Genomic DNA, 71,559 nt, shown 5'->3' with positions numbered 1-71,559 from the left:
GTGTGTTATAGGGCAGCCTATAAATAACACATACAATAAAATAAATAATCGTGAAACTGATTCTTCTTTGCACCTTATTCTTTCCCTTGCAGGGTCGACACAGCTCCCCCACGGGCAAGAGGCGGAAGCCGAAACGGCAGCCTACGATCCGTCCTGGACTACATGCCCCACAACATCGGCTTCCTGCAGCGCTGCAAGTATGCCCCTCCCAAGGAGCAGGAAGGCATGGAGATGCTCTCCCCATCCCAAGATGCAGATCCCGTGGGTGCCAGCAGTGTGGGGAGCGAGGCCCCCAGTGGGGGATGCACCTCTGCAGTCACGACAAAGGCCAGGGTTCACTACGCTTCCTCTGCGCCCTCCGCAAGACAGACAACTTCCCCGCAAGCTCCCATTTGCCAAAATACCGGAGGAAGCAGCTCCTCTGCGGCTGACCACAACACAGGCAAGGGGAGGCGAGCCCATCCTGGGCAATACGGAGGCGTCCCTGTCATGGTGCCGGCCAAGAGCAGAGAAGGCCTTTTAGTATAAGCTGACACTCCCAACGGTTCGACGTGACTTTGGAGACAGACATTCCCGAACTCTGTGCATTTGAGTGCCAGGAACAAATTTCAAAAGCGGCCTGCACAAATAAATTATATAATGATCAGCTCTTTGCAAACAGGGGTAGTGAACCTCTGACTCGGGGGCCCTCAAGGCCTCTTTGGCCCTTGGAACTCACCCCAGGACATAGCCTACCCCTGGCTCCTCCCCACATCCTGAATGTTTTTGCTTGGCTAGAAAGTGTTTTTGAACTCTTAAGGGCATCAGAGGAGCCCTTCCGGATAAGGCCAAAGAGGCCCACCTAGTCCAGCATCCTGTTCTCACAGCGGCCAACCAGATGCCTCCAGGAAGCCCCAAACCAGGACCCGAGTACGAGAGCTGGTGATTCCCAGCAACTGATGGAGGATAGAGAGGGATGTGCAAGTACCTGTAGAAACTAGCCTAGTGCCCAAAGGCAACATTTACATCTATTGCTCCGCCCACTTTTGCCTCTGGCCCCGCCCACCACATTGACATGTGGCCCCCAGAAGGGAAAGCAGCCCTTGGGTTGAAAGAGTTCTCCACCCCTGCAGTAACAATAAACCTTCTGAGGGGGGGGAGTTACACTTCAGCTCTGCCACCGAGCCTTTTCCCCTGTTGCTGCTGTCAGAGAACTGGACCGGTGATATCCTTCGGGTGGAGCAACATTCGTGGGACTTTCTCTCGAGAGAAGATTGTCAAATTAAAAGCCTCCCTACATTGTTTTGAAAGATAATGGAAGACTTTTTCATTCTACCAGCATTTGGGAAGGGCTGGTTATAACCCCAACATTGTTTTGCCACTAATTATTTGTCCAGATTGTATGTTGTATTGTTTGATGTGCCTCTGAATGTGAATGAATGTAAAATAAATTATTTGTTGCAACTAGGGATGGATCTGCCCATTTCGGTTCTCTCGGTTTCTCATGTTCCAGTTGTAAATTCAGTTCTCCACAGCTGCAGCAAAATTCTTCAGTGCAAATTTCAATGAGTTTTTTAATGAGTTTTGACTAATGTATAGAGATATGAAGGCCTGGGGAAAAATGGGAGGAAAGGGGTTTTTCCTCCCCCACCCCTGGAATTTTTCTGTTTTTTGTCCAGGCCTTCACATCTGTACTTGTGCAAACAGTTTTGCAAGCGATTTCACCCAACAGAATGCACCTGTGCACGTTATTTTCACTAATATATTCATTTTATGCACATTTCCCCCTAAACTTTGCAGTTCCTTAAACTTTGGTTGGAGAACCGCATGGCAAAATTCAGATAAGTGCACATTTATTTATTTATTTTATTTCATTTCATTTTTAAACCGCCCATAGCTAGTAGCTCTCTGGGCGGTGTACAAAACAGAGTTAAAATACCATGTCACAATAAAATCCGATTCAAATAACAGGAAAATTTAAAACATTAAGATGAACAATTAACATTAAACATTAAAACATTAAAATGCCTGGGAGTATAGCCAGGTCTTAACCTGGCGCCTAAAAGAAAATACCGTAGGCGCCAGGTGTATTTCCTCTGGGAAGCTGTTCCACAATTCGGGGGCCACCACAGAAAAGGCCCTAGATCTAGTAGTAATCCTCCGGGCATCTTGATGTGTTGGTACCCGGAGGAGGGCCTTAGATACTGAACGAAGTGGACGGGTAGGTTCATAGCGGGAGAGGCGTTCCACAAGGTTTCACATGTGTTTCAGCTCCCCAATGAGAGAATTTGATGGATTCGGCTTTGAATACAAACTGAATCAAATTTCTCTCCAAACCCTAGCCACAAGTCACTTTTGGAAGAAATGAGGGCATTCGTTCATTTAACCAGTAAACCATGAAAGAAATGACCTGGCAGCTTCTTTTCCCAGTTGACCAGCAAGAACACTGCACAGCAATGAGCATACCAACTTTTTAGCACATTGAAAGAATTGCCTAACATTCCTGCTCATCACACTCTAGTGGGAGCCCCCAGGAGCCAAGGTCCCCGTGCCAAGAGATATAAGGTACTCTCACTAAAGTACTCACCTTGCACAGGGAAGCTTTCTGGTGCCGCGCAGTACAAACAAACCAAGGTGAAACACAGGGAATCAGGACAGATCCAAACATGATCCAGAAGCAAGAGCAGGAAATAGTCCATGGTCAGTAGCATATGGCATGCCACTAAGTGTAACGCAACACGGAGGCAAGGTAGAGCCAGACCTTATCTGTACTACACTGTTGCGTGCCACCCCAATCTCCAAGCCGTGAGAGATCTCCAAGGGTCCCTGCGCTTACCCAGGGGTTTGGTTTCCTTGGAAAGAAGGTCAGCGGAGACTGTGGTGTCTTTATGAAATACGGTTTGTTTATTTACACACATTCCAGCATGAGCTTAAGATGGAGGGGTTCAAAGCATCAGCAGTCCAACTGTTGTTATTATGTGCCTTCAGTTCAATTACAGCTTGTGGTGACCCTATGAATCAGCGACCTCCAATAGCAGCTGTTACAAACCACCCTGTTCAGATCTTATAAGTTCAGGTCTGTGGCTTCCTTGATGGAATCAAGCAGTCCAACAGATCTTGCATTTTCTAGCAGGCTTACAGAAGGCATCCTAAAGCCATGGTGCAGAGAGCCAGCCTCTCTGCCTGTCTCCAGTTCCCATACTTTCCCCAGACTCAACCAACAACACAAGCCTCTCTTAGGCCACAGGAAGTGGCTCTCTTGAAGAGTTTCAATAACAATAGGATCTCCCTGGCCCATTCACCTGTTCATGGGCACTTGATAGGCTCATTAACTCACCTGGCCACCCTTTGAGATTAACAAAAGAGACTCATCTGACCAGTGGAGCAGGTTTCTCACCTCCAGGTGCAGGGTTCCAAATCAGAGGGTGGAAGGGGACTCAAAGAAATCATCTATCTCAACCCCCAAACCCATAACAATACATTTAAAGCAGTATCATACCACTTTAAATAGTCATGGCTTCCCCTAAAGAATCCCAGGAACTGTAGCTAGCAAAGGGTGCTGCGAGCTGTTAGGAGACACCCCTATTTTCCTCACAGAGCTACAATTCCCAGAATTCCCTGGGAAGAGGGACTCACTGTTAAACCACTTTGGGAATTGTAACTCTGTGAGGGGAATAGGTGTCTCGTAAGAACTCGCAGCACCCTTAAGAAACTACTGTTTCCAGGATTCTTTGGGGGATGTCATAACTGTTTAAAGTGGTATGACACTGCTTCAAATGTATAGCGCAGATGGGGACTTCACTCACACAAAGCCAGAGACCTGGGTTGCTTCTAACAGCTAGAAGGCTCCAGAGGGAGAATTTATATCCTCTGGTCTCCTGGACAATGCCCTGATCACAGCTGTTGGTACTAAAGGAGTTTCAGGGATTGCTGACTCACAAGTAGACCCCCTCACTCACCAGTAGCATCTACATCCGTAGATGCATGCTATGATGTCACTTATCAGCCTGGATCCATATTTGGCAGTGGTGTTCTTGAGGACTGGGCAATAGTTCCACCTCCTCCTCTAACAGCTCCCGGGGGGTTCTTCAGCAGTTCACACTGTACAGAGCGTCGAGGGATCCACACCATTGGATCCAAGGCCCCCTGCCTGCTCCTCAAGGGCCTCACCCCCTGTGGGATGCCTGAATTAGGGTTGCCAGGTCCATGGCCTGAGACTGATCCTGTATCTTTAGGAGAAGAGAAAGTCAGCCAAGTGCAGGTGTTCTTGCAACTCTATAATGGGAAAAACCACAAGGTGGAATTCTCCTTTCCCCCTGCACAACTTTTAAAGATACAGAAGACCTCTTGGAGGCCGGGCCTGGCAACCAAAAGGTCTTCTGTATCTTTAAAAGTTGTGCAGTGGTGAGGGAGAATTCCACCTTGTGGTTTTTCCCATTACAGAGTTGCAAGAACACCTGCACTTGGCTGACTTTCTCTTCTCTTAAAGATACAGGATCAGTCTCAGGCCATGGACCTGGCAACCCTGCGCCTGATTCATCCTCAGAGGAACGATACCAGGTCAGGACTAGGCATGACATGTGTCATCAGAAATGGAGGCTGTCAAACCTCACCCTCCTCACATCTCCTGCTTTTAGGCCCAGTCTATTTGCCATGAAAAATGGCAGCTGCATGTTCAGTGTCCCTTCCACAACGTCTAGCCCAGGGGACGCCAACATGGCACCTGCATTTGGGTGTGTTATTTTCACAAAATCATGCGTTTGTGTACGTACATGCTTTTTTTGGTTAAAAAAGATGGTGTGCTGGCACTCAGATCTTAATAGCAGTGCTGTGGCTGCCAGCACAAGATGGCTGCCTTGGACAGAACAAAAAAAGAAGTGACTCCATCCTAGTGAATACCATTGCAAAAAAAAAGCACTGCTTTACCCTAATTCATGCTTTGTTTCTCTCTCTCTTTTGTACATATTCTTTAGTTGGAGAACTGCTTTGCAAAATTCATAGAAGTGTGACTTTCAAACGATAGCCATGTTTCAGTTCGAGTATTCATTTGAGAAGGGCAATTAGGTAGGTTCTGATTAAAAGGCAGACAACATTGAATTTTTCTCCTGTCCCTAGAAAGGCCCCTGTCTGAAGCTCTGGAGACCTGCTCCTACGTGAGAAGATGACTTCAAACTTGGGTCCCCAAATGGTGTTTGACTCCAACTCCCATCAGCCCCAGCCAGCTTAGCCAATGGTCAGGGATGATGGGAGTTGGAGTCCAACTCCCTGACCGTTCGCTGAGCTGGCTGGGGCTGATGGAAGTTGGAGTCAAACAACATCCGGGGGGGGGGCAAAGGCTGAAGAAGATGATACTAGGCCAGTGGCCTGGCTCAGAAGGAGGCAGAATAATTCCTTACATGGAGGAAGAGCAGGGCATCGTGATAGCGTGGATCTATTTAAACATTAAATGGTTTATATGTACAAGATCTACACCAAGTCACGCTACCTACTTCTTTTTTTTCCTGTTTTCGTCCCATTGCAAGCAGCTCTGAGCAAGCAATTGGCAAAGGCAGTGGCTATTTTTGAAAAAAAAACCACCTTAGTTTATTATTTGTTTGTTTTTGAATTTATGTCCCACCCTTCCTCCCAAAGAGAGACCAGGGCATCAAACAACAGTGACAAAACACATTTTTTAAAAAAAACTTTAAAAGAAAACATCTATAGCAACACCTTAGAAACAAAACCTCTTTAAAAACATCTTTCTATTCTTATGGTTGCCTGGAGCGGAGTCACTTTCTGCCTGTTCGTTTAAAAGCATCTCTGTCAGCAGTGAAACCTTGCCAAGCCTTCAAAAACAACCTTGGTATTTATTTCATGGCTGATTCATACTTTGCTCTTTCCAAGTCGGACTGTTGTCACCCTCTGGGATTGGCATATAGATTGTTATCTTCTGCTGCTGCAAAGCAAACAGCGGCTACTTTGCCTTTTGTGCAAGATCCTGGCTTGTTGGCACGTGTGCGGGTTTGTGTAACCCTAAGCGCACAGACACCCTGACCCACTTTCTGTCTGACTCGTGTGTATCTGAGGCTCTAGCCTAGGGATTGGCAAATGGCAGCCTGCGTGACTTCGGAGCTACAGGCCCTTGACTTACCCCTGCTCGGCTCACCCACTTCTGAGGCCACAGTAGCCCCTTTAAAGAACCGGCCATTGAATGTGGGTTTATGGTGCAGAACTGTTTGGAAGCTGGTGATAGCAACGCAGAAGCTAATGTATGAAGTTAAGATTGTTTAGAGGTGTAGGAAAGCCAAACACCTTCTGTGCAGTGTGGCATATTTTTATTTCTTATGCTAATAATACAGAAATGCAATACCCTCCATCAAAGGCTGTAGTAAATATTTGAATTACTGCCTTTATAGTAAATGTATGTAGCTATTCATTATTTTTTTCTTCTTCCTCTGTTAGGTAACAGCTATGATATGTCGTCTTCCCCTGCTATGACTTCTCCCTTTTACAAAAATTTGGAAAACTGTAATTCACAACTGTAATTGCAAAATTATAAATATTTATTATAATATCTATATATCTACTTATTTTGCTTTATGGTATTATGTACAAGTGACTAACAAGTTTATTAATAATAATAAACAACCCACATTATTGTTATCGAACTATTGCCTTAATATCCCATGCAAGTAAAGTAATGCTCAAGATTCTATAACAAAGGCTCTTACCATATATGGAGTGAGAAATGCCAGATGTCCAAGCTGGTTTTAGAAAAGGGAAGAGGTACAGGAGATCATATCACAAGCATACATTGGATAATGGAATGGACCAAGGAATTTCAGAAGAAAATCACCCTGTGCTTTGTAGATTACAGCAAAGCCTTTGACTGTGTAGATCATGAAAAACTATGGAATACTTTAAAAGAATTGGGGGTGCCACAGCATCTGATTGTCCTGATGAGCAACCTATACTCTGGATAAGAGGCTACTGTAAGGACAGAATATGGAGAAACCAATTGTTCCCAATTGGAAAGGGTGTGAGACAGGGGTGTATTTTTTATCATCCTATTTATTTAATCTATACGCAGATCATATCATACGGAAAGCAGGATTGTACTCAAATGAAGGAAGTGTGAAAATAGGAGGGAGAAATAGCAATAATTTAAGATATGCAGACGATACCATACTACTAGCAGAAACCAGCAACGATTTGAAACAAATGCTGATGAAAGTTAAAGAGGAAAGCACAAAAGCAGGACTACAGCTGAACGTCAAAAAGAATATCAAAAAATGTCAAATATGACAACAGAAGATTTATGTAACTTTAAAGTTGGCAATGAGGACATTGAACTTGTCAAGGATTATCAATACCTCGGCAGGGTCATTAACCAAAATGGAGACAATAGTCAAGAAATCAGAAGAAGGCTAGGACTGGGGAGGGCAGCTGTGAGAGAACTAGAAAAGGTCCTCAAATGCAAAGATGTATCACTGAACACTAAAGTCAGGATCATTCAGACCATGGTATTTCCAATCTGTATGTATGGATGTGAAAGCTGGACAGTGAAGAAAGGGGATAGGAGAAGAATCAACTCATCTGAAATGTGGTGTTGGAGGAGAGCTTTGCGGATACCATGGACTGCGAAAAAGACAAATAATTGGGTGGTAGAACAAATTAAACCAGAACTATCACTAGAAACTAAAATGATGAAACTGGACACATAATGAGAAGACATGATTCACTAGAAAAAAAACAATAATGCTGGGAAAAACAGAAGGTGTTAGAAAAAGAGGAAGACCAAACAAGAGATGGATTGATTCCATAAAGGAAGCCACAGACATGAATTTACAAGGTCTGAGCAGGGTGGTTCACAACAGATGCTGTTGGAGGTTGCTGATTCATAGGGTCACCATAAGTCTTGGTAGACTTGAAGGCACATAACAACAACAACAATTATTATTATTATTATTATTATAGTTTCACTATGAAATGAGGACTAATAGGGTGATTTTATAATATATTTGTATGATATATAATTATAATTTTATAGTTATATATATGTAATTATTTGTTATGTTGAACATTGTTATATTTTAAAAACCCAAATTAAAAAAAACTAATAAAAAGATTTCTAAAAAGAACTGATTTGTTTCCTAACAACAAGGTAGCATGCAGCCCTGCTGCTCAGGAATGCAACAGAATCATAGACATTTAGACAGGAGGAGATCTAGGAGGCCATCTAGTCTAAACCACTGTTCATCGCAGCATCTGTAGTACAGGATGCAACTATGAGCATAGCTCAGGAGTAGAGCATCTGGAACCTGGAACCATGCAAAAGGTTCCAGGTTCAATCCCTGGCATCTCCAGGTAGGACTGGGAAAGTTTCCCTCCTGAAACCTAAGGAAGCGCTACCACTCAGTGGAGACCAGCCTTTCCCAACCAGTGTGCCCCCAGATGTTGTTGGACCACAACTCCCATCAGCCTCAGCCAGCATTGCCAATGGTCAGGAAAGACGGGGATTGTGGTCCAACAACATCTGGAGCACCCTGGTTGGGAAAGGCTGGTGTAGACAGTACAGAGCCAGATGGCCCAATGGTCTGACTTGGGATAAGGCAGCTTCCTATGTACAGCACCTCTGGCAGACCTCTGGCAGTGACGGAGAACTCACCATTTCCAGAAGTAGTCTGTCCAGCTCTTACTATGAAAGGTTCTCCTAATGTTCTGCCGAAATCTGCTTCCTGGCAATCTGCTTCCGCCCGTTGTCTCTAATCATGTCCTCTGAACCAACAGAGAGAAAGTCTGCTCCATCTTCTGGAGAACAGCCCTTCAGATATTTGAAGACCACCATCATGTTTTCCCCTTAATTTACTGGCCCTACATATGAATGAAAAGTGCTTCCAGTGCTATTTATGACCCACCAATTATGGGATGTAAGAAGCAGTGGAGGCTGGCGGCTCGAAAGTCAGTGGAGCGGTGAATCCACTCCAGTTTTTAGTCCAAGCTGAGTGGATTCAATACCCTGCTAACATGGGAGCCACCAGTCTCCACTGTTAAGAAGGCGGCAATTTCCATTCCAACCTGCATATGTCACTTTGAGAGCTGTTTCCATTCTGCTGCAGTTCAGTTTCTGCCAAATACTATGTTACACGTCTCGCTGTCTGCTACTTAATGTTAGTTATCTATTACGTAACATATAGCAACTTACATTTATTTCTGTGCGCAGGAAACATAAAACAATGTTAAAAAGTCATTAATTACATATCATTTGCGGTTTTTAAAAACAACAACGATGTGAATGAATAGCGATCGTGTTTGCCTGACTCATCATCATCCCTGACCACAAACACACAAACTGCAGCAATTTCCACATCCGTTTCCATTTTTCATCAGCATTCTCTGACATCTCCACCCGCCATATAATTTCGCCCATGAAAGCTCAGGAATGATTTGGCCTATAGGTAAGGATGGACAAGAATTTTGTTCACTCTGCATTTTAAAGTGAGCTGACCTAATTCACCGGTCCTGGACTCAGGTGCAGATCAGAACACAGCCATAAATCAGATGGCACATGTCTGAATTTTGGGGTGCAGTTCCAGGTTTTTTCACATGCACCAAAATGCACATTTTAGGGGCAAGTGTACAGAAAAGCACATAAAAATGTGTGTTTTAGGGGGAAGTGTGTTGGGTGGGGAAAATTCATACAAAGTGCATGTATTAGGGGGAAGTGGGTGCATCATATAAATGCTATTTTTTGTGCATCTATAAACACTTAAAAACACAAAAACCAGTATAGTGAGGGTTTATAACTGAACGCATATGAAACTGACTTGGATGGCTTTAAAGAGGATTAGACAAATTCATGGAGGAGGACGCTATCAGTGGCTACTAGCCATGATGGCTATGCTCTGCCTCCATAGTCAGAGGCAGTATGCTTCCAAATGCTAGTTGGTGGAGAGGAGAATGTTCTTGCGCTCAGGTCCTGCTTGCAGGCTTCTCATTAGGGGCATCTGGACGGCCACCACCATTGCCCTCATCCAGCAGAGCTCTTCCTAGGTTCTTATGAAATTGACAGTGGAACTGACAAGACTGGTTAGTCTATCCTAGGCTGCGTACACACCATACATTTAAAGCACATTTAAAGCGCATGGCTTCCCCCCCCCAAGAATACTAGATGCTGTAATTTACCTAGTGCCGACCTACAATTCCCAGCACCCTTAGCAAACTACAGTTTCCAGGATTCTTTGGGAGAAGCCACTGCTTTGAATGTGCTTTGAATGTGTGGGGTGTGTTTATTAGGGATGTGCGAGAAATTCGAATCAGTTCACAGTTCAAGCTGAATCTATCAAATCCCCACTTTCCGAAACATATGAGAACGGAAACACAGCCTTCCTTTGAAATTAGCACTTATTTGAATTTTGCAATGCAGTCCACCAATGTTTACAAAAATGCATATGTTAGGGGGAAGCGTGCATAAAATGAATATATGAGTGAAAACAACATACAAAAAGGAGAAAGATCTTTCCATCCCTGGTGTTTACAACAGCCTTAGTCACAAGGTTTCCAGTTGCTTGTGCTGCAACAGACTAACAAGGCTGTCCTCTGGACAAACAGACGGATGTTGCTGTATTTTTCCTGAACAACACACCTAATGCTATGTTTCAAAACCTAAAGTAGCAATTGAGGTCAGGCTGAAGTGAGGTTTCATTACTGAAAAAATGAGAGGGAAAAAATGTCTAGAAAAGCACCAGAAGAGGCTGACCTTTTAAATTACTGCCTTCTTCCAGTTTGAAACATAGCATTATACTGCAGCAAAAACAACAGCATACGTTGTTTTTCCTGAAGGGCTCAGGGCTTGGCCCCATTAGTTTGTTCAGAGCAAAGACAACTAAGGTTGCTTCTTTCCAACCAACCCAATTTATTGAGCTTTCATTCTGATTTGTTTGCACAAATTTCGCAGGGAGGTTAAAGAATGTTGGCTGTTGATACTGAGCATTCATTCTGATCCTGTCCGCTTTGAGATTAGATGACACTGAGCAATCGTTATCCCACATAGTCCAGGGCATTTCTCTACCGTTTTCCTTCTTGCAAAAAGTCCAGGGGAGGGATAGAGCGGGTTGATGATACGAGACCTCCAAACTTTAATTATGCAACCTGAATTTGCTGGCATGTGATTGAAGCACGCCCTAAAGTAGCAACAGTTCAGAAGCGCCACAAAAGTAGCGCTGTACACTGGATTCGGCCGAGTCAAATTCCGACAAGGCACAGATTGCTACAAATCGGATTGGATGACCCAGAGCGACCTGCAGCTGTGGGGGGCGGCGTATAAGGCAGGAAGAAGGGGCAGCTGTGGCTCTCCTTCCTGCCTGATGATCAGAGGCAGCGATCCTCCGGGGGTGCGAGACTTTCTTGCAGGAAAGGTCTTTGCAAAACAGCATCACGCAAGATCGCTCCCTCTGCTCATGGCCAGGGGGAACCGTCCTGGAGGATGCTGTTTTGCAAAGGGCTTTCCTCACTCTTCCATGCTGGTTGTTTCATTTGCAGCTCTAGCTACACTTCTTTGGGCTAAATCATGGCTTAATCAAACCTACTTGGAGCACGGGAAGGCTATTTTCAGTGGGAGATTCGTGGTAGTCATGTGCCCCCTCCTTGAAAGGACATCCCTGGACCCCAAAGGGTAACTATTATCCAATTGCAAACATCCCCTCCTCTGGCAAGATGCTCAAGAGGACAGTGGTGGGCGACCCAGATTATCTGGACCTATTTCAGTTTTGGTGTGAGGCCTCATCGTGGCACTGAAATTGCCCTGGTTCCCTGGATTGATGTCCTTTGTTGGGAGAGAAATAGAGAGAATTCAACCCTGCTCTTATTCCTTGACCTCTCAGCATCGTTTGATACCGTTGACCTTTGTACCCTTCTGCATCTGCTCAGGGAGGTAGGGATCAGGGGCACAGGGCTACGGTGGTTCCGCTCCTACCTCCAACGTCATTTCCAGAAAGTATTTTGGGTGGGGAGCTATTATTCAGAAGCCATGGGAGTTGCCATGGGAGGTGTAGGGTTCCATCTCATCTCCCAACCTATTTAACATCTATATGAAGGCATTAAGAGCTGTCATCAGGAGATTTGGAGTGAGGTGTCATCAGAATGTGGATGACACCCAGCTCTGTCTCTCCACACCATCTAAATCAGTAGTTCAGGTGCTGGACTGGTGCGTGAAGGCTGTGATGTGCTAGATGTGGGCCAATAAAGTGATGTTGAATCCAGATAAGGCAGAGGTGTTTCAGTGCACCAAGTTCTGGGGTCCATGAGGTAGACAGATGGCTTGTTCTAGACAGGGTTGCACTCCCCTGGAAGGAACAGATGTGCGGTGTAAGGGATGTTCCTTGATCCAGCGTTGTCGCTGGAGGCCCATGTGGCGTTGGTGGCTAGGACAGCCTATTTCCAACTATGATCATTTCTGGACAGGAATTATGTGCCTATTGAACTCCATGCTCTGGAAACCTCCAGATTAGACTAGTGCAATGTGCTCTATGGGGCCTGTCCTTGAATACAGTCCAGAGGCTGCAACTAGGGCACAATGCAAGCAGGCTAGCTGCTGACTGGGACATCTGTCTGGACAATCATAATGCTCATTGCAGCTGCGCTGGTTGCCTAGTTACTTCCGAGCTCAATTGAGTTGCTTTCACCTTGGCGTTTAAAGCCCCAAATGGCTTGGGCCTCAAACACTTACAAGAGCACCTCCTCCCCAGTCAGAAAACTGTGACCTGCAGGAGAGGATCTTCTTGTCGTGCCATTGCCCTGGGGGTTTGAGGGGTGATGGCCTTCAAGAGAGCCTTCTCTGTAATGGCCCTCACACTGTGAAACTCATTCCATATTAGGGATGGAAAGATCTGTCCATTTTGGTTCTCTCCGTTTCTTATTTTTCCAAACTTAAAAACACATTTCTGTAGCAATTTGCCATTTTTTTTTTAAAAAAATCCTCATGAAAAATCTCAATTTTAGTGCAAATTTCTTCTTTATAAACACATTTTTGTCGGCGGTTTTCACTCGTGTACACATTTTTGCAAGCAATTTCTCATCACATCATGCATTTCAGTATGTAATTTGCACTCATATGTTCATGCACACTTTCCCGTAGTCTGTGCATTTTTGCAAATGTTCTTTGGTTGGAAAACTGCATTACAAAATTTGAATAAGAGCAAATTTCAAAGGATGGCTGTTTTTCGGTTCTCATACTGTTTCAGAAAGTGCTAATTTGATAGATTCAGCTTGAAATGTGAATTTAATCAAATTTCTCGCTCACATCTACTCCATATAGGCAAAAAGCCTGGTTTGCTATTGTGCAAGAAATCAAATTTAATCAGACATTCCATACACCATCTCCCTATAGGAGGGATGGGGAATCTCTGTCCTGCTGGTCAATCTTGCCCCGCCAGGGGTTACAATTTGGCTTGGGAGGCTATTCCCCAAAAAACCACACACCTACCTGTCAATCAGCTGATGTCACTGTGAGCAATCTTGCAGAGAACAGATTGCTGATGTCACTGGGAGCAATCATCAGCTGAGAGATTTCAAAGAATTCAGTACTGCTGAGTGCCGCTTTGCCAGCTCATGACATCAAATGATTGACAGGTGGGTGGCTACAACCAAATGATTGACAGGTAGGTGGCTCTGCAGGGTAAAAAGGGAAAATAAAGATCTGGCTTGCTTTACTAAATAGATTCTCCATACCTGTTTTACAGCTTTAGGCGGTCATTGAAGAAGACATACCTCTTCTCCTTGGCCTTTACAATTAACCTCGTATCGTGAGTGCCCTCCCAGATACCATCTGGTTTGTTGATATGTACGTATTGTATGATACAGTATTTTGAGGTGGGGTTGCTTTATTGTATTATCTATTTCAGATGTAACCCACCCTGGGAACATACCCTGAAAGGAGGGTAACAAGTATAAACAACAGTAATAACATCAATAATGATTGTAATGGGAAACAGCTTTTTTAAAAGGAAAGAAATTGTCACTAGGTAGACTCCAAGCATTAAGGTTTTAGTTCATAGCCCAAAGCCTTAACTGACAGCACCACAGAAACAGATGTAGGAAACTGATTTGGAAAGCTTAGATCTTACCCTATCTGACGAAATAGACCAAGAAAGCTTTATATTAAGCTATAAGTATTGAAATGGACCTTTTGAAATATTACAATGTCTCTGATGGGATTGAGGAGTGAATTGTAATCTACGCGTTTGCATGTGGTGTTTTCAGGGAACAGGTCTGCGCACAGGCAAGAGGAGGTCTGCTTCTCCCTGTCCTCCCCGCCTTTCAAAACTGCCAGGACAATATCCTAGGCGATTTCAGGCATGCATTAGGCTAGCGCTACACCTGTTGCCTTCACGTTCCCATCTCCAATCACTGTCAGATCCTGGGAAAGAGGGAGAGCTGTCGTTCAGTGGTTGGGCATCTGCCCTGCGTGCAGAAGGTTCAAGCTTTGGCATCTCCAGGTAGAGCTCAGAAAGTTTCCCTGTGTGAAACTGCCCGTCAGTGTTGACAGTACTGAGCTAGATGGGCCAATGGATCTGGCTCAGTATAGGGCCTCTTCCTAAGTTCTAAAGCTTCTGAGCAGCTGGTTCCTGTTTATAATACACAAAGCTCTGAGATACTGCAAAACATGCCTTCGGCAAGGCGAGGTTGTGCTCAGGCAAGGAGCCAAATGGAAGTAGGGAATGTGTGGTGACAGAGCAGGGATGGGTGAGAACTTCAATTCAGTTTGCATTTCAAGCTGAATCTATCAAATTCACACTTTCTGAAACAATATGAGAATCGAAACTCAGCCATCCTTTGAAATTTGCACTTATTCAAACATTGTTGATGCAATTCTCCAACCAAATAAGGTTTACAAAAATGCATATATTAAGGGAAAGTATGCACAAAAAATGAATATATGAGTGAAAATAAGATGCAGAATGCATTATAGTAGGAGAAATTGCTTGCAAAAATGTGTACATTAGTCAAAACTGCCTAGAAAAATGTGTTTTTCAGGAGAAATGTGCACTACAATGATGGAGAATTTTCATGAGGATTTTTTTTTAAAAAAAATTGCGAACTGCTGCAGAAATGTGGAGAACTGAATTTAAGATTAGAAAAATGAGAAACTGAGAGACCCAAAATTTACAGATCTTTCCAACCCTATGACAGAGGACAGCCAATGAACCATACATGTGAAGAATTGCCCTCCCAAACATTGTGCTACATCCAGTGTCCCCGCACTTGTGCTGCATCCAACTTGAAATGGGATGTATTTCTGTTATCGGATTATCCACAGAATGGGAAAATGCGGATTAAATTGAAGAAGGGGATGTGGGCTGGCATTTCAAAGAGGGTGATATTGTGCAGCTGCCTAGAAAATCTTGCAAGCACAGGTAGCAGTGTATCCACAAGAAACTCACATACAGACAAGCCCTTGGTTAGTTTTGTCGCAACAGAATAAGACGGCTACTATTCAAGTGATCGATGATTAAAGGCAGATGATTTATTGAACCATAAAAATATTCAAGAGCCCAGTGCATTTTTTTAGGCTATACAACCCTCCTTCAGGGAAATATCTCAGAAACAAATAACAATCCTTATTAAAACTGATGGAAGAGAACTAACCACATACACATTTTTTAAAAAACACACACACAAGGACGATGATGATAATACTCAAATACACAGTAATACAAATCCTATTTCATGAACCGACCTTCTTAAAAAAAAAGAAAGAAAAAGAACATTCATTCTCAAAAGGACTTAAAAATGGTTACCAAATATTACAAACAGAAAACATTTGTTCAGGTACTCTGTCTTGCAAAGGAGAGCTTGTGATCTCTCAAAAATCATTGTGCAGCGTGCATGGACAGTTTTCCTTCCAAGGGCCACATTTCCTTACAGACAATGTGTCAAGGGCCGCAGGCCATCTCCAATTTCTCTCTCTCTCTCTTTCTCTGCCCCCTTCCCTCCCCAACCAATGGGCTGCCAGGAGAGGGGCAGATGGTTCTTGGGAGAGGTCTCAAACAATCGCCTGCACGGGACTTTTGAAATTAAGCTGACGGCCACATAAAGTTAGAGTGAGGGCCACAAGTCAACCGAGCTCTGGAGATTACCCATCCCTGGTGTATGGAATTCCAAAGACAAAAAAAGATAGCGGAACTGGTAAATTTAGGAACAGTATTTAGCCATCCAGTTGTCTTTTTTTGTAGTTGTTACTTTTTTCTAACCCACAGCTGTAATTGATCCTCCTATTTGTGTGTATGAAATCTCTTTCCTTTCGGAAAGGGGCAGGGATCCTGAGGCCCAGGAGCTGAATGTGGCCCTCCAGGCCTCTCAGCCTAGTCCTCAGAACTCTCCCCAGGCCACACCCCTCACTGGCTCTGCTTTGCAACCCGAGTGTTTCTGCCTGGCCGAAATGTGTTCTTGAACTCTGATCATGCTTCGTGCTTGCCTGCATAGAGGAAAGAGAAAGGGGTGGGTGAGAGTCTATGTAGAAACTAGCCTACTGTACAAAAGGTAAAATTTACATTTGTTGCTCTGCCTACTTTGCCCCTGGCCCCACCCACCACTGGCATGTGGCCCTCGGAAGGTTGACCAGAAGGGAATGCGGCCCCCAAGCTGGAAAGGGCTCCCCAACCCTGCTTTAGAAGGAGATGCGTGCTGATGGGATCTCATTCTATGAACATTTACTGGAAAGTAAGCACCGCCAAATTTAGTGGGACTTACTTTTGAGTACATATGTAAAGGATTGGGCTATATGAGGAGCCTGTATCCAATTGCCATAAAAGTACACAAGAACAACCCCACCCCCCACCCCGGTTTCACCCATTTGTAGACAGTATTCTGTTGTTTAACAAATACTGTTATCGTTTCATCTCTGCTGTTGTTTTCTGAGAAACATTCATTCATTTTTAAAAAGAAAAAAACTGCTAAAATATCCTAATCCTAATAATACTCAGCATTTGCATGGTGCTTTCGAGGGATCAAAGCATTTCACATGCAGTGTCTCGCTGTAATACTTAACTAAGAAGGTTTCTGAGCGTTTGAATTGGAGGCTCGCTCGAAAAGCGAGCGCCCTTGTTTGAACGCTCATTATCAGAATCAAGGCAAGGAGGGTGGTGCTTGCTTCGAATTTGTGTGCATGTTTCACACACCAACTTCCCCCTCCCCTTGCCCCAAAGGCCCAGTGACTTTTGGGGTAGGGGAAAGGAGGGTCCACAGCAGATGGCACAGAGCTGGGATGAAGAGCTGGATCTAGGCCGTGGGCCAACTTCTTCCTTCTTCCACCCCTGCAGGCCAACTTTGACATAGGTGGACGGGGCCACCCACCTGTCAATCACCTGGCATCATTATGACGACTGGAAAAGGGGTTCTCTTTTCAAGCCCGTTCGCAAGCAGTTTCAAACCGCTGGGACACAGGCTTCAAAAGGCAATGCTTTCAGTGCCGAGAGACATCACTCTGAAGTCTCTTTGCAAGCAGTTTGCGTCCAAATGGATTTTGTTGTGATGGCAGCCATGCCGTTACCTGCCCCACACCTGACATCATATATGACATCAGGAGTGGGGGAGGTTTGGGGAGGAAATGGCCTCGTAGGCTAAATTAGGACCCCTGATGGTGCTTCAATTGCTTCCTAATTGTGGCATGCTTCTGAATACCACTTGCTAGAAACTGCAGGAGGAGAGAGTTGCTGTTGCACTCAGGTCCTACTTGTTCCATAATGGGCATCTGGTTGTCTGCTATGAGAACAGGAGGCTGGACTAGATGGGCCATTGGCCTAATCCAGCAGTCGGGCTATTATGTTCTTATGAGCGATGGACGGCTTATTCATTCATGCCCTGGCTATGGGCTTCCTAAAGGAATCTGATTGGCCACTGTGAGAACAGGAGGCTGGACTAGATGGGTCATTAGCCTGATCCAGCAACCAGGCCATTCTGATTGTCTTATGCAAGTTCCTCACCTCTGTTGCTCCAGAGGTTCAACAGAGTGTTTCCACACCAGGAATGGGACAGGGGATTAGTCCCAGCAGGAAAATGACACTATTTGCATTGTTTCCACCAGGGAAAAAGCTCTCCGGGGGAAAACACTCTGGTGGAGCTCTGGGAGAGCCCCCCCCCCAGCTGTCTCCACCACGGCTTTCCCTGTTCCCAAGTTAAGATGTTTGGTTTGGGGTTGAGGCTAAAGAAGGGGGAGGTGGTGACAGCAGGTGCTTTGAGTGTCTGCAAGCCTTTTGTGGGGCTTTGAGGGTTGAATTTCAGAATGCACATCTATCGATGCAAGATAGGCCAACATATTATGATAATTCCAATAATGCCAATGATGGAGCTGAGCCAGAAGCATAATTTGAAGGCTTTTTTTTAAAAAAAGTGCCCTAGCCGCCCCACCTATTGTGCACATCCTGATCACAGGATCTGGAATTCTACCAGAAGGATCTGTGTGAAACCTTGCTCATGTGATCGGGTCCATTCACATATTAGTCCGAATGGGAAAACAGATCAGACATGGTTGGGGTGACATGTGAAGGGTCCCTCACTCGAATAGTGAGAAAGATCATCTCATGGCTGCCCAAGGTAAGCAGAGATCCACTCCGACCCTGCCCTTCTGTTCCTATTCAGCCATAGTGGACACCCACATGTCAGGGCTGGGTCATGGGCAGCTGTCCGTGGTGAGCCAGGAACCAGAAGCCATAGGACAAGTCAGGTCCGTAATCCAGACCAAAGGGCAAACCAAAAGGCAGGGTCAAGGAGCAAGCCAGAAGTCGTGGTCAAAGAAGAAACCAGGAGACAGGAGCAAGGAGCAAGCCAGAAGTCATGGTCGAAGGAGAAACGAGGAGACAGGGTCAAGGAGCATGCCAGAAGTCAGTGTCAAAGGACAATCCAGGAGACGATGTCAAGGAGCATGCCAGAAATCAGGACCAAAGAATAACCAAAGATACAGGAACCAAAGCTTAGTAAGACTTTATTGCTCAAGTAAGGCTCAGCTGGAACAGGAAGTCCCTTTATACTCCTTCCTGCACAGGACAGCTAGCCTAGATGGGTGGAGTCAGAGAAGCGCCAGAAGGCTCTTCATCAAGAAGGCTGCAGTTCAGTGATTCACCACATGGAGCAGCTGGACACAGATCCCAGCAGTTGCCAGAACACATCATCGCACATAAAGAGAGGAAGGCTGGCAGATGAGTTGAGATCTCGGGTTCCGTAACGGAAAGTTGGAAATATTTATCCCTAGGATATTACATCGTCTCCCATTCCTCCTGCCTCACGCCCCCCCCTGCCCAGCATCTGCCTCATATTAAAAGCCCTTCCTTGCTTGTTGTTCGCATCATGACTACTCCACCCTTGTAAGGTCTGCTGTTTTCATCCTTCCAGCGGACGTAACCGGGGTCCGAGGTGGGGGTGGCAAAATTGTGTGGGTCAGAGTAGATTTGACGCCGGGGACTGTAGCCGCTTTGGTTCTCACCCTTGATGTACCCAGGAGAGCAGTCAACAGCAGGATAAGCATCCTTTCCTTTAGCTGAGTAGTAGTGGTTATGGACGTCTCCTTGCTCCGAATTGGGGGGTGACGGGAGATCAGGAGCCAGGACGACACTCATGTCACTGTCAGGAGGGGATGTCATCTTCATCTGGACGATGGGGGGCGTGTACTTGCGGCACTGCGAGTAGTTGGGGTTCCGCGTTTGGTAGCCAATCAGGGAATGGAGGCTGCTTGCGCGGCTGAATGCCTGGCTGCATGGCCTGCTGGGAGGAGCATCGGCATCCACACTGGAGGCAGGCAGGGGAATGAAAACACCACAAATCAGCTCAGGGTTAGATGAAACATGTGGGGACTGCAACATAGTGTTGCAGCATGAAGTGCTTCAGCCAGCCAGCCATACCCCAGGATGCTCTAATTCCATTCTCCCCCCCCCCCATGAACACAGGAGGCTGCCTTATACTAATTCACACCCAATGGTTCATCTAGCTCAGTATTATCCACACTGACTGGCAGCAGCTCATCAGGGTTTCAACAGGGAGTCTCTCTGGGACCATCTGCATGCAAAGAAGATGCCCCACCATTGACCAGGACTTAAGCATATGTGGATAGCTTAGCCTCTGACCCAGATGTCTTCCTCTGGCCCCTGGCCTCCTGGCCCCCTTTGTCTTTTAAGACAAATGCTTTGTGTGTAACAAAGTCTGTTTGAGATGCCACAACTGCCGTTGGGGGAAGAATGCCTTCTGGTGCAGAAATTGCAGCAGCAAAACCAATGATTGCATGCAAGGGAATACAGGAATAGGAAGTGGCCTTATGCTGCGTCAGACCCGTGGTGTAGCTCAGTATTATCCGGACTGACTGGTAGCAGCTCTCTTTCAGGCTGAGATCTCTCCCAGCCCTGTCTGGAGTTGCCAAGGACTGAACCTGAGACCTTTGGCTTGCAAAGGAGGTGCCCTGCCGCTGAGCTAAGGCCCTTCCCTGGGATCTGTCTCCTCCACGGATTTTGTCCCTGCTTCAAAGGCATCCAAACTGGTGGCTGCCACCACATCTTATGGCAGTGAGTTCCATAAGTAAACAATGTTATTGTTTTGCCATCCTGAATCTGAGCCCTGGGGACCAGTGTTGCTTTTGGGAACAGGGATGCTGCTTCAGATACCAGCCCTGCCTGTTCTGGGAGGGGACCCGCGTACTCAGCCTGTATATTTGTGAATAATGCGTAATATCCGTATGTGACAAAAACATCACCAAGTGCCCATTACTCTCTCTGCACAAGGAAATTGAGCTTCTGAATTGTTTCCTCTTTGGAACTTGCAACTTCTTGGGGCAAGGGAGGAGCAGAAAGCCATTACAATTTAGGAATTCATAGCCTGCTGTCCCCATGTCTAGGGGCCCCACAATAATTACTCATGACATACATCTGTTTACTCTTGCATTTCCCAGTTGGACTTTTGGTGTTTCTTATTCATTCCTGTGTTCTGATTAACTCTGGAAGTCCCTCTCACGCCTTTTTTTAATTCCCTGTCTCATTATTAGAAGTTAATGCTTAATTTTTCTCCAGAGTTACATTTTCCTTCCTTCCTCCCTGCCTCCCTTCCTAAACACTCCCTCTAACAGCAAGCTCGGATTCTGAGTGACAACAGAACTGCAGTCAAAACAGGGTCACTGAGAAACAGGAGAGAGGTATCCGCATAGTTGGGAGAACCTCAAGGTTTGCAACTGGGGACCTGGATTTTTTTAGCAAAAAAAATTAGGCCCCAGGTAGGGGTGGGATCCGCATTTCAGTGCCAGTTCGATATTCACTCCATCGAACTTACTTCTGATACTGCTTCGTAAGGGGTCAATGTTTGCTATTTGTGATAAATACGATTCTGGGTTTTTCCCGCAAATATATTGATATTAATATTTTTAAAAATATTGTTTTCCATAGATCAGCCTTTCCCAACTAGTGGGCCACCAGATGTTGTTGGACCACAATTCCCATCTTTCCTGAGCATTGGCAATGCTGGCTGAGGCTGATGGGAGTTGTGGTGGCACACTAGTTGGGAAAGGCTGCCATAGATTTTTTAAAATATCAATGTTTTGCTCAAAATATCAATATTAATATCAAAATATCTATACTAATATCAGTATTTTTGAGGTGATTTTTTTAAAAAAATCCGCTTCAGCCACAGAAAACCACCTGGTCTGCAAGGACAAAAAAAAGCAAATAAATAGGAAATCCAGTGTCAAATTTGAATTTTGCAAAATTCGAACACATCCCTAGCCCCAGGTAGGGAGGGACAAATCTGTTAATTGAGCCTTGCCTCAGTCATCCGTGCTCTCACAACCTCCCACTTGCACTACTGCATTGCACTCTGGGTGCAGCTGCTATAACATCTCCCAACCAAGGATCGCTTTCTGAGCTCCTCCCACTCCCCATAGTGCGTTCCTAAAAGGCATTGTTTTCTACCCTCATTGTGGTTTCCTCTGGGGTGGAATGTTCCAACAGCTCTTAGCAGGGATGTTCCTACAGCTTCAACTCTAGTGAACTAGGAAGGTTCTCCTATAAATGTAAGCCGAATCGGTAGGGATGTTGATCACCACCCAGCTCTTGGTAGGGATGTTCCTACAGCTTCAACTCTAGTGAACTAGGAAGGTTCTCCTATAAATGTAAGCCGAATCGGTAGGGATGTTGATCTCCACCCAGCTCTTGGTAGGGATGTTCCTACAGCTTCAACTCTAGTGAACTAGGAAGGTTCTCCTATAAATGTAAGCCGAATTGGTAGGGATGTTGATCTCCACCCAGCTCTTGGTAGGGATGTTCCTACAGCTTCAACTCTAGCGAATTAGGAAGGTTCTCCTATAAATGTAAGCTGAATCAGTAGGGATGTTGAGCTCCACCCATCTCTTGGTAGGGATGTTCCTACAGCTTGAACTCTAGCGAATTAGGAAGGTTCTCCTATAAATGTAAGCTGAATCAGTAGGGATGTTGAGCTCCACCCATCTCTTGGTAGGGATGTTCCTACAGCTTCAACTCTAGCGAATTAGGAAGGTTCTCCTGTAAATGTAAGCTGAATCAAATTTCTCCCCCATCCCTTGCCCCAGGGGCAACCAGGCACATGGATTTATGTGATATTTCTTGGACCCCTGGCCCCATCCACTCCCCTTGGGCCAAAAATACTCACCAGATCTCACTGGGTTTTGTCTCCACGCATTCCTGCTTTGTCTCATTGTCATGACAGTAGCAACAGCAGTCCAAGCAACATTCCTTTGCATTCATGCAGCACCGGCTTCTCCAACCGCAGCACCAGCAGCACCACAGCACCCCCCCAATGATCAAGGCCAGGGCCAGGAGAGACAAGAGAACAGATCCCCCAATGATCCATCCACGGTTGGCACCTGCAACGGACAGAGTGTGGAAAGGGGTTTCAAGTACATGAAAGATAGCACTCTTCAAGTACATGAAAGGTTGTCACATAGAGGAGGGCTGGGATTTCTTCTCGATCATCCCAGAGTGCAGGACACGGAATAATGGGCTCAAGTTGCAGGAAGCCAGATTTCGACTGGACATCAGGAAAAACTTCCTAACTGTTAGAGCCATACGACAATGGCACCAATGACCTAGAGAGGTAGTGGGCTCTCCAACACTGGAGGCATTCAAGAGGCAGCTGGACAGCCATCTGTCGGGAATGCTTTGATTTGGATTCCTGCATTGAGCAGGGGGTTGGACTCTATGGCCTTATAGGCCTCTTCCAACTCTACTATTCTATGATTCTATGATTCTAGGTCAATAAAAGCAAACTTTAAAAAGCAAGTAGACACAACATTTAACAACGGAGGGGTCAAAAACAGTAGTTGTAAAACAGAAGGGTGGTATTCAATTAAGTCAGAGCAGACCCGTTGAACTGCATGAACCGAAATTAGGCTTTAGTGGTATCATAGTGCTTTAAAGCACTATGATACCACTTTAACCTGTCATGACTTCCCCCCAAAGAATGCCGGGAACTGTAGTTTAAGAGTGCTGACAGTCGTTAGGAGAGCCCCTCTTCCCCTCAAAGATCTACAGTTCCCAGAGTGGGTTAACAGTCAATCCATCTTTCCGGGGAACTCTGGGAATTGTAGCTCTCCGAGGAGACAAGGGCTCTCAGCACTCTTAACAAACTACAGTTCCCAAGATTCTTAGACAGTGGCAGCCATGACTGCTGAAAGTGGTATAACAGTGCTTTAATGGCCACTGGTATGCCCATTAATTCCAATGTGTCTACTCTGTGTAAGACCAGCACTGGATACCACCCAATGTATACAATAAAATTGCATGTCCGTGTAGGCTTGCCTAAACAAAAACAAAGTTCTCAGCTGGTACTGAAAACAATACAAAAGTGGCAATATTAATAGGCAGGGAATTCTGGAGAAAATCGACAACCCTAGTAGCAACTCCCACTACGGAGCGTGTCCACCACATGGAGGAATTGTCTTGCAAACGGGCCACTCAGATCCAATTTTTGTGTGCAGGCAATTGGCTCGCAAAGGTCCACACAGTCCCAAGTTTTCCCCTAGCTACTCTATTACAGTAGGGCCCCACTCATACAGCAGGTTACGTTCCAGACCCCCACCGAAAAGCGAAAATCGCCAAAAAGCAGAACTCCATCAATAAAATGGCGCCCGACGCTCAGCTGCTGAGCGCATCATGCCAAAAAACGCCGTAAAAGCGGAACAAGCACCGTATGAGTGGGGCCTTACTCTAATTGAAAACCGCCGTATTAGCGGAACGCCGAAAAGCGGGGGCCTACTGTAATTGCTATTCCGCCATCCACATCAGTGGGCGGATCCTGATGGGAAATCCCCGGTGGGCACGTGTTTTATTGGCCTCTCCGCTCAATCACTCCTCCCCCATTCTCATCTCCCCCCCCCCGCAAAGAAAAGATGTTGCTGAATTTTCCCCCTCACTTTTGTTGGAAGCAAAGAACTGATAAAGGTGGCAGAGGGAGGGGTACGGAGGGGGCTTGTGAGGCTTTGTTGTTCACTGGACATCCCCAAAAGGCAACAAGCGATACTGAACAACTCCATCCCTGCCCCCACGCCGGGTTCATTCTCCCCATTCTCGGGGCAGTTTTTCACTAAATAGTCTAATGAATGATGGTCTTACCTCCATTAAAATAGATGTCCACGGAGCAATAGGCAATGCCCACATTATTGTTAACGCTGCACTGGTAGGTACCCACGTGGTCATCACACAAGTCTCTGATGTGAAGGTCTCCAGGGACAGAACCTGCTTAGCAGAAGCAAGAGGGTTAAGGGCCAATTGATTGAAACACCTCTGAGAATGTACAGAGAGCTTTTAGTGTTGTTTTTTAAATCACCCTAAGGATACAGTCCCTCTGAGTATCTGTGGCGTGCCTTACCATATCTAAAATATATTTATCATATTTGCTTAATTTAGCAACATTTCCTTTTAAAATATTGATATTAATATCAATATTTTTTTTCTGAAGGAACAAAAACCGGATTGATAAAAGCAGCGAGGGGCTAGTGGACAAAGAATGAACTTGAATCAACACCAGCCTGTTAGGTTGACAGAATGCTTTTGAACCAGCACCAGCCAACGGATCCTATCCCTAATCCATACTCTTTGCGTGAACCCTTGTGCGTGTGCTTGATTTGTACAGCTGAGTTATGTACAAAGGCAGGTACACAGGCTGTAGATTCATTGAACATTACACGTGAACAACTGTACGAGTGTGTAGCTCTACTCTTTCTGTACATCGGTACCCTTGTTGAATGCGATGTGTGAACATCCCATGTGTGCACACAGGTACACAGATTGTGTACACATGGAATGTAACATGGGAAACCTTCTGCTTTCTTGATCCTCCCCAAGCAAGGACAGAGAATGCCCCCCCTATTTTTTCCACCAAAAGGGGCACCCCTGCGGCCCTGCTGTTGCCGTCACTCACCCATCGATCCTCCAGGGGGCAGCCAATCTCTGAACTTATTCCCGTGCAGCATGGACCAACGGTAGGTGAGGGGCGGAGTGCCCCCAGAAGCAAAGCAGCGGAGTGTGACGTCGTTCCCGTACGCAATGTCGCCGATGATCCAGCACTGCGGAACCACTGGCCTGTCTGCGTTTGTTAGCAGAGAAAAGGCATTTGTATAATCATTCCTCTCGTGCCAGGGTATGGCACCCATTTAGGCCCAAGGGCCCATTTGGATTTTTGAGCAAGTGCCAAGGGTACCATCCCCTCTCGTCCCTGCTCTTCCGCCCCCCCCCGGAGATCAATTCCCGACCCCAGAGATAGAAAGAGGGAACGCGCACACGCGTACACCTTTTGCCTACTTGGATACAACCCATTCGATTAAGGATGGGGAATCTCAGGCTCAAGGGCCAAATGTGGCCCTCCAGGCCTCTCTGTCTGGCCCTCAGGACTCTCTCCAGGCCACACCCCTCGCTGGCTCTGCTTTGACCCCCAAGTGGTTTTGCCTGGCTGGGATGTGCCCTTGTACTCTGATCATGCCTGTTCCTGGTCTGGATAGAGAGGATAGAGAGAGGGTCAGGTGAGTGTGTATAGAAACTGGCCTATTGTAAGAAGAAGAAAAGTTTGCATTCATAGCTCCACCCACTTTTACCTCTGGCCCCGCCCACCACTGGTATGTGGCCCTTGAAGGATTGCCTACAAGGGAATATGGCCCTCGGTTGAAAAATATTCTCCACCCCTGAATTAAAAAGATAAGGATGTACCCTCTGAAGCACACTTAAGGCTATGTAGTTTTAACCCTTCCCGAATGGTGGGACAGCACCTCAAAACTCACTTCCTCCTGTCCCAAGAAAGAAACCATCGATGATGTCTACCTTGTACAGTGATGGTCACTTTGTGACTGGCTTCCGTGGTCTTCTTCACCTTGCATTCGTACGTGGCCGAGTCGGTGATCTGCACGTCACGTAGTTGCATGGAGGCATCGTACAGGGTGGGGTCTTCAGATGTGAACCCCACTCTCTGCTGGAGGTCAGGAGGCCCAGGGTAGACGACACGGTTACCGTGGTAACCCAGGAGCTTGTGGGGAATCAGACAGGAAGGAGAGGATGAAGGGAAACACGCTGAACAGAGATGACTGGGGCTACGGGCAGGGCTGAGTGTCATTTGTGATCCCCCAGAACACCTCCTCAAGTTCCTAGTCCTCATGACTGGAAAGATTTTTTTTTTTTTTACAACATGCAGGGTAGCAATGCCTACTGAAACCTTCGAAGCCAGCGGACTATGCTGAATAAGATGTTTTAGCAGTGGGGAAAGCCTAGCACCACCAGAATCAATTGTTCAAGCTAGTAAAAACTGCAGACTAAATTATGCAAAAGAATAGAAGCTATACAAATGTGCCTCGTTTGCATATTTTGTGCAGATGGGATTGATCATGAGATTCTGAACTAATTGCTTAATTTCATTTGGGGAGGAGATGTGCTGGGAAGATCACGGAAGGCGCAACACTCAAATCCCAAATCAGTTTCACGCTGTACTTATGTGCACATTTACTTAGGAGTAGGACCCATGGAAACCAGTGGGCTCACATCCAAGTAAAGATGTTGGCTCAGACTGCATGAACTCCCTCAAAACAAGGCAGGGGTCTCAACATTAAAGTGCTCCTCTCTTTTTCTAGATGGGAACGGGTGAGTGAGAAATTCAATTCAGTCTGCGTTTAAAGCCAAATCAATCAAATCCTCACTTTCCGAAACATTATGAGAAGTGAAACACAGCCATCCCTCAAAACTGGCCAAATTTTGCAATGGCCATTCAAAAGATATGACAAGAACGACTATATATGGGGCCAGCGTGCATAAAAATGAGTAGAGCAGTGAAATTAACATGCAAAAATGCATTTGAAGAAATGGCTTGCAAAAATGTGTAAAGGTAAAGGTGTCCCCGCACTTGTAGTGCGAATCGTTTCCGACTCTTAGGGTGATGTCTTGCGACGTTTACAAGGCAGACCGTATATATGGGGTGGGATTGCCAGTTCCGTCCCCGGCCTTTCTTTACCCCCCAGCGTATGCCGGGTACTCATTTTACCGACCACGGATGGATGGAAGGCTGAGTGGACCTCGACCCCTTTTACCAGAGATTTGACTTCCTCCTTCTGTTGGAATCGAACTCCGGCCGTGAGCAGAGCTTTCGGCTGCATGTGTTTATCTGGAGAAATCTGCGCTAAAATGCTGAAGAATTTTCATGAGGATTTTTTTTTTAAAGCAAATTGCTGCAGAAATGCCAATAAAATATAACACTGGAATAATGAGACGCGGAGAGAACCACGACTGACAGATCTTTCCATCCCATTCCCTAGATGGGGGGGGGGGGCTGCTTCTGCATTGCCAAAAAAAAGAAGGTGCAAATTTGCATATGCTAATTTCTATGTATAGATGCTACTGAAGAAATAATTACTAAAATGTAAAGAGAAAATCTAATCCATCTCACCCTACGGTGGAAACAGATGACCTGTTTGCGTGCTCAGTCCGCCGCCCAGGTGCCAACTGTTGGATAGGCAACGTCAAGGTTCCTGTTCTCCCTCTTTAAACCAAACTTGGACTGCTTCAAGCAGAGCATCACCAGCGTGGCGCCCGCGGGCACCAGTGTGCCTGCCAGTACCTCTGATGGCACCCGTGAATTGTCTCAGGAAATATTCCCTCAAAAATCCCGTTTGTTCTTCCTGCTCTGCTCCCATTTGCGCTGGCTCAACCTCTCCTTCTTGGAACACACACCCCTGAAACGTGCCCACATTGCGTCGGATGCCAGGACTAAAACACCCTCACTCCTTTCCATTCGGAACAGAGGAGAGGTGTAAAGAGCTTCTCTCTGCGATAAAGCGCAACAGTGGCAGACAGAGGAGCCTTTTTGTGTCCATGTGTGCGATGCCTGCATGTCCGCCCCATTTTGTGGTCCTGTCTCTTTTTCTGCTCGTTGAGGTGTGGCACCCATTTTGTATTATGCCCAGGGGTGTAGTGGTCCAGGGTCTCAGGGGGGTCTTAGACCCCTTACTTTTTTGGGAGCAGGGTCCCAGCAGGGTCCCTCTGTCTCCAGCATCCTGTGAGCCAATCAACAGAAAAGGGGAGTGTGTTAGCCACTGAGAAGAGTCCCCTAACATGCTTCCTTGTCCTTTTCTGCTGATTGGAGCCAATCAGATTGAAAAGAGGGGAGTTATCTACTGAGAAGACTCTTCTCAGTAGCTAACACTCCCCTTTCATGCTTACTGGCTCCGAGGGACATCTGTTGTTGTGGGAGAAGGCATTAGCAAGGATCTCATTCTCAACCCAGGAGCAAAAAAAAGCAGGGGCATGGCTGTGACTATCATGAAGGGACCCTGCACTTCTGAATTCACCACTGCACTACTGATTATGCCACACACCCCTCACAGCTGCCGTTTTGTGACTGGCCCCCTCAGCACTTTCTCAAAATTCTAAACGTTCCCATGGGCCCCAAAAAGGCTGGTGACCTCGGAAGTAGAGGATGTCTTCAAAAAGAAGTCTGTACAGTAGAGTGCACGGGCAACTTGCCAGCAGTCACTGGGTGCCCGTTTCTGGGAGCTTAAAAGCACAAAACTCACCGGATGGTCCTGAGGATTCGGGCCTGGCTTCACTTGCTTCCATTCAATGTCCCAGTCGTTGTCCGGAGTGTTGTCTTCTGGGTCTGAAGCAAAGGGACACCCCAGCTTGGCCGACTCCCCTTTGGGAAGGTAGATGACCTTCTGCCCATCTCCCTTGATCCTCACAGCAGAACTTGCAGCTAAACAAGAAAGAAAGACAGATCAGCATTGCCTGTTAAACCAGGTTTAAACCAGTATTAATGTGAAACCAGTATTAAACCAGGTTTAAACCAGTATTAAACCAGTTTTTTTTCCACCAGAAAGGAATTGCAAAGCACAGGGGCATTGATACTCCAGTTTATCTGAAGGACCGCCTCCAGTATCATCAATCAGGCCGCCTCACAAGATCAGCCTCACAGGACTTTCTCTCGGTCCCTCCAGCCAAAACAGCGAGGCTGGTGCTGACCAGGGAGAGGGCGTTCTCGGTGGTGGCCCCCACCCTCTGGAATTCTCTCCCGTATGATCTCCGACATGCTTCCTCTCTGACAGGTTTCCGGAGAGCTTTAAAGACCTGGCTCTTCGGGCAGGCCTATAATCTTGGGGTAGATTAGCTTTCAGTTGTATATATGAGATGTGGTGTTATCAGAGATGTTATATATTGTATATTGTTTGTAGTATTTTAATTGTGTTGTAAGTCGCCTAGAGTGTCTGTATAGTCAGACAGATAGGCGTCTAACAAATAAAATTATTATTATTATTACTATTCCTTGCTGTTCAATTATCACATAGTATCACAACCAAATGTTGCATTCAGGGTGTTTCTGTTCAGGATGCCAGTCAGTCAGCTGTGCCTTGCTCCAGGATGTTCCATTCCACCTCCTTGGTTTTCCATTTCCCCCATCAATGGTCAATCAGTATTTTTTGGATTTCCTTCCTCAGGTTATTTGTACTTCTTTAAACCTTGGGATTCTCCTCCACCAAAAAACCCTTGCTACCTCCCCTCTTGTGTGTGGGTAGTGCCATTTTGGCTGCACAATTAACGGCACCCGCCTCTGGACATGAGAAATAACGTGATATTTCCGATCATAGGGTTGATTCCAAAATTCTGCTCAGCCAAATTTCTCCTTGGAGCACACAGGGTCCATATCTTTTTCCCCTCCTCTGTGGTCACAATGCGCATGCATTTGCGTTGATCAAAGCAGGGCACCGAACCAGTTTCAGTGCAACCGCGCGTACATTTGTGTCACATTCATTTTGCACATGGTGCTCTACCAAACGGCAGCAGCGCATGTCGGTGAAACAGTGCAGAAAAAGAACCTCGATGGGAAACTATGCACAACTGGTCAGACCTTATACTGAGTCAGTAATAGGACCAATCGTGGAATAACAGAGGAAGAGAATGAGAGAACATCTACTAATTCTTAGAATTGGATGAATTTTCCGAGACATAGGGTGTCCACTAATGCATTACCAAAAAAAATGTTAAAAGGACATATGCTGAAGATGTGTCTCTTTACCCTGGCCTTTGACAATCAAGAGAGAGATTTTTAAGACCCATTCTGTACTTTGGATTGTGGACAGCTGGTTTCAATGTGGTTTTTTATGTTGTTGTAACCTGCCCTGACCTCATAGTGAAGGGTGGGCAAGGCATCCAAATAATAATAACAACAGCCCAGCAAAACAAAAAATAAAAACATCCCCTCCCAAAAAAAATACCAAACCAGAGAATGACAATGAAAAACATCAGCAGGACCCAACTCAAGAAAAATGCAGACAAAAAGTGGGACTTCAGGTTTTTTCAAAACAGGTCGAGTGATATACATGTCACACAAACACACACACACACAAGGAGCCTTGTACCCAGGATTGCTTGGGAATGGTAAGAATCCAAAAAAAACATAAATCAGTGCAGTTTTGAAAGGTTTAGTCTTGATTCAAAATGGCGTCCGATTGTATCCAAACTTCCAAACCTAGTCAAAAACCATGCTCCTTGATCTCAGGAGACGCCGTGCACAATCTGGATAAAATCAGCGCAGCTTTGAAAGGGTTGGTCTGCCATCTGCATTCCAAATGGCCAAGGAGGGAAAAGAAAGAGGGGGAGAGAGACCACCCCAACCCTCAACCATCGCCACCCGTGGGTTCGGCAGCACCTCTGGGAGTTGGAAGGGGCCAGCGACAGCCTGACAGTCAGCGGCTGTGGCACGCACAGTAGAGACCTTCTCCCAGTCTGCGTCTGTGTTGGAACTGCGTTTGAAAATGTTTTCAAAGCTTTAGGTAAAAAGATGTTTCTAAAAATTATTTTGGTTTTCTATGTTTTCTTAAAGACATTTTCTTTTAATATATTTTAGAGTCGAACATATTTTAAGAGTTTTAGAGTGTTTTTCGTGGGTTTGTTTGCCACTTGGGCTCCCACTGGGAGGAAGGGTGGGATACACATTTATTTATGTATTTATTTATTCCTACAGTCATACTACCCTGAACACGCCTGATCTAGTCTGATCTCGGAAGCTAAGCAGGGTCAGGCCTAGTTAGTACTTGGATGGGGACCGCCCAGGAATACCGGGTGCCGTAGGCTTAGAGGAAGGCAATGATGAACCACCTCTGAATACCTCTTACCATGAAGACCTGATGAATATATCCAAAAAAGATTCATAGGGTCACCATAAGTCGTAATCCATTTGGAGGCATATAACATTATTATTATTATTATTATTATTATTATTACTTGTCAGGGGTTGAAGCTGCGTATTACCATGTAGGTTATGATTATGTAGTTGGGAGTGAGTGGATGGAAGTAGATTTAAATCCCCGGAGGAGAGCCTGTTCTAGTATCGAACTGGGCTCCACTCGTGTGAGAGATAGGGGAGGAGTATTCTGTGGGTGTGAGGCAACAACAACATTTTATTGTGGCCAGCCAACCATTAATCAGTACACAACTGGATAAATGCATCATTATAAAATCAGAAGAACAAAGGCGAGGATTCAAACATTCTCCATTGAATGTCTAAGAGCTATTACCACATTCAGAAATATCTCTACTTGTTCAATAATGAATTTATCGGATCCCTCAAGGAAAAAATCAGAAGAGTAAGGATCGACTAGGAAACTGCCTCATAAAAGGGTAGATTATACGTTCTCTGACCCCTTGATAAAATCTACAGTAAAAACAAAAAACACATGGGAAACTGTTTCAAGTTCCAGTTGATTACATGGACAGCACCTATCTTTATTATTATTTATTATTTATTTATTTATTTATTAAATTTCTATACCGCCCCATAGCCGAAGCTCTCTGGGCGGTTCACAACAAATAAACATCTGAAGTACAAGTAAAACACAAGTATATAACACAAGTTAAAAATGTATTAATTAAACAAAAGAAAATAATATAACCATCATGAAACACATAACTAACTGCAAAACTCAATGCTAAAATATAAAAATGTTATCTTTAACTGGAACTTGGGCAAATCTGCCCTCCAACATCTTTGGACAGCCATCTGTCAGGAATTTGAATTCCTGCATTGAGCAGGGGGTTGGACTTGATGGCCTTATAGGCCCCTTCCAACTCTACGATCCTATGATCCTATGAATGCATCAGCAGAACAGCTCTTCTCTGCATAGGTACTGTTAAAAAGTGTAGGTATGACAGAGCGGTTAGATGCAGACAAAGTCAGGCCCAGCAAGCGCAGTGAACAAGACCCATTTGTTAAGGTATGTAGCTCTTGGTCATCCACATCTTTTATTCTCTCTTTAACAATGGATTTAGCTTGCATTGGGTCCAAGGACAAGAGATAAAAAGGAGACAAACCAACAGCACTCATCTTAGGCGCGGGGCCTGACTCCTTTAGTGCTTCAGAGATGGGAGAGTCTCGTACATGTACGTGCTTGGTAGTGATGTTTTGCAACATTGCTGAGTGCAGATGGTTGATGTATGAGTGGTTGGCTGATATGTTTGAGGCAGCAAATGATGGTGAGTGACGGCATAGCTATGTGTTATGCTGGTTGGTGTTTACATTATACTGCCTTCTAATATTCTTTGACTTTTAGATTGTGTTTATGGATATGGATATTGCCCGTGTATTTTGCTTAGTCAATTAACTCAATATGGTTTTAATTGCACTTTGAGTATTCTATTGTAAACCGGTTTGAAATCTTTTGGATAGTAAGTGGTATAATAATAATAATAATAATAATAATAATAATATGGCATCCAATTTTATCCAGCCATAAATAAGAACCTGCTCCTTGAACCATCATGTAAAATTTGGTTGCAATATCTTAAGAGCTGTCCTAACGAGTAGCAAACAAACTTTCCAAAATATATAGGATACAGCACGCACACACACAAAACCCACACAAACGATTAGCCTTTATCCCCCAGCCACTGTGGGCTTGCCTTCTTATTAAGATCACCTATGGGGGTTCCCTTGTCAGTGCCAAACCCACCGTCCATTGGAGCAAGAGACAGGGCCTTCTTTGCTGCCACCCCTGATTTTAGAACTCCCAACCTAGGGGTGTTCATCTTGCCCCCTTCTTCTTGACCTTCTGCAGCAGCGCTGAGACCTTTCCATTTAGGAAGGCCTTTTGGCCTTTACAGCAGAGACGGAATGAGTGTCCCTCCAGATGTTGTTGGTCTACAACTCCCATCATTCCTAGCCAGCATGGCCAATGGTCAGAGACGATGGGAGATGGAGTCCAGCAACAGGTTCCATCATCCCCTGCTTTACAGACTAGGTTTTTATTACTTGTTTACCATAATTATTTTAACTCTGATTTTTCAAGCTGGTTTTTTCTTTTCATTATGTTTTATGATGCTTCCCAAAGCAGTTGCTTTTAAAATGTTTTACTGCAGGCTTCTACTGTTGTTTGTTCCCTTTATACACTGCTGTTTTTATTGTGTTGCATTTTTCTTCCATCTGGAAACCTATGTCCTCACTGTGGGAGGGTGTGTGGATCCAGAATTGGCCTCCACAGTCACTTACGGACCCACTGTTAAAGACCTTATCTTGGAAGACAATCTTACTCGGCCACAAGTGATCACCTATGAATGAAATGAATGAATTTTTCTGTTTTCCTAAGCATTCTTGAACTATGGTCTGCTTCACGTGACCCAGTAAGCCAAACTATGACCCCATCTGTGCTATCCATTTAAAGCAGTATCATACCACTTTAAACAGCAATGGCTTCCCCCAAAGAATCATGGGTACTGTAGTTTGTGAAGGGCGCTGAGAGTTGTGAGGAGACCTCCTATTCCTCTCACAGCACTACAGTTCCCACAATTCCCTGCAAAGAGGGATTGACTGTTAAACCACTCGGGGGAATTATCGCTCTGTGAAGGGAAAGGGGTTTCCTAACAACTGCAGAGCTTGGAAAAGTTACTTTTCCAAGCTCTGCAACTGAGGCACCTTGGACAGCTCCATGGACGTTCAGACAAAAGCCCAGAGCGGATTCCACTGCCCCACTGACATGGAGTCACCAGCCACTACTGACTCTGAATAAGACTTTGTTGGATGAAACCCATTCTTACAAAAAAAAAAGTGGCATCCTAACAGTATTTCAGGTTTTAAAATGGGATTGCATGGAACAGCGCAACTGGCCTGTATCTTTTTTAAAGCCTGCTTCATTCATTGCCTTTCCTTTAGAGAAGTATGTAGGAAGACAGGAAATGGCGGCTCTCCAGGATTTCAGGCAGAGAATACCTCCAAGCCCTATCTGGAGACACCAGGGATTGAACCTGGGACCTTCTGCACGCAAGGCAGGCGCTCTGCCACTGAGCTATGATCCTTCCCTTAAAAATAAAGCACGATGCCAGTCCTCATGGTTCTGAATAAACTGCTGATTTAAATAAGGACATTGAAAGGCACCTTATACGAAATCAGACCATTGGTCTATCTAGCTCTGTACTGCCCACACTGACTGGCAGGGGCTCTCCAAGGTCTCAGGCAGGAGTCTCTCCCAACCCTACCTGGAGGTGCTAGGGATGGAACCTGAGACCTTCTGCATGCAAGGCAGATGCTCCACCACTGAGCTATGGCCCTTCCCCAAAGGGTATTTAACAGTGCAGATCTCACACGCGATCCCTGGAGTGGTGATCTGCCCACTCTATAAAAGTGTGCGTGTATGTTTCTGTCGTATATTCAATATCAGTGTAAGACCCACTAAGTGGCAAAGGAGGCAGGCAGAGAGCCAGGGTGGTGTAGTGGTTACAGTGTTGGACTACGACCTGGGAGACCAGGGTTTGAATCCTCACACAGCCCTGAAGCTCACCTTGGGCCAGTCCCTGCCTCTCAGCCTCAGAGGGAGGCAATGGCAAACCACCTCTGAATACCGCTTACCATGAACACCCTCTTCGTAGGGTCGCCATAAGTCGGGATTGACTTGAACGCAGTACGTTTACATTTTTAGCCAGTTGGAGTTCCCCAAAATTCAAAAGGCACCTCAGGTGTTCTCTGGGGGAAACCACGCAGCGGCTGCTCTGAGTCTCTCCTCCTTCCACCTCGCCAAAAAAAAAAAAATCTCCTCATTCTCTCAAACGCAGCTGCAATCACAGAACAAAACAGAAACTGTTGTCGCTCTGGCACAGCCCTAACCTCAGATGAGGGCTTTCTGCCCTTTCGTTGGAATACGGCGTCTCTCAGAAGCTTGCTGCACTTAGTCATACCTCCTCTCAAAACCGAGATTATTGTCTAGGATTAGGATAATAAAGGGGTATGATAATCATTAAGAATCACTCAGAAAGAAACCTGTTTCCCAACTCTATCTAATAATTAAAATGATGGGATCCCCTCCAATTGTCCCTGTTTACCAGGAAGGAGCCTGATTTTCTCGTCCTGGGCCCCCAGGAAATCACGGTTCCTACTGACTGATCCGTTGAGAGGAACCGTGCTGAGAACAGGCTGCGCGGCTGGGTTCTGCGTTTCCCCGGTTGGCAAGCGTCCAACCTGGGAGTCAGGGCTACGTGTGGGGAGCGCCGCTCAAAAGCACTGTCAGCTCCTCAAAACAATCCATCTGTCAGAGGCTTCTGAATACCGATTGAGTGTAAGGAGAGGAGAGTCGCTGTTGCGTTGAGGTCCTGCTTGGGGACCGCCATTTAGTCAGTCACTTTGAGAATAGGATGTTGGACAAGATCGGCCACTGGCCTGATCCAACAGGCCTGTTCTTATGTTCTTTATTTGGGGAGTAGGAGGGTAAGATCGTAAGACTGGGTCAGGCCCCATCACCAACCTCAGTTGGCCTTCAACCAGCTTCTGCCTGCCTTCTTTGCATACAACAGCCAGTGCAGGGGACGGCCCTAAATGTCAGCTTCTTCCTCCTTCGTCTCAACGTTGCCCTTGTAGAACGCAGCAGGGAGGAGGAGGGAGGCAAGACTAGAATTACTCGGCTCCTCCTGTCATTGGCTTTGGCTCCATCTACTGTGGGCTTCCTGCCTTCCCCCCCACCAACCTCAGTGGGCACCAGCCACCATTGCACGTCGATGGCCATGACTGCATCTTGTAGGAGTGAAATTCATGCAGAGGACTAGGCAGAGGAGGGCCAGGGTCTCTTCTTGATCGCCCCAGAATGCAGAAGAATGGGCTCAACTTACAGGAAGCCAGATTTCGGCTGAACATCCGGAAAAACTGCCTAACGGTTAGAGCAGTATGGAGGTGGAACCAATGGTCTAGGGAGGTGGTGAGCTACCTTGGAGGCATTCAAGAGGCAGTTGGATAGCCACATGTCGGGCATGCTTTAATTTAGATTCCTGCACTGAGCAGGGGGTTGGACTCAATGGCCTCACGGGCCCCTTCGAACTCCACAGTTCTTTGACTCTAGCCTATCAAGCTGGGCTAGCCCATTAGATGAGGTGAGCCCCTTATTTCAGGGGGGCAGTTCGGGAGGAGCAGCAAAGCAGCATCCCTAAACCAGTCCACCTGCGGGGTTGCTCGTCGCCACTGTTTCACTCCCTCACCCTCCAGCCTGTGTCCACCATCCCTAGCCATCCCCCTTTTTATTTGCACTGCCCCTGCCTGAGGGAAGGTCCATAGCTCAGTGGCTGAGCATCTGATTCGTGTACAGAAGGTCCCAGATTCAACCCCCAATGGCATCTCCCGGTACGGCTGGGGGGGGGGAGAAATCATATCTGAAATCCCTGCTGCCAGCCAGTGTGGCCAATACTGAGCTAGAGGGACCAATGGTATGACTCAGTAGAAGGCGGCTTCCTGCATTCCTATTCAAAGCAGGAGGAAGCCGCCACAAAGGTCCCTGAGGTGGTGGCACGGAGGAGGTAGCAGTGGCGCAAATTGCCCACAGGCACTCTCTCAAAACATATTATTGTTTTCCTCATCAATCATCATCATTTTTCTGTCCGCCTTTCCTCCAAGGAGCTCAAGGTGGCATGGCACGCGTGGCTCTCCTCCTCTCCATTTTATCCTCACACAACAACCTTGCAGGGTAGCTTAGGCCGAGAGACGGGAACTCGCCGGGGCCACCCAGTGTGTATCACAGCTAAGTGGGGATGTGGACCCTGGTCTCCCGGGGCCTAGCCTGACACTCTGACCACTGCGTCACGCTGGCTCTCCATCAAGCTCAGTATTGTCAACACTGACTGGCAGCGCCTCTCTAAAGATTTCAGGCAGCCCTACCGGGAGATGCCAGGCATTGAGCCTGGGACCTTCTGCGTGCAACGCAGATGCTCTGCCATTCAGCCACCTACAGCTCCTGCACGGGACACGCCTCCTCCGCCTCCTTATAGTGTGGCTGAATAATGCAAAGGAAAAGCAGACATTCCTGACTCCCGCCCCTGCCCAGTTTTCTCCCCGTAGCCTTCTATTCCGGGATCAAATCCAAGGTGCATCTTGTCCCTGCCCATTGCACCCTGGGAAATGCAGAAAGAGGGCCTGATGTTTTCCCCCTAGTCTCTGATTGGAGGTAAACTGCGTCTGCCCAGGGAGGCTCTGCTTCTAACTATTATGATTTAATAGTTCCTGGTGGACATCCTCCATTTACTGGTCCAAACAAATGAAGGGGTGCAAAAATGAGGTCAGTCTCAAACAGGCAGGCTAACAGGCCTGAACACCAAGGTGATGCTGTCTCTCTCTTTCCTCCTTTCTGTCCTCCCACAAACCTCGCCTGCTTGTCATTTCAACTTGTGTTGAAGCCCCTTAATGCTCACCCCCAGGACTGAGGGCATGTAGCTTCATTTCCTTACATTTTGGGCGTGGAAGAGGACTTCTGGGGATAGCGACAGGGTGATCTGTGGGGGGGGGGGAATGGGGCAAAGCCAGGGACAAAAGTGTTCTGGCCTAACAAATCTGGAATAAATATAGCCCTGGCGAAGACGGGTTGATCTCAGAGGAGCATTCTTAAGCGTAGGCAGATCTACTCCCAAGGAGGAACGGGTGAGAAATTCAATCCAGTTCATGTTTCAAGCTGAATTTATCAAATTCACCCTTTGCGAAACAATATCAGAACCGAAACATAGCCAGCCTTCGAAACTCGACCTCTTCTGAATTTTGCAGCGCAGCTCTCTAACCAACCAAAGTTTGCAAAAAGGCACGCGTGGGATGAGTCCACAAAATGAAGTCATTCGTAAAAAGACCATACAAAAATGCACCCCGTTAGGAGAAAACTGCGTGCAAAAAACATGTACGTTAGTCACAGCTGCATACAAAATGGGCTTATTAGGAGAAAGATGCACTCAATTGCTGAAGCATTTTCAGGAGGATTTTTTTTAAAAAAGAGAGAAATTGCTGCCAACACGCGGAGGATTGAATTTAAGAGTAGAAAAATGAGAAAGCGACAGAGCTGAAATTGACAGATCATTCCGTCCCTGCTCACGAGTAAGTCCCACTGGGTTTGAACGCAAAGAAAGTATACAAGGGATTTCACATACATACACGCATCCAACAGACCAATACAGATACTGTTCTGGAAAGCAAGCTAAAGCAATAGCTTTCTGATTTCTCTCTCTCTCTCTCTCACACACACACACATACACACCTACTGCCTTAATTAATTAATTAATATCCCGCTCCTCCTCCTAAAGGGAGCCTAGAGTGACAAACACCAGATGATAAAACACTAAAAAATATATTTTACAAAATCTTGAAAACAAAATATATTTTTTAAAAAATCTGGAAGACAAAACATCTCTCTAAAAAAAAATCTTAAATACAAAATATATTTTTAAAAAAATCTTAAAAAGAAATTCCAACACAGATGTAGGCTTTGCGAACAAAACCTTCGTCCTACTCAGAGCAGACCCATTAAAACTGATGGCAATGACTAACTTAAGTCCATTAATTCCAATGGGACCCATTCCAAAGGGTCTACTCTGAGCACAGCTTAACGGGAGATGACCCTATTACCATCAACATCGCCATTATTAAACAACTTTGATTTTTCCAACTGTTTCAAAAATCCAAAAGAGGGAAACGCTTTCTAGGCTGCGTCCACACATCATACATTTAAAGCACATCGTTTCCCAGGATTCTTTGGGGGGTGTTAAATGTATGGTGTGTATGTAGAAAGCCAAGAAAAGTAATGAAGAAACTAACAGGAAGGAACTCTGGTGCGACAGAAGAATGGGGCAACTTCAAGAAGCATCAGGGAGGGGCCACATAAAATGCAGTTGGGGGTCACATGCAGTCCCTGGGCTGTGGGTTACCCACCTATGGCTTACATTGATCCTTCATAACCTCATTTCTCTCTCATTCCATTGTTTTTATTTCTCCCAGTGCCCAAATGTCAATTAAAAAAGAGAGAGAGTTGGCAATGAATTGATCGTAAAAAGTAGATTGGAAGTGCCTTGCAGGCAGGGGGCTTTTACCTTCTTGCTTGCTGAGCTGCGCAAAGCACCACATTCTTTCAAGGGCCACCTTGTCCCTATTGGAGGCACAGCCATAGGTTGGCTGAGAGGCGAGTGGGGACAGGCAGGGCCTTTTCAGCGGTAGCCCCGCTGCCACCCGATGCGTTTGCCAGGCCCCATTATGGACGTCCTTCAGAGTTTTTTATTCTCCGAGACGGTTTTGTGATTTGTATCCTTGCTGCTTTTACGGGTTTTGGTCTTTCAGTTGGTTTGCCTATCCATCATCCACTATGAATTTTTTATTATTATTATTAAATAGGAAAAAATGGAATATAAACCTTTTTAATTAAAAAAAGAGTTGGTATTGTAAAAATAATGGGTTCTATCCAACCAGAGTCGATCCATTGAAATGAATGAACCTAAGTTATTCATGTCTATTAACTTCAATGGATCTACTCAAAGTAGGTCTAGCATTGAATACAGCCCAGTAACTACACACATTTGAACTAAATATATTTATAGAATTCATCCCCCTCTTTCCTTCAAGGTTCTCCAAGTGGTGTACATGGTTCTCCTCCTACCACTTATCCTCACAACAACCCCGCAAGGTAGGTTAGGCTGGGCTACCACGGTGAGAATTTGCACCTGGGTCTCCCCATTCCTAACTCTGACACTCTAACCACTACACCGCACTGCCATTCATCAAAGGTAACCCCTTTTTTCTTGATCATAACATCATATAATCTTGGGGGTTCTCTTAGTAGGTCATCTCCCGTAGACCTTTGCTTTGCACTCAGCCCTTGTTTGCTACTTTGGCAGCACAAAAATTAAATACCTTACGTGCATGCATATATAAATAAATAAGTAAATAGGCCTAGCCTTACCGAGGATCACGCAGCAGAGTAGGAGTCGAAAATTCTCGTTCCCTGCCATCACAGAAAATAATTTGTGGAGAGACGATGAAGAGCGTGGCAGGCTCCGAGGCAGGCAGAGTCTGTTATGGCTGTTCTTGAAACGTGCATGGAATGTTTTCTCCCTGGCTCAATTAGTCTGTGCAGTCAGGATTCCTTTGGGTTGACTTGGAGCAGGTGACTGAGCACCTCTAAACTGCAAAGTGAGCCAGAGACCCAGCCCAGTTTCCTTTGAAGCCATTGCACACTTAACAATTAGGTCACACACTTTCCTCTGAGCCATTTCCACACACAGAGAGAGACAAACGCCAGGATGCGTGAGAGTCACATCCCGTGCTGGGCTCTCGCCACACGCCTAACCTTAGGGCAAACCGTTCAGTTTTGTCTGGTCTTTCAGTTTAAAAAAAATAATCCTAAAAGAAAACATTGCCAAGAAACCACAGAGCTGTTTGTTGTGTGATTGTTTGGATCCCAGATGTTCTGTGGGGCATTTTCATTTATTCTGATGTCTTAATTTTGTAATTACTTTACAAGAAGACGGCAGTCCTATGATCCAAGAAAGCTTGCAAACCATTTCTGCTTCGTTCTGAAATGATAGTGTTTTTTGAAAAAAATCCATAGAAATGTGCTTTTTTCATTTGGCATTTTTACCTAAAATATGAATGGTTGCACACATTTTAACCTAAAATGTGTGTTTTAGTATGTTTTTGAGCTGAGTAAATTGCAAAATTTGGAGAAGTAGAAATGGAAAAATAATTGCACTTTGATCCATAGATTAGTCCAGGAAGAGCAAATCACATCAGTTTGCTTAAAAATGCCAACTGACAATGGCAGCCAGTGGCTCCATGCCAGTGGGACAGTGGAATTTGCTCTGAGTTTTAGTCCAAACTTGCAGTGAGCTGTCCAAGGTGTGTCCGAGTTCGGATGATTGGACAGTTGCCTGCTTTGGATGGGGTTATACTCCCTCTGAAAGAGCAGGTCCATAGTCTGGGGGTGCTCCTAGATCCACCTTTGTCGCTAGAGGCCCGGGTGACCTCAGTGGCTAGGAGTGCCTTTTACCAGGTTCAGCTGGTAAGACAGCTGCAGCCATTTCTCAACTGGGATAGCCTGACCACTGTTGTCCATCCACTGGTAACCTCCAGGCCGGATTACTGTAATGTACTCTATGTGGGGCTACCCTTGAGGTTGGTGCAGAAGCTGTAGCTGCTGCAAAATGATGCAGTGAGACTGCTCACTGAGGGAGGGTATCGCCAACATGTCACCCTGCTGCTGAAAGAATTGCACTGCCTGCCCGTTTGCTACCGTGCCAAGTTCAAGGTTCCAGTTTTGGTGTACAAAGCCCTATACACCTTGGGACCAGGATACCTGAAAGACCATCTTATCCCTTATATATCCAGTCGATCACTGCATCCTGCAGATGCCATCTTATTAGGAGGTCCACTCTGCACAATATAGGAAATGGGCCTTTAGTGTGGTGGCACCTACCCTTTGGAATTCCCTCCCCTTAAATATTAGACAAGCACCATCTCTGTTATCTTTTCAGCACCTACTGAAGGCCTTCCTCTTTCAACAAGCCTTTTAAGTGGAGACCTTATCCCAATCTGCATCTGTGCTGGAATTGCTTTTTAAGATGTTTTTAACTATTTTTTTTAAAAAAAATGTTCTTAAAGTTGCTTTGCTTTAATATGTTTTTAAAGATCATAGAATCGTAGAGTTGGAAGGGGCCTATAAGTTTGTCAAGTCCAACTCCCTGCTCAATGCAGGAATCCACCTTAAAGCATCACCAATAGGTGGCTGTCCAGCTGCCTCTTGAATGCCAGTTTGGTTTTAATATATTTTAAAGTCTATTTTTAGAGTGTTTTGTTTGCTGCCCTGGGCTCCTTCTGGGAGGAAGGGCAGGATATAAATTTAATAAATAAACAATATTTGCATGGTTGACCTTTTTTTAAAAAAAATTGAGATCAACCAGAAATGAAATAAAATAGGCCTGCAATCAGTTAAGGAAATCTTTGTTCAGTCAATTAATTTATCTTTTAAATCTGCATACATTTTAATATGAGAAAAGCAGTAAACCTACCCCTACCCCCCCCAAAATTCCCCTCAATGTTGATGCCCCATTTGCAGAAAGGGAAACAAGGGGGCACCATTCAACTTTTTAAATTTTTCTTGAGGGAATTCATGTTTGAACATCAGAAGAGACGTACAGCTGGAGCAAGCCAGTGGCCCATCTAGGCAAGCATCCTCTTCTCACAGCGGCCAACCAGATGCCGCAACGTCGACAGGGCATGAGCATGACAGAGCCCTTCCCACTTGCGATTCCTAGCAACCAGGATTCAGAAGCATATAGCCTCCGACAGTGGAGGGGAGACAGCCTTCTCCCCCGTGAATGTGTCGAATCCTCTTTGCAAGCCATTTAATTTACCCCCTGTTGCCTTGAGCCCTACACAAAGGTTGCCTTCTGACTCCCAATGTTTCCCAGAACACCCTGGAATCATGATATGATGTTCCTAATATCAATCTAGGGTGGGGAAGGCAGGGAGAAGTGGTGTCTCCTTGGTAGTGGCCACCGAAAGCAGCTTCACCGGCACTCCCATCAAATGAATAGTGGGCATTATGATTTTGTAGAAGTTAAGCTTTCCTCCCCTCCGTTAGCCAAGATTGATAAGTGGGTGAGCCATTTTTGCATAGATCTGTGCATCAGCTGATGAGCTGATTGCCAGGACTTCCATGCCCAGCATTTTGTGTGCCCCGGTGATCCAGTTGACGCTTGCAAAACCATGGGGGGGGGCTTTGCAGGTGTGCCGGCCTCAACACCCCCTTTTGGCCCAGCTGTCTCTTAACTAGCCCCACACATGGTGTCATCTATGATATCAGTTGTAAGGCAGGTGGGCGTGGCTCACGCGAATTAAGCTAACCCATTAATCATTAGGCTGCAGCCCTTTGGGGCATATCACCAATTTTTTAATAGTGGAGCAAGCAGGAAATAAACAGGGTTTTTTTTACCAGAAACAAAAACCTGCAATTTGCGGTATGAACATGTGACATTTTTTGTTCCTTATGACAGTGACACACCGAAATCGATGTATCTACAAGAAGAAACCAAGCACAGCCATAATGCTTTGATTAAAATCAGCCCACTCAATAATTAAGCAAACCTGCAACCCTACACAGGCTTATTTGGGAGTGAGATTTACTTTTGAGAACACAGATAGATAGGATCAGGCTGCCTCGGCAACAAATTACTAATTTAAAAACCAACCACCCACTAGCTGCCATCAGGAAGGCCAAATGAGCAATGTTTGAAACTCTATATTTAGAGCTAGGCTTAGGCGCTCACTATGTTTGTGCCTGGATTGTACCATTTCACAGACTGGCGCCTGGGATGGCAAATGACTTAATGCAGCCTTTCCCAGCCTTTGGGTCCCCAAACGTTGCTGGACTACAGTTCCCATCATTCCTGACCATTGGTCATGCTGGTTGGGCTGATGGGAGTTGTAGTCTGGCAACATCTGGGGACCCAATGGTTGGGAAAAGCTGACTTAATGTTTGGATGCTTAACGGTGCAATCCTAACCGTGGCGGAGCAATTCAATTCAGTTCAGATTTAAAGGTGAGCCTCCCTAATTTGCACTTTTTGTAACAGTGTGAAACAAAAGACAGCCATCCTTTGAAATTTGCACTTCTCTGAATTTTGCAATGCAGTTCTCCAGCCCTATGGTGTGTTCAAAAATGCATGTATCCATGAAAATAGCATGCCCCAATGCATTATATCAGAGAAAACCACTTTGCAAAAAAAAATGTGCATATTAGGTAATAATGTATTTATTAGGAGATATTCACCCTACAATGCTTTCATGAGGAGTGAGGTGAAAGCTGCTCTTAAAATACTTGGAAGAAACAAATCACCAGGAACAGATGGCATACCAATAGAGTTGCTACAAACTATTGGGACTGAATCTGTCCAAATTTTGTCAACAGATATGGAAAACTAAACAATGGCCCACAGACTAGAAGCGTTCAATAAACATCCCAATTCCTAAGAAAGGGGATCCCAGGGAATGCAGTAATTATCAAACTATTGCCTTAATATCCCATGCAAGTAAAGTAATGCTCAAGATTCTACAACAAAGGCTCTTACCATATATGGAGTGAGAAATGCCAGAAGTCGAAGCTGGATTTAGAAAGGGAAGAGGCACCAGAGATCATATCGCAAACATATGTTGGATAATGGAACAGACCAAGGAATTGCAGAAGGAAATCACCCTGTTCTTTATAGATTACAATAGGGCCCCACTCATATGGCAGGTTAGGTTCCAGACCCCCACCGGAAAGCAAAAACCACTGAAAAGCGGATCAGCTGTAGCACGGGGGTCTGGACCCTAACCCGCTGATCACACCAGAGGAGGAGAAAATCAGATCTTCCCCTCCTCAGGCACGATCAGCTCAAGCTGGAGTATGATTGGGGCAGAAGAGGAGAAGTTTGGCTGTAGCAAGCTACAGCTGATCTCTCCCTCCTCCGGTGCAATCAGTTGGAGTACGGGGAGCTCCAGCCCCCCTCCAGCTGATCACCCCGCTGACACCGTATTAATGGAACACCAAAAAGGGGGGCACTGAGAAGCAGGGCCCTACTGTATTGATTGTGTAGATCATGAAAAATTATGGAATGCTTTAAAAGAAATGGGGGTGCCACAGCATCTGATTGTCCTGATGCGCACTCTATACTCTGGACAAGAGACTATTGCAAGGACAGAATATGGAAAAACCAATTGGTTCCCAATCGGAAAGGGTGTGAGACAGGGGTGTATTTTATCACCCTATTTGTTTAATCTATAAACAGAACATATTATACGGAAAGTGAGATTGGACCAAGATGGAGGAGGTGTGAAAATTGGAGGGAGAAATATCAATAATTTAAGATATGCAGACAATACCATACTCTTAGCAGAAACCAGTAATGATTTGAAACAAATGCTGATCAAAGTTAAAGAGTAAAGCACAAAAGCGGACTGCAGCTGAACATCAAGAAAACTAAAGTAATGACAACAGATTTATGTAACTTTAAAGTTGGCAATGAGGACATTGAACTTGTTAAGGATTATCAATACCTCGGCACAGTCATTAACCAAAATGGAGACAATAGTCAAGAAATCAGAAGGAGGCTAGGACTCGGGAGGGCAGCTATGAGAGAACTAGAAAAGGTCCTCAAATGCAAAGATGTATCACTGAACACTAAAGTCAGGATCATTCAGACCATGGTATTCCCAATCTCTATGTATGGATGTGAAAGTTGGACAGTGAAAAAAGCGGATAAAAGAAAAATCATTTGAAATGTGGTGTTCTAGGAGAGTTTTGTGCATACCATGGACCACGAAAAAGACAAATAATGGGGTCTTAGAACAAATTAAACCAGAACTATCACTAGAAGCTAAAATGATGAAACTGAGGTTATCATACTTTGGGCACATAATGAGAAGGCATGATTCACTAGAAAAGACAATAATGCTGGGAAAAACAGCAGGGAGTAGAAAAAGAGGAAGGCCAAACAAGAGATGGATTGATTCCACAAAGGAAGCCGCAGACCTGAACTTGCAAGATCTGAACAGGGTGTTTCATGACAGATGCTACTGGAGGTCACTGATTCATAGGGTTGCCATGAGTCGTGATTGACTTGAAGGCACACAACAACAAAAATAAAATTGTTGTCGTCACTGCAAATTGCTGCAGAAATCTGGAGAGCTGAATTTAATGAGAAGCTGAGAGAGCCGAAATTATCAGATTTGCCCATAGCTCCCACTAAGTATGTGGAGTGAGAACTGCAGGCAAAATGTTCCTTTATGGAAAAAGAAAAAAAGAAAAATCCTTGCTCATGCACAGTTCACTTCGCCAAAAGGAAAAAGGCTGTGCAATAAATCTTCTCCCTGAAGGTTTTCTATATGCAGAGGATTACTTGGGGACATTCCAGAATCTGAAGCTGTACAATCAAGACAGCGGTTGGCCCGGACTCGGGACTGAAAGATCTGTCCGTTTCAGTTCTCTCATTTTTTCATTTTTCCAATCTTAAATTCAGTTCACCTTTTTGCAGCAATTTACGATTAAAATATTTCCAATTTTAAAAAAAAATTCTCCAGCATTTTAGTGTAAATGTCTCCTAATTAACAAATTTTGTGAGCAGTTTTGACATATTTTTCTACGTTTTTGCAACCCGTTTCTCGTCATATAATATAATATGAGAGCCAGTGTGGTGTAGTGGGTTGAACTAGGACCTGGGAGACCAGGGTTCAAATCCTCTCTTACCCATGAAGCACACTGGGTGACCTTGGGCCAGCGCTGCCTCTTAGCCTAACCTGCCTCACAGGGTTGTTGTGGGGATTAAATGAGGAGGGAGAGAACCACGTACGCCACCTTCAGCTGAGCGCCTTTGGAAAAAAGGTGAGATATAAATGCAGTCAGCAAATAAACACATAAAATGGCCTTTTGCATGTTAGATGTCCTTCATATATTCGTTTCTATGCATTTTTGTAAACATGGTCTGGTTGGCAAACCGCATCGCAACATTCATATAAACGTGGATTAGGAAGGATGGCTGGGTTTCGGTTCTCATGTTGCTCCGGAAAGCGCGAATTTGATACATTTGGCTTGAAATGCTACCTGAATGGACATTCTCACCCGACTCTAACCCAGACCCTTTGCATCCATACGGTAGCCCAGGGGTGGGGAACCTGTGGCCCTGCAGATAATGCTGGACTCCAACTTCCATCGTCCCTGACCATTGGGCAACGCCGGCTAGGACTGATGAGAGTCCAGCAACATCTGGGTGGCCACTAGTATTCTGTCCCTCTGCAAGCATTCTCTAGGAGCTATATGCCACCCCTCCCTCCCTCCCAAATGGTACCTTGCTCCACACCTTACCAATGATACGTACAGGCCCTCAGCTCTGCACAGGGGGAGTGTCTCCTTGGCGCACCTCACTGGGATGATGGGACTACCCCTTCCATCATCCCAAGTCAGGAAGGAAGGCAGCTTAGCCAGGGGAACCACCCGCACCTTGCAATTAGTTTGACAGCCTGGAGGTAATTGGCGGTGACTCTTTCTCCAGACTAAACCAAAACATGATTTATTGGAGCAAAAAGGAAAACAAGCATTTGGATTCAGCACAGGGCAGGGTGCCTGGCTAAGGCACTAGGCATGTGATGGGACATCCATCGTTTTCACCAAACAGCAAATCTAGATCTAATGAACGTGCAATTAATGTTTCTATGAAACTGACATGGCTGGGACACCGCCCTTTCTTTCAAAAGGTTCTTGGGCAAAGGACTCACATTAATAATTATTCCCATGGATGTTTCACTTTAGAGCACCCAGTGTAGCTCAGAAGGCCATTGTTCTCAGCGCTCCTCACAACAGCCCTGGAAGGTAGGCCAGAAAAAAATGCACATGGAACACTGGAGATTTTGCACTGACCCCAGGCTTGTGAGATTGCATTAGGCATAGATTCATTGTAGTACATTGCAGAGTCCATAGCTGTGTACACACACCATACATTTAAAGCACATTTAAGCAAAAATCCCCCAAGTATCCTGGGAACTGAAGCTTGCTCCTCAAAGAGCTACTGTTCCCAGGACTCTTAACAAATTACAGTTCCCAGGATCTGTGGGGGAAATGTGCTTTAAATTATGATGTGTACACAGCCCAATTCATCAGAGGGGGCTCCAGTCCATGAAAACTAGCAATGCCATAGTAAGTCTGTTCATCTTTAAGGTGCCACAAGTTTGATCTTGCAGCAACAGACAAAACACAGCTCACTTTTTAGAATTTGGTATAGTCCGACCGATCACCTCTGTTCTAAGATTGTAACAGAAGTCCTCCTCGGTGACCCCAGAGGCCCATCTAGTCCAACATCCTGTTCTCTCAGTGGCTGACCAGATGCCCACAGGCAGGACATGAGTGCAACAGCACACTCCCATTCACGAATCCCAGCAACTGGCATTCAAAGGCATACAACCTCTGGTGCTCGAGGTCGTACAAAGCCATCACGATCGCCTTATCCTTCCTGGATTTGTCTAAAGGTAAAGGTGTCCCCGCACTTGTAGTGCGAGTCGTTTCCGACTCTTAGGGTTATGTCTTGCGACGTTTACTAGGCAGACCGTATATATGGGGTGGGATTGCCAGTTCCGTCCCCGGCCTTTCTTTACCCCCCAGCGTATGCCGGGTACTCATTTTACCGACCACGGATGGATGGAAGGCTGAGTGGACCTCGACCCCTTTTACCGGAGATTCGACTTCCTCCTTCCGTTGGAATCGAACTCCGGCCGTGAGCAGAGCTTCGGCTGCATTACCGCCACTTACCACTCTGCGCCAACACAGATGGAGACTGGGATAGGTCTCAACCTAAAAGGCTTGTTGAAAGAGGAAAGTCTTCAAAAGGTGCCGAAAAGATAGCCTGCCTAATAATTAAGGGGAGGGAATTCCACAGGGTAGGTGCCGCCACACTAAAGGTCCGTTTCCTATATTGTGCAGAACGGACCTCCTGATAAGATGGTATCTGCAGGAGGCCCTCACCTGCAAAGCGCAGTGATCGACTGGGTATGTATGGGGTAAGCTGGTCTTTCAGGTATCCTGCTGTTAGAGGTCGCTGATTCATAGGGCCACCATAAGTCTTGATCAACTTGAAGGCACACAACAACAACAACTGTAAACTGTCCCAAATTAGACCAATCTAGTCCAGCATCCTGTTTCCAACAGTAGCCAACCAAATACCTAAGGAAAGCCCACAAGCTGAGCTTTAAGGCAACATAATCTGGTATGCAAAGATACACTGCCTCTGTCCATGGAAGTTCCATTTAACCTTCGTGGCTAATAACTGTTGACAACCATGACTTTATTCAGTCCCCTTTTATTCAGGGCCAAACGAGATGAGACGTTAATTGTGCCTTGGCATTTAACGTGCAGGTTTTAAAACTGCAAATTGCACCAGCTGGTGACGGGGGCTGATAATTAAAAGCCCTTCTTTGAAGCTAGGATTGGCCTTGTGCAAAAATCCCCTATGGGTGCAATCTGCATCTGTACCGGATTTGAAAGGGTTTTAACACATTTAATTGTTTTTAATTGCTTCTACATATGGAATTGCTTTAGAACATCTTTACAGATGGAATTGTTCTTACTATGGATGTTTTTATCGTGAAATGGCTTTGAAATGTTTTATGGGAAGCGATTCATAAGTGGAATCAACCCAGCAAGCAAACCAACAAACCACTTGCTCTGGAAGGAGAGTCCTTTTTGGAGCTAACCATGGTTAACCATGCGTTCCTACTGGGAGGAAGGGCGGGATACAAATTTAATAAATAAATAATAAAATAAATAAATACAATGGTTTATCACAGATGGAATCCAACTGGTGTTCTTGAGCTCACAGAAGGACACTTGAGCTGGCAACAATGTCTGTTAGGGGGAGAGAAGGAGAGGGGATTTTTATTTATTTATTTTATTTATTTATTGAGAGCCAGTGTGGTGTAGTGGTTAAGGTGTTGGACTGTGACCTGGGAGACCAGGGTTCGAATCCCCACACAGCCATGAAGCTCCCTGGGTGACCTTGGGCCAGTCACTGCCTCTCAGCCTCAGAGGAAGGCAATGGTAAAACCACCTCTGAATAATGCCTACCATGAAAACCCTATTTGTAGGGTTGCCATAAGTCGGGATTGACTTGAAGGCAGTCCATTTCCACTTTTCCATTTATTTATTAAATTTTTATCCTGCCCTTCCTCCCAGAAGGAGCCCAGGGGGCAATCCACCCCCTGGACATCAGCTTCAGAAAGTTGGGGGATTCTCCAAGAAAGGGTGGAAGGTGATGCGGAGGCCTTGTAGGGAGAAATCAGCCAAAAATGCCTCTCCTCCTCTTCCTCTAGCAGATGCTTTTGCTGGACCACGCAGTCTTCCACAAGGGAGCCAACTGAGTTCCCGTGTCTCTTTTTAGACATTTTTAGACATATTTAAAATATTTCTATCCCGCCCTTCTACCCTCTAATCGGGCACTCGGGGCGGTTTACAAAAATAAAATCAAACACGTACATAATAAAATTGTAAACAGTAAAATCACATAAACATTAAAATAAATTAAAATACCTAAAATACAATTAAAATACATAAAATACAATACACACACACACATACATACATATATATAGGGATTGGTACTAAAGGGACTACAAACGTAAGATTTCACGTAGAAGGTATAGAATCAGTGTCAGGTAGTCTCACGTAGACCTCGTGTGCACCTGAGGATGGACACATATCTGTCCATTCCCCTCAGCTTTCCTATCTTAAATTCTATTTGCCACACACCCTCATCAGTTTATCATTTTAAAAAAGGAGTGAAAAGTCCTTGTGAAAATTCCTCACCATTTTAACGCACTCCAAATATACACCGTTTTGTATGCAGTTTGGCCAAACAGACACATTTTTGCAAGCAATGTCCCAAATATTTTTAGGGGCAATAGAAAAATAGGAAGCTGCCTTATACTGAGTCAGACCATTACTCCATCTAGCTCAGTACTGACTGGCAGCAGCTATTCCGGATTTCAGGCAGGAGTCTCTCCCAGCCTTACCTGGAGATGCCATTGGGGATTGAACCTGGGACCTTCTGCACGCAAGGCAGGCGCTCTGCCACTGAGCTATGATCCTTCCCTTAAAAATAAAGTACGATGCCAGTCCTCATGGTTGTGAATAAACTGCTGATTTAAATAAGGACATCGACAGGCGCCTTATACGAAATCAGACCATTGGTCTATCTGGCTCAGTACTGTCTGCATTGACTGGCAGCGGCTCTCCAAGGTCTCAGGCAGGAGTCTCTTCCAACCCTACCTGGAGGTGCTAGGGACTGAACCCGAGACCTTCTGCATGCAAGGCAGATGCTCTACCACTGAGCTATGGCCCTTCCCCAAAGGGCCTTCCTCAAAGGGCAAGTAACAGTGCAGATCTCAAATAAAATGAGCCGCTGGAGGAGCGATCTGGTTTATTTCATTTTATAATGGTCACTAATATGGGCATTTGAACTTACAAGATCTGAACAGGGCGGTTCACGACAGATGCTCTTGGAGGTCACTGATTCAGAGGGTCGCCATAAGTTGTAATCGACTTGAAGGCACATAAGAACAACAACAAGGACATGGGCATTGGCATTGGCATGCATGCTTTCCCCTGCTGTAAGTATTTTGGGCTGGAGAGCCGCACTGCGAAACTCAGAGAAGTGCACTGTTTAAAGGGTAGCTGTGTTTCGGTTCAGGTATTGTTTCAGGAAAGGCGAATTCAGTAAATTCCTATTAAAATTCAAACTGAAATTAAGTTCTCCTCCATTCCTGCATGCACCAGATGCGTAGATGCAGGCGATGGTTCAAAATGGGCTTTGCACCTGCAACATGCCGCTTCCAAATAGGGAGGAAGAAGTCTCCGGGTGACAGCCCGTCGTGGTGTAGTGGTTAGAACGTCAGGCTAGGACCTGGGTAGACCTGGGTTCAAATCCCCACACAGCCATGAAGCGCCCTGGGTGACCGTGGGCCAGATGTCATCTCTTAGCCCAACCTACCTCACAGGGTTGTTGCGAGGATAATATGCGGAAGGGGAGAAGGGTGTACGCCACTTGAGCTCTTTGGAGGAAAGGTGGGGTATCAATGCAGTAATCAATCAAAAGGAGCAGGTGATCCCCTGGTGAAGAGATCTGGACGGCATGAACTTGCGCATTCTCTCAGCCCCTGCGACAGACTGTGGTGAGCATTACACCTGTATGGCCTTAAATCGTTTTGACCCAGCAGGCCAGATCCTTATCTGTCTCCACCCCCGCAGGCCAGCTTTGGCAGTCGGACAGAACACCCCACCTGTCAATCACCACATGCCTTTATGTCAGATGACTGATAAGTCAGCTCTCCTGCCCACCTGTCAAATTCCCTTATGCAGCACCGGACAGCCAGCTGGTTGGGAACCACAGTGCAAAGGGCCTTGCTAGTCCTTAGCTCAGACCTTAGAAAGCACCGAGCAGAAGGACTGACAAGCCTTGCTTCCTAGGAGACTTGAACTCACTACCCATCCCCTGCTGGGCGGCGAGTTCAAGCCTGCTTTCCACGGGGAAGTCAGCTGTGCAACCAAACCAGCAGCCTATCACCTCTTAACCACGGTTAAGCTGCAAACCAGACCTTGCAAATCCAGAGTTAGAGCTGGATTTTCACAGCCTGGTCGGCACATCAAATGCAAGCCAAAAATGGGGACAAAGTGAGAATTTGCAAGGGGGGGAGGAGAGGAGCAAAGGTGTGAGTCCGTGGCAGAATCCTACCCCCCCCATGAACCATAGTTAAGAGATCAGGGGTAGGGATGGGATCCATTGGCTGGTGCCAGTTCCATCAACTTAACAGGCTGGTACCAATTCGAGTTTATTCTTTGTCTGCTACTTGCTGCATTTACCGATCCATTTTCCCCCTCAATATTTTTAAAGGAAATATCAATAAATGCTTTGCCAACAGAGATTCAGCAGGTGCCTTCTGTTTTAACTTTGAAATTGCCTGCTGGAAACCTTTCTGTTCCACCAGGCTTAGGCAGACGATTAAGATGTCTTTTTCAGAGCTTGGAAAAGTTACTTTTTTGAACTACAACTCCCATCTGCCCCAGCCAGCAGATTGGGCTGATGGGAGTTGTAGTTCAAAAAAGTAACTTTTCCAAGCTCTGGTCTTTTTGCAATAGCTGACCTTTGTTTTTATTATATTTTTAGTGGGGGAGGGGTTGTATGGTAGTTGTTTTTTAAACTTGTAAACCGCTTTGATGTTTTTAACAAAACAGAGGTATACAGATATATTTATAAATAAAAATAAACAAGTGAAAGGAAATACTGATAAGATTGTCGTTCATAATATTGATATTTTAGAGGCAGGTGGTGGTGTTGTTTTACAAAAATCCATTTTGAAAATAGCCGCAGAAGTTCACTACGTAAAAATCTGATCCGCAACAATAGAGAATAAGCGAATTAATGGACAATTTGGGGCCAAATCCAAATTGGGTGGAATTCTAGCACATCCCTAATCAGGGCTGTTATGCTTTACACTGGGCCATGGTGAGACCACCTTGGTTCTCCGGTTTAACAATCCAAACAGGAAATTCAGAGCTCCTGCTTGAACCGCTGCTGGCATCAACAGCTTCCTTTGCTAAGTACTTCCCCTCACCCTCTGGCAAGCACTTTACTAATTTTGGACGGAGGAATTCTTGAACAATTGCCCAATTCCGGGGCTGTTGAGTACAAGACGTTAGTTAGGCCTTCTGCAGGTAATATGCTGCAATTCGGCTGCTGTTCCTCCCAGCTGGCTGTCCAGGAAGTCAACATTCCAGTGTCCCTGGGTGGGGCCAGCATGGCCCAATCCTGATTCCCATTGCAGCCTAATTTGGTTAGTTTTAATTAACTCTACCTCTAATTAGAGCTTGGAGGCAAGCCAAGCTGCTTTTGCTTCCCAGAAAGAGAAGCCAGCATTTTTGCAGTGAAGCAACTGGGAGATGCTCTTTCTGCAAACAGGATTCTGCAAAGCCTATCCTAAAATTCCTAGATCTCCTCGCCCACATTGCCAATTTTGGAAAGGAAAAGAGAAAGAGAGAGAGGTTTAAAATTAGCACAGGCATGGAAAGTATATTAAACACAAGTCAAAACAACTCAACAGGGGAGATTAAAAAAAAACCCTTTCAAACCAAATCAGCATGCCTCACCTTCCTGGTTTTGGGTTTCTGTGGGAGTGGTTATCCACAAACAGGTGGCAGGAACTGATAACGTCTTTTGACAGCCTGAGATTGTAAGAACTTAATTATGGCCTTGCTGGATCAATCCAAGCTTCATTGATGTGTTTCAAACAGCAGCCCGCCAGGTACTTGCCTCCTGCAGGCTCAACAGTAGGGAATGAACGCAAAGGCCCTTCCACTGTTTTGCTTCCATGGAATGTGGAGGTAGGCTGCCCCTGGATGAGGAGGCTTCATGGAGCTTCATGGCTTCATGGCTACAGCTTCAACTAGATCGTCCTACTGACTGATCCTGCGAGAGGAACTGTGCGGAGAAAAGAGTGTGTGATTGGCTTGTACGTTGCCCCAGTTGGGAAGCATCCAACCTGGGAGTCAGGCCCAAGAGCGAGGAGTCCTGCTCAAAAGCATGGTCAACACTTCAAAACAATCCATTGGTCAGAGACAGCATGCTGGTGAACACCAGCAAGCAGAGAGAGTGCTCTTGCACTCAGGTCCTGCTTGGGGACATCTGTCTGGCCACTGGGATGCTTGACTAGATTTGCCACTGGCCGGATCCAGCAGCCAGGCTCTTCTTAGGATCTTAAAGGAGGGTGGCAGATAGAGAGCAGAGGTGGCCCCATCTACCACCCCTAGTATGCAGCCCCTGACAGATTATCCGCAAAGAAATGCAGCCCTTAACAGAAAAAAGGTTGCCTGATCTAAGCTAATTTACCATAATCCACCTTGAGACCGAGAATTCCCTGTGTATTAATGACACATTGAGTGTCACTTCCTTTTGCAACTCCTTCCTTTTTGCAACTCCTGAACCTAATGCCGTATCAGTTAATTGGGGTGACTTGAACTGCTGATATTATGAGAGTTGGGTGAGCAATGTCTGTGTGTCTGGTGTGTATACACACACACACACACACACACACCATGCACCATTTCACAAACCTCTCTAATGGTCGCCCTGTCATCCAATTTTTCCCCCTACACTACCAAGCCCCAAATGTTGTAATCGTTCCCTGTCGGAGAGTTAGCAATCGCCTGATCATTTTTGCCACCTTTTCCCAACTCCACAATATCCTTTTGAAATGCGCAGCAACCACAACTCCACATAGCAAACTGGTCCCGTGACAGACTGGCAACGGCCACTGATCACATCACAATTCAGGGTGCCTTCAGAGACTGTGGCTATTTTGCAAGATGGATTCAAGGGCATCCCAGAAATTTAGGTTTGGATAATTAAAGTGGATCAAAGCACATCTAAAGCACATGACTTCCTCCAAAGAATCCTGGGAATCTGCGGTTTCTCTCACACAGAGCTACAACTTTAACAAAGTGCAGTTCCCATGAATCTTTGGGGGAAGTCATGTACTTTAAATGTGTATTGGATGTGCTTTAAAGGCATGGTGTGGACCGCATCACAGAAAAAGTGTAGGATGAAGAAATGATTAACTGGACGTTGTTTAACTACCCTGTAAGCAAATCAGGATGAACGCAGGTATGAATGCTCATTATCTTATACCTACCCTGTACACAAATCAGGATGAATGCTCAATAAAGAGCAGGCATGGGCTCCTTCATGTTTTATTGTGTACGTGCAACGATTTGCGCTCGTGATGGTATCGGGGCAGTTATCCAAATCCCACATTTAATACTGTTTGGACCTGCGAATGTTTCAGAGCAGACATAATGCATCGTTTCCAGTCAGTGCATGTCCTGCAACATCCAATCCTGTTGTTTTTGAGACCACAAATGTTCTGGCTTGTTTTTATGTTTTTGTCTCGCTTTCGTTGCGCTAAAGCACAAGAGTTGTCCCACCACACAGCAATAATGCAGTAACACCGGGAAAGCAGACTTGTGTGTGGACGGTCCAGTATAATGCCACCACCGATGCACTGTTATTGCATCACTGACATGTTGCAGAATGTGCCTGCCAAAAAAAAGAGAGAGAAACTGGTCTGGAGGGGGCCCTAGTTAGCCACTGAAGGAAACAGAATCCTGTTAGCTCAGTTGGCTCTTCGGCCTGATCCAGTCTATAGAGTAGGTTTCTTTTGTTGCAAATTGGAAGAGTTTATTGCTCTCTCTTCGAAGGGAGTTAATCTCGCTGGTCTGTTATTGCAGAAATGAGAAAGTCCCCTTATACCCCCTTCAAAGTCTGGAATAGGGATAGGAGAGAAATTTGATTCAGTTCCGAAGGTGAATCAAATTTGCATTTTCCAAAATAATATGAGAACTGAAGACACAGCCATCCTTCAAAATTCGTACTTATCTGAATTTTGCAATGCAGCTCTCCCACCAAACGACGGTAACAAAAATGCACACACTAAGGGGAAAATGCGCATCCAAATGAATATATCAGTGAAAACGCCATACAAAAAATGCATTTCACGAAGGATCATGGCTTGCCAACATGTGTACATGAGTAAAAACGGCATGCAAAAAATGTTTATTAGGAGAAATTTGCTCTGAAGCGCTTTTGATGTTTCATGATAATTGGCAGATTGCTGCAAGAATGTAGACAGCTGAGTTTAGGAATGGAAAAATTAGAATCGGGGAGAAACAAAATGGACAGATCCTTCCATTTCTAGTCTGGAGGGGCCCATAGTCTAATCTCGGTTTATGCAAGCAAATCGGGATGAATGATGAATAAACAGATCATCTGGAGAAGCCCTCACTAGGGCCCGTCTAAGAAGCAGAGGCAGGCCCTGGCCTGCATTCTCCATTAAACCAATTTTTCAAGTTATACCATTTGATCAATCATGCCTCATCAAAACACTTCCAGCCTCTTCCTTTCCCGCCCTCTCTCTTCATTCCCTCACACCCTTCTCCTCAGTCATGCTGAGACTGTGCCTCGCACTCAAGGCGTGGCCCTCTCATCCTGCTGAGTCGTGAGTCTTTTAACACTTCCTTTACCCTTCTTGCTTTCCACCTTTCTTTGGTCATCAGGCTATTCCCTCTTTCCTTCACCGCTCAGGCAAACATCAGGCTTTCAGTAAGGTCATAGGAGGGCCAGGATCTCTTCTCGGTTGTCCCAGAACACAGGGCGAGGAATAATTGGATCAGATTTCAGCGGAACATCAGGAAAAACATCCTAACTGTTCGAGTGTTATGACAATGGAACCAATGACCTCGGGAGATGGTGGGTTCTCCAACACTGGAGGCCTTCAAGAGGCAGCTGGACAGCCACCTGTTGGGGATGCTTGAAGCTGGATTCCAACACTGAGCAGGGGGTTGGACTCGATGGCTTTATAGGCCCCTTCCAACTCTACTGTTCTATGATTTTGGGATTTTGGCACAAGGCCAAAGTAGGTAGAGCAACAAGTGTGAATTTTACCTTTGTATACAGTTGACTAGTTTCTAGCCACACATCCTTCTCAATCCTCTGTCCAGACCAGCAAGAAGCACGATCAGTGCTCGAGGTCACATTCCAGCCAGGCAAAAGAAAAGGAGTGTGCAAAGCAAGCTTGGTGAGGGGTATGAGTCTGAGTCATGTGTGCAAGGCCTCAGGAAAGTCCCGAGGGCCAGTAAGAGAGACCTGGAGGGCCACATTAGACTCCTGGGCCTGCGATTTCCCATCCATGCCTTACGCACACAAAATCTTTGATTATTTTGTTGTTATATGCCTTCAAGTCGATCACGACTACTGGCAACCCTATGAATCAGCAACCTCCAATAGCATCTGTTATAAACCACCCTGTTCAGATCTTGTAAGTTCAGGTCTGGGGCTTCCTTTATGTAGTTAATGCATCTCTTGTTTGGCCTTCCCCTTTTTCTAATCCCTTGTTTTTCCCAGCATTATTGTCTTTTCTAGTGAATCCTGTCTTCTCATGATGTCTCCAAAGTATGATAACCTGTTTCATCATTTTAGCTTCTAATGATAGTTCTGGTTTAATTTGTTCTAACACCCAATTCTTTGTCTTTTTTGCAGTCCATGGTATCCGCAAAGCTCTCCTCCAGCACCACATTTCAAATGAGTTTATTTTTCTCTTATCTGCTTTTTCACGGTCCAACTTTCACATCCATACATACAGATCAGGAATACCATTCTGCACATCTTAAATTATTGATATTTCTCCCTCCAGTTTTCACACCTCCTTCATCTTGGTCGAATCCCACTTTCCATATATGTTCTGCGTATAAAAATGTAAATGTACTGCCTTCAAGCTGATTCCGACTTATGGCGACCCTATGAACAGGGTTTTCATGAGGCTGAGAGGCAGTGACTGGCCCGAGGTCACCCAGGGAGCTTCATGGCTGTGTGGGGATTCGAACCATGGTCTCCAACACCTTAACCATGCCACACTGTCTCTTCGTTCTGCATATAGATTAAACAAATACATTGATAAAATACCATCTCACACCCTTTCCAATTGGGAACCAATCACTTTCTCCTTATTTTGTCCTTACAGTAGCCGCTTGTCCAGAGTATAGGTTGCGCTGTGGCACCCCCATTTCTTTAAAGCATTCCATAGTTTTTCATGATCTACACAATCAAAGGCTTTGCTGTAATCTATAAAGCACAGGGTGATTTCCTTCTGCAATTCCTTGGTCTGTTCCATTATCCAACGTATGGTTGTGGTATGATCTTTGGTGCCTCTTCCCTTTCTAAATCCAGCTTGGACGTCTGGCACTTCTCACTCCATATATGGTAAGAGCCTTTGTTGTAGAATCTTGAGCATTACTTTACTTGCATGGGATATTCAGGCAATAGTTCGATAATTACTGCATTCCCTGGGATCCCCTTTCTTTGGAACTGGGATGTATACTGAATGCTTACAGTCTGTGGGCCATTGTTCTTTTCCATATTTGTTGACAAATTTTTGTCAAAATTTGGACAGATTCAGTTAGCTGTTACTGTTATTACTGTAGTGCTATGTTTTTACGTTATATAGTGTCCTGTTATATTTTCTATGCAGTTTACAAGTATTTAAATAAAATAAAATAAACCATCGTCAAAGGCTCCCTTCTCCCCTCCCCACCAAGCATTGGTAAGCAAAATCCCCCCCAGCCAGCTTTGCAGCCCACAAACACTCCTATGAAGTGTGGACACCCCCTTTTCCAAGCTTCATTCTACGCCCAGGGGAGAAGATTCATAGAATCATAGAAGAGTTGGAAGGAGCCTATAAGCAACTCCCTGCTCAATGCAGGAATCCAGGTTAAAGCATACCCGACTAGGGATGCGTAAGAAATTCAATTCAGTTCACGGTTCACACCCAATCTATCAATTTTGCACTTTGCAAAACGACGTGAGAACCGAAACACAGCCATCCTTTGAAATTCGCACTTCTCTGAATTTGGTGACGCAGTTTGCCCACCAACCATTGTATACACAAACGCATTTGTTAGGGGAAAGTATGCATAAAAATGAATACTGAAATGAAATGGTGGAAACAACACACACAAATTTTGCATTATGCGAGACACCGCTTGTAAAAATGTGTACAGTACATGATGCAAAACGACCTACAAAAATCTGTTTATTAGGAGAAATTCGCACTTAAATACTGGAGAATCTTCATGAAGATTTAAAAAATAATAATAATCGCAGATTGTTGCAGAAATGAACATGGACATGAACCACCACTAGCAACTCCAGCAGCGGTGGCGGCAGAAGCTGGGGAGGCAGCAGCTGAGCGAGCCCGAGGATGTGGAGATAGAAGCAAGCCTTGTACGGCATGGGACCACAATACCTGATGGAACGCCTCTCCCGATATGAACCTACCCATACACTGCGCTCAACATCGAAGGCCCTCCTCCGGGTGCCTACTCAGAAAGAAGCCCGGAAGGTGATGACAAGAAAAAGGGCCTTCTCAGTGGTGGCCCCCGAACTATGGAATACTCTCCCTGATGAGATACGCCTGGCACCAACATTACTATCTTTTCGGCATCAGGTAAAAACTTTCCTATTCTCCCAGGCATTTTCAGCATTTTAGTAGTATTTAATATGCATTTTAGTATGTGTTTAATCATGTTTTAATTTCTGTTGTTTTTAACTCATTTAAATGCTTAATATGAGGTTTTAATTGTATGTCAGATGTTTTTTACCTGTTGTGAACCGCCCAGAGAGCTTCGGCTATGGGGCGGTATATAAATTGAATAAATAAATAAATAAATAAATAAATAAATAAATAAATAAATAAATAAATAAACAAACAAACAAACAAGAATTAATAAATATCTACACACTGGGGGAAGACACTGCTACCAAGGAATCTGTTTCAGCCTTCTTTGAAGGATATGGACTGTTATACAATGATGGGACTTTCCTGTCTCTCTCTCTCTTTCAGACTAGATTGACTTGAGATTTCAGCCTGTTTTGTGATATTTTGTGGCGTTATTTATCGATACTGTTGTAGTTTTGTTTTTTTAATTATTATTAGGTTCCAAATTGTTTTTATTATATTGTTTTGTTCTTGCTATGGAAGCTGCTTTGAGGTCACCTGGTGATGAAAAACGGCACACACGTATACTAAATAAATAAATAATAAATAAATAAATGTGGAGATCTGCAGTTAAGACTGGGAAAATGAGAAAATGGAGAGAACCCAGACAGATACATCTTTCCATCGCTATATTCGACAGACACCTGTTATTTTCCTCCGACCCTCTTGTTTGCACCTATGAAATTCCTGGCCTCCGATGCTGCTTATAAAGGCAGGGGCGGAAGAGAGGGGAAGAGCTGGGAGGCATCCGCTACCTAAAATCTGGTTTGGCTTTTCGGCTGGTCAACGAGTTCATGGCTGAGCCAGAATGTTAAGTGGAGACTTCCTTGTTAGCAGCCCAGACTTTTTGCCACCAACTGACATCATCGTTATTGCTCAATTATTAGTTATTGTATTCCTTACTTGCCCTTGACCAGAAGGCCCCGGGGCAGGTCACAGCATATAAAAACAATTAAAAAAACCCTCACCCTTCATCTCAAGGACAGAGGAAAGTCTGTGGCAACAGATGTTTATACTAGCTGGCCTGTCAAATACTCGCCATTTTTCTTGGCATTTATCCTCCAACAGCAAAATGTCCATAGTTATGACGGTGGGGAGAAGCAGGTTACAGAAATTCCAAAAAGGATAAAAGCAGAGGGAGAGAAGGGGAGCAGGGCCACTCCATCGGCTCTGCTGAGACACCAGCTGCCTTTGGCTCTCTCTCTGAACTGTCACCTAACAGCAGCCATTCCATCAGGCTGCAGAGCAGAGGGAGAGAAGGAGAGCAGGGCCCCTCCGTTGGCTCTGCTGAGACACCAGTTGCCTTTGGCTCTCTCTCTGAACTGTCACCTAGCAGCAGCCATTCCATCAGGCTGCAGAGCAGAGGGAGAGAAGGAGAGCAGGGCCACTCCACTGGCTCTGCTGAGACACCAGCTGCCTTTGGCTCTCCCTCAGCTGTTACCTGGCTGCAGAGCAGAGGAAGAAAAAAGGAGCAGGGCCACTTCATAGGTACTGCTGAGTCACCAAATGCCTTTGGCAACTTAGGGGATAGAGAGATGTATATAAGTATACAAACCATTCACTTTTTGCACGGCTGGAACATAAGAACATAAGAACATAAGAAGAGCCTGCTGGATCAGGCCAGTGGCCCATCTAGTCCAGCATCCTGTTCTCACAGTGCCCAACCAGGTGCCTGGGAGAAGCCCGCAAGCAGGACCCGAGTGCAAGAACACTCTCCCCTCCTGAGGCTTCCGGCAACTGGTTTTCAGAAGCATGCTGCCTCTGACTAGGGTGGCAGAGCACAGCCATCACAGCTAGTAGCCATTGATAGCCCTGTCCTCCATGAATTTGTCTAATCTTCTTTCAAAGCCATCCAAGCTGGTGGCCATTACTGCATCTTGTGGGAGCAAATTCCATAGTTTAACTATGCGCTGAGTAAAGAAGTACTTCCTTTTGTCTGTCCTGAATCTTCCAACATTCAGCTTCTTTGAATGTCCACGAGTTCTAGTATTATGAGAGAGGGAGAAGAACTTTTCTCTATCCACTTTCTCAATGCCATGCATAATTTTATACACTTCTATCATGTCTCCTCTGACCCGCCTTTTCTCTAAACTAAAAAGCCCCAAATGCTGCAACCTTTCCTCGTAAGGGAGTCGCTCCATCCCCTTGATCATTCTGGTTGCCCTCTTCTGAACCTTTTCCAACTCTATAATATCATTTTTGAGATGAGGCGACCAGAACTGTACACAGTATTCCAAATGCGGCCGCACCATAGATTTATACAACGGCATTATATCGGCTGTTTTATTTTCAATACCTTTCCTAATTATCGCTAGCATGGAATTTGCCTTTTTCACAGCTGCCGCACACTGGGTCGACATTTTCATCGTGCTGTCCACTACAACCCCGAGGTCTCTCTCCTGGTCGGTCACCGCCAGTTCAGACCCCATGAGCGTATATGTGAAATTAAGATTTTTTGTTCCGATATGCATAATTTTACACTTGTTTATATTGAATTGCATTTGCCATTTTTCCGCCCATTCACTCAGTTTGGGGAGATCTTTTTGGAGCTCTTCGCAATCCCTTTTTGTTTTAACAACCCTGAACAATTTAGTGTCGTCAGCAAACCTGGCCACTTCACTGCTCACTCCTAATTCTAGGTCATTAATGAACAAGTTGAAAAGTACAGGTCCCAATACCAATCCTTGAGGGACTCCACTTTCTACAGCCCTCCATTGGGAGAACTGTCCGTTGATTCCTACTCTCTGCTTTCTGCTTCTTAACCAATTCCTTATCCACAAGAGGACCTCTCCTCTTATTCCATGACTGCTAAGCTTCCTCAGAAGCCTTTGGTGAGGTACCTTGTCAAACGCTTTTTGAAAGTCTAAGTACACTACGTCCACTGGATCACCTCTATCTATATGCTTGTTGACACTCTCAAAGAATTCTAATAGGTTACAGAGACAGGACTTTCCCTTGCAGAAGCCATGCTGGCCCTGCTTCAGCAAGGCTTGTTCTTCTATGTGCTTAGTTAATCTAGCTTTAATAATACTTTCTACCAGTTTTCCAGGGACAGAAGTTAAGCTAACTGGCCTGTAATTTCCGGGATCCCCTCTGGATCCCTTTTTGAAGATTGGCGTTACATTTGCCACTTTCCAGTCCTCAGGCACGGAGGAGGACCCAAGGGACAAGTTACATAGTTTAGTGAGCAGATCAGCAATTTCACATTTGAGTTCTTTGAGAACTCTCGGGTGGATGCCATCCGGGCCCGGTGATTTGTCAGTTTTTATATTGTCCATTAAGCTTAGAACTCCCTCTCTCGTTACCACTATTTGTCTCAGTTCCTCAGAATCCCTTCCTGCAAATGTTAGTTCAGGTTCAGGGATCTGCCCTATATCTTCCACTGTGAAGACAGATGCAAAGAATTCATTTAGCTTCTCTGCAATCTCCTTATCGTTCTTTAGTACACCTTTGACTCCCTTATCATCCAAGGGTCCAATCGTCTCCCTAGATGGTCTCCTGCTTTGAATGTATTTATAGAATTTTTTGTTGTTGGTTTTTATGTTCTTAGCAATGTGCTCCTCAAATTCTTTTTTAGCATCCCTTATTGTCTTCTTGCATTTCTTTTGCCAGAGTTTGTGTTCTTTTTTATTTTCTTCATTCAAACAAGACTTCCATTTTCTGAAGGAAGACTTTTTGCCTCTAAGAGCTTCCTTGACTTTGCTCGTTAACCATGCTGGCATCTTCTTGGCCCTGGCGGTACCTTTTCTGATCTGCGGTATGCACTCCAGTTGAGCTTATAATATAGTGTTTTTAAACAACTTCCAAGCATTTTCGAGTGATGTGACCCTCTGGACTTTGTTTTTCAGCTTTCTTTTTACCAATCCCCTCATTTTTGTGAAGTTTCCTCTTTTGAAGTCAAATGTGACCGTGTTGGATTTTCTTGGCAATTGGCCAGTTACATGTATGTTTAATTTAATAGCACTGTGGTCACTGCTCCCAATCGGTTCAACAACACTTACATCTCGCACCAGGTCCCGGTCCCCACTGAGGATTAAGTCCAGGGTTGCCGTCCCTCTGGTCGGTTCCATGACCAACTGGTCTAGGGAATAGTCATTTAGAATATCTAGAAACTTTGCTTCTTTGTCATGACTGGAACATATATGCAGCCAGTCTATGTCCGGGTAGTTGAAGTCACCCATTACTACCACATTTCCTAGTTTGGATGCTTCCTCAATTTCATATCTCATCTCAAGGTCTCCCTGAGCATTTTGATCAGGGGGACGATAGATTGTTCCCAGTATTAAGTCCCTCCTGGGGCATGGTATCACCACCCACAACGATTCTGTGGAGGAGTCTGCCTCTTTTGGGGTTTCGAGCTTGCTGGATTCAATGCCTTCTTTCACGTATAGAGCGACTCCGCCACCAATACGTCCTTCCCTGTCCTTCCGATATAGTTTATATCCAGGGATAACCGCATCCCACTGGTTTTCTCCACTCCACCAGGTCTCCGTTATGCTCACTATATCAATGCTCTCCTCTAAGACCAAGCACTCCAGTTCTCCCATCTTGGTTCGCAGGCTCCTAGCATTAGCGTACAGTGGAGTGGACCCTACTATTAGTCACACCTGTTGCCCCACCCACTTTTGCCTCTGACCCCACCCACCATTGAGATATGGCCCCAGAAGGTTCCCCACAAGGGAATGCAGCCCTTAGGCTGAAAAAGGCGTCCCTCCTCCAATTGAAGTCCTTGCCTGGTAGCCATCAGTGACAAGGAATTTGACAGGCAAGTGGGCAATCCAGCAGATCTCTCCACCTCTTCTCTGTCTTTGCCAACGCACTCAGTTTCCGTACCAGGCACAGAGGAAGGGAAGTCATTCCTGCTCTGCCAGCCTATTTTGCAGGAACCATTTTTAACTAACCTACTAAAGGGTTAGTAGCCAGTGTTTCTAACGCAAGCCGCAGAGGAGGAGGGGGAGACTCATTTTTCTTAAGGGTGAATTGTTTTCATGGGTTTATTTACCAGAGTTCCGGTTTAAGGACAGAGTTGGCTGAGGAATTTGATTCCGTTTGCATTTAAACATAAACCTACCAAATGCGCACATTCTGAAACAAGACACAAACAGAAACACAACCATCTTTCAAAATTTGCACTTCTCTGAATTTTGCAGTGCAGCCCTCCAGCCAAGTAACATGCAGGAAAATGCACGTACTGGGGTACAGGATGCATGAAAATGCGTATGTTGGTGGAGATAACATGCAAAATGGCATTATATTAGGGGAAATTGCTTTACAAAAGTGTGTCTGTTACGCAAATTTGCAAACGTGTGTATCCGTTAGGAGAAATCTGCACTAGAATGCCCCTGAATTTTCATAAGGACTTTCTGGATTGTATCCAGTGTTAGTCCTACTCCCGTTTCAATGGATCTACTCTGAGTAGGACTTAGTTGAATACATCCCCCCGCTAAGCAATGCAGTGGTGGTGGCAGCCTTGGCGAGCAAGTGTCTACGCGCAGCAGCAACAGCAGCCTGTGCGGGTGGGCCAGCATGGCAGGCAGCAGGCCAGTGGGCAGCCAACATGGCAGGCAGCAGGCCAGTGGGCAGCCAACATGGCAGCAGAGTTTCTCCAGGGGAGGTGGTGCTACGGGGCAGTGGTAGCGGCAGCCTGGGCAGGTAGGTGGGAGTCCAGTGCGCGGCCTAGGTGTGCTGAGCAGCGGCTGCATTTGTCCAGGGCGGCACAGGAGAGGGAGAATACAGGGCAGTGGCGGCAGAGGAACAGGCGAGGCAAGCAGGTTGGTGAGAGGAGTGTTGGCCACTCAGGAGTTTAGTGAGTGTTTCCACAAAGACAGTTGAGAAACAGGAATTATGGAGTTAAAGCCAGTTAGGCTGGCGATGAAGACGTGCCAAGGTCAGACAGCAGATGAGGCTGCCAAGGGCACTGTGAGCGATATAATGCTGTGGAAAACCGAAAGCAAACTGTGGGGGTGCAGTAGAACTCGGTGAGAGAAGTCTGGAGGGAGCTGGAAAACCGTGTCATGCACAGTCTAGGTGCAATAAAGACTCTTAATACTTTTTGCGTCTGAACCTGTCTTGTTTCTGACATCCAAGCCTCAGGCTGGTACTTTATGCTTAGCAGTGGGTCTGGCTGAATTCCGCACAGTACGACAAGGAGTGGGGCTGCCTGGGGGGGGGTGAGTGGAGCAAGCAGGGAGGGCAAAGGCCCCTTAGTATGTATATGTGTGTGTACGTGTCATAAATTGATGTGGGCCAGTGAACTTAAGACTGGGAAAACTGAGAAACGGACAGATTCAACCATCCCTAATTGAGGGGCTAATGGCTCCATGAGCGTGTGGATCGAGACTTGTAGGGGGGGAGGGTAAAACCACAAGGCTACATAGATATATCCAGAAATAGCTCTATTCGTAAAACACTCTTGGAAAGTAAGAAAATAGAAAATCTAGGCTACACAGTGACAGTCTACAGGGTGTGAGGTGTGGGACAGCATCTCCCCACCCCACCCCCATTTCAGTGCACTGGGGCTGACTGGACATAGGCTTTGCGCTCCACCTGGGCACAGTACTTCTCGGGGAGGCCGGCAGCTCTGCAGACAAAGAAGAGAACAAGGAGAAGCCAGTCACTGCTTGATCCATCCTCTTGCATCACAGGGCACAAGCACGGGGCCAGTTCTCATGGAGGTGCGGGACCTGGGCTGTGCCACTCAAGACATGGGGTGGGGGACAATATGAACGAACGCCCCTCCATACCAATTTTTTTTTAAAAAAAAAAACCTGCATGCAGAAAATTAGCACCTCAGGGAGAAAGCTAAGCTAGTCTTTCTCCCTGCCCCCTTGAGTTGTTGCAGATATTTTTTCCCCTGCAGAGAACTTTTTTTGGGGGGTGGGCAGGGGGCCTGGAAGAGTGTAGGAGCCCCCATCTGTAGACTGAAGTGGTACAACCCAGATCTAAGTTCACCACTTCTATGAGAACAAAATTACAGACACTAGGCACACCCCTCATTCCCTTTGCAAACCAAAGCTCCTATCCATATCAGAACATCAGGGCCAGACTGGGAGTGTGGGCGGCCGTACCCAAAAACAACAGCTGGGGGAAGCCCACCCGCCCTGACTGCTCAAGGACCCTCAATTCAGCTATTGCAGCGGTCAATGGCGATGACCAGGAAAGAACAGCAAGCCAGGTTCCCAGGTTTTATGCCAGGCCTCGCCAATCGCTGGAGCACAATTCTCCTGCTCTTATTTCAGGCTCCAGGTGGCTGGAGGGCAGGGCACAAGGTCTGCGGGAGCTCATCAGGCTTTGTGCGCCACATGGGCACAGGCTGGGCCCTCACCCTCGGCCCCGGCCCATTTCCATTGCGGAGCCCAGAGTACTGGAGAGAGACGTGAGTTCAAGCATTTGGGTGGTATTCAGGGCTCATCCTACTCAGAGCTGGCCCGATCAGAAATTTATGAGCCTAAAGGAGTCATGGTTCCTTAACTTCAGTGGGTCTACTCTGAGTAAGAGTGGCCTTCAAACATTTGAGGATGGCTACTAAGAACATTAAAAGGGCCCAGCTAGCAGATCAGGCCAAAGGCCCATCTAGTCCGGCACCCTGTTCGCACAGTGGCCAACCAAACGCCTGCAAACAGGACCTGAGCTCAAAGGCAACTTTCCCCTCCTGCCGCTTTTATCAACTGATATTCAGGTGCACGCTGCCTCCGACAGGGGAGGGAGGACACTGCCGTTGCGGCTCGAAGCTGTGGACGAATGAATTTCTCTCACCCTCTTTTAATGCCATCCCACCTGGGGGCCATCACTGCCTCTGTTATATTTATTTCTGTATTTATTTCTGTATTACAGTAGCGCCCCACTCATATGGCGGGTTACGTTCCAGACCCCCACCGAAAAGCAAAACCCGCCCAAAAGTAGAACTCCATCAATAGAATGGTGCCCGGCGCCCGAAAAACGCCATAAAAGCAGAACAAGCGCCGTATGAGTGGGGCCTTACTCCAATTTTAGCCGCCGTATTAGCAGAACGCCAAAAAGCAGGCCACTGAAAAGCGGGGCCCTACTGTATTAGATTTCTATCCCGCCCTTCCTCCCAGTAGAAGCCCCTCAATGATCTCTTCTTCAGGCTAAGCATGCCCGACTCCTTCGGCCTTCCCTCACAGGACTTGCATTCCATGCTCCTTGCCCATCTCCTCCACTTTCCTCTGGACCACCCTGCACCACCAGTTGCTTCGGACGACAACTTCCATCAACCCCGACCAGCACAGCCGTACGACGCTGGGGGCTGATGGGAGTTGTCATCCAAAGCATCAGGAGAGCACCAGGCAGGCGAGGGCTGCAGCCTGGACGCCTTCCAGTTTGCCGAAATCCTTCACGAACTGCTGTGCCCAGAACTGGACACAGGTAAACCTCCTGTGGTGGTGGTGGTTGTTTTTACCAACCCGAAATGGCAAAAACGGGGAAAAGGGGGTGGGTGAGATGTCAAGCACCTACAAGGTGACAACACAGATCGGTGGTTCACAGGTTACAAGGTGATGTAAGAGCGGCAGGGTGAAGGCATTAAATTTAATATTATTTATAAAATGGAAATGGACTGCCTTCAAGTCGATCTCGACTTACGGCGACCCTATGAACAGGGTTTTCATGGTAAGCAGTATTCAGAGGGGGGTTCCCATTGCCTTCCTCTGAGGCTGAGAGGCAGGGACTGGCCCAAGGTCACCCAGGGAGCTTCATGGCTGTGTGGGGATTCGAACCCTGGTCTCCCAGGTCCCAGTCCAGCACCTTAACCACTACACCACACTGGCTCTCTAATAATAAATAAATGATTATAAATAAAGATTTGCCAACTCGGCTTCTACGGATGTGTACTCTGAGTAGGAATAGTGCTGAATACCACCAAATAAATATGAAAAAATGGACCACCCTCAAGTCAATTATGACTTATGAGCGACCCTATGAACAGGGTTTTCATGGTAAGCGGTATTCAGGGGCGTTTCCCATTGCCTCCCTCTGAGGCTGAGAGGCAGTGACTGGCCCAGGGTCACCCAGTGAGCTTTGTGGCTCTGTGGGGATTTGAACCCTGCTCTCCCAGGTCATAGTCCGACACCTTAACCACTACACCACACTGGCCCTCAATATTATTTATATCTATCTCTATATCAGGTGTGGGGAACTGTTGGCCCTCCAGATGTTGCTGAACTACAGCTCCCATCACCCTTGGCCATTGGCCATGCTTGCTGGGGCTGATCAGAGCTGCAGGTCACCAGCATCTGGAGGACCAAAGGTTCCCCACGCCTGCTCTATATAGCGGCCATATAGACACACGCACTGAGGACCCCAGACTTTGCAAAGCACCGCTGATTCAAAAACGACAACGCATGGTAAAGGCAGGGGATGGATCGGGGGGGGGGTGCCGCGCGGCCTCACCGGAGCTCGTCCAGCTTCTTCCGCTTGATCTCATTGATGCGCTCGCTGCGCCGACGCGCCTCCTCCTTGAGCCGCTTGCCCTCCTCGAAGATGGCAATGCGCTCCTGGACTTGCTTCTGCTGGTGCTCGCGCACCTGGCGCCGGATCTCGTCGGCATGGGTCTGCTGAAGAGCCACACGCCGCTCATGCTCCTTCCGTTCCTTCTCAATCTGTTGCTGTTGGATTCTGGGGGGGGGGGGGAGAGCGAGAGAAAATGAAAGGAAATGTGTCTGTGGGTGCATGCGTATGCTTGGGCAAGGCTGGAAGCATTTAACCCAGGCAACTGTCATTAATTTTGGGGGGGGGGTAAAGTGAGGCAAAAACACACCCCAAAGGTTGTATTGATCTCCAGTGGTGGACAAATTTTGAGTATTTGTGGGGGTGGGGGTGATTTTACCTTAAAATAAGATGGCTGCAGTTCAGCTGTGCCCACAAGGGAATTTTTGTTTTCTTCAGGGGATTGATGGGTGGGAGGCCCCACCCACCTCTCAAAATGGCTCGCAGGGGGATCAAGAAGGTCGGGATCCGGACTGCTGGCCAGATCCTGCTCCCCTACCCTGTGTTAAAGTCTCAGATCTGGGGATTCTGGCAATAGGATTCAGGCACCTGCCTCACCGTGCAGAAAGAGGAAACTGCTCTCCTGATCTGAGTGGTGCTGCAGGGCAACCAACTCCAGAGAGCCAGAGCAAGGGTGGGGAAACTTCTGGCCCTCCAGGTGCTGCTGGACTACAGCTCCCATCATCCCTGCCCATTGGTCATGGTAGCTGGGGCTGATGGGAGTTGGGAGCCCAGCAACATGTGAAGAGCCACAGATGTTCCCCATCCCAGGGGCCAGAAGGAGCCAATCAGATCCCTCCTAAGCTTACCAGCCCAGCAGGGATCAAGAGACGTAGGGAGCCAATCACATCCCATCTACCCAGCCTGACCTCGACTGTGCTGTAGCTCCACCAAATGCAGCTGGCCAGAGGGTGGTACTGCAGCTTGCCGGCCCAGCAGGGATCAGGTGATGTAGGGAGCCAATCGGATCCCACCTACCTAGTCTGATCTCGACTGTGCTATAGCGCCACCAAATGCAGCTGGCCAGAGGGTGGTACTGCAGCTTGCCGGCACAGCAGGGATCAAGTGATATAGGGAGCCAATCAGATCCCACCTACCTAGTCTGATCTCGACTGTGCTGCAGCGTCACTAAAAGCAGCTGGCCAGGGGGCAGTATGGCAGCTTGCCAGCCCAACAGAACCTATCTGCATCAGTTGCTAAATCTGGCAAGGCTCCTCATTCTGAGCCAATCTTCTATTGGAGTGCAAGCAGAACTGCTCAGTAGATTACCAGCCCCTGCTTGTCAAATCATCCCCCTGTCTCTGAGCCACTATCCCTAGCTACGTGCAAGAGACCTAGTCACAAGAACTATAAGTTAAAGAGCTTGTACTTGAGCCTTGCTTTTCCCTCCTCCCTTTTGTTCCTTTTTCCTTGTGTGCCATGGCTTTTTAGGACTGTAAGCCTGAAGGTTTGGACCGCCGCCTTAACGCTGATTTTTGTAAGCTGCTCCGAGAACCTTTTTTTTGGCTAAAGGGCAGGTTATAAATGCGGGAAATAAATACTTAAAATGAATAAACATCCTCCCCTCAAATGCAACCATTACAACCAGAACCAAAAGTGTGTCAGTTATTCGAGCACTGCCAATTACTAGACAAGATAATCTTGTAAACAGGAACTTAGGAAACTCCCTGACATGAGTCAG

The 71,559-nt window shown here is 45.9% G+C and overlaps 3 protein-coding genes and 1 pseudogene across 6 annotated transcripts in view; 2 read left to right on the top strand and 2 right to left on the bottom strand.

Moving 5' to 3' along the window:
* The window catches only part of LOC133375155 (V-set and immunoglobulin domain-containing protein 8-like), a 16,483-nt gene extending 15,955 nt beyond the window's left edge, over positions 1–528 (top strand). The window contains exon 7 of the mRNA XM_061606721.1: positions 93–528. Coding sequence (XP_061462705.1) covers positions 93–528 — 436 coding nt within the window. The remainder of the gene's footprint in view (positions 1–92) is intronic.
* Positions 529–15,475: 14,947 nt separating this feature from the next.
* LOC133375053 (V-set and immunoglobulin domain-containing protein 8-like) lies at positions 15,476–40,856 on the bottom strand. 2 transcript variants are annotated; one of them, XM_061606523.1, is made up of 8 exons: positions 40,661–40,856; positions 29,009–29,187; positions 26,274–26,475; positions 25,381–25,545; positions 24,573–24,695; positions 22,612–22,825; positions 19,436–19,737; positions 15,476–16,432 (listed from the first exon to the last, which is right to left on the bottom strand). In XM_061606523.1, the coding sequence occupies exons 1-8, from the start codon at positions 40,707–40,709 to the stop codon at positions 16,416–16,418; spliced, it is 1,251 nt and encodes a 416-aa protein (XP_061462507.1). In that variant the 5' UTR covers positions 40,710–40,856; the 3' UTR covers positions 15,476–16,415. The 2 variants fall into 2 exon arrangements, with proteins under 2 accessions (XP_061462507.1, XP_061462506.1); XM_061606522.1 differs by lacking the exon at positions 15,476–16,432 and having other exon boundaries at positions 16,802–19,737; positions 40,661–40,855.
* On the top strand, positions 31,445–31,562 carry LOC133375282 (5S ribosomal RNA; annotated as a pseudogene).
* Positions 40,857–66,426: 25,570 nt separating the features above from the next.
* The window catches only part of CFAP45 (cilia and flagella associated protein 45), a 21,725-nt gene continuing 16,592 nt past the window's right edge, over positions 66,427–71,559 (bottom strand). For all 3 annotated transcript variants that reach the window (XM_061605929.1, XM_061605930.1, XM_061605931.1), the window contains 2 exons: positions 69,783–70,007; positions 66,427–66,954 (listed from right to left, as the gene is read on the bottom strand). In XM_061605929.1, coding sequence (XP_061461913.1) covers positions 66,879–66,954; positions 69,783–70,007 — 301 coding nt within the window. In that variant the 3' untranslated portion in view covers positions 66,427–66,878. The remainder of the gene's footprint in view (positions 66,955–69,782; positions 70,008–71,559) is intronic.

This window comes from Rhineura floridana, chromosome 22 (genome assembly GCF_030035675.1).
Source record: "Rhineura floridana isolate rRhiFlo1 chromosome 22, rRhiFlo1.hap2, whole genome shotgun sequence".
NCBI lineage: Eukaryota > Metazoa > Chordata > Lepidosauria > Squamata > Rhineuridae > Rhineura > Rhineura floridana.
Note: the sequence above shows the minus strand (reverse complement) of the source record. Positions and strands in the feature narration are given on the sequence as shown.

Coding starts and splice junctions, on each gene's coding strand:
- LOC133375053 (XM_061606522.1), bottom strand. CDS start 40,709: ATGGCAGGGAACGAGAATTTTCGACTCCTACTCTGCTGCGTGATCCTC. Junction 26,476..29,008: donor CGAATCCTCAGGACCATCCG/GTGAGTTTTGTG, acceptor ATTCCCCACAAG/CTCCTGGGTTACCACGGTAA. Junction 25,546..26,273: donor AGTGACCATCACTGTACAAG/GTAGACATCATC, acceptor TAACAAACGCAG/ACAGGCCAGTGGTTCCGCAG.